This window comes from Juglans microcarpa x Juglans regia, chromosome 3S (genome assembly GCF_004785595.1).
Source record: "Juglans microcarpa x Juglans regia isolate MS1-56 chromosome 3S, Jm3101_v1.0, whole genome shotgun sequence".
NCBI lineage: Eukaryota > Viridiplantae > Streptophyta > Magnoliopsida > Fagales > Juglandaceae > Juglans > Juglans microcarpa x Juglans regia.
In genome coordinates this window covers 15084395-15156483 of record NC_054599.1, presented here as the reverse complement: position 1 = coordinate 15156483, position 72089 = coordinate 15084395, and the positions used below count along the sequence as shown (strand labels likewise).

The 72089-nt window shown below is 34.9% G+C and overlaps 2 protein-coding genes, 2 long non-coding RNA genes and 1 pseudogene across 4 annotated transcripts; all 5 read left to right on the top strand.

The window, feature by feature from the left end:
• The first annotated feature begins 4073 nt into the window (after positions 1–4073).
• On the top strand, positions 4074–5321 carry LOC121257084 (annotated as a pseudogene).
• A 20031-nt stretch (positions 5322–25352) lies between these two features.
• LOC121258715 lies at positions 25353–26065 on the top strand. The gene is made up of 3 exons (XM_041160258.1): positions 25353–25527; positions 25621–25754; positions 25938–26065. Exons 1-3 carry the CDS (start codon positions 25427–25429, stop codon positions 26063–26065), a joined length of 363 nt encoding a protein of 120 aa, XP_041016192.1. The 5' UTR covers positions 25353–25426.
• A 103-nt stretch (positions 26066–26168) lies between these two features.
• Positions 26169–26583, top strand: LOC121257971. Its single transcript, XR_005939300.1, has 3 exons — positions 26169–26298; positions 26378–26460; positions 26544–26583. It is a non-coding gene; the product is annotated as an uncharacterized LOC121257971 (long non-coding RNA).
• A 4-nt stretch (positions 26584–26587) lies between these two features.
• Positions 26588–29150, top strand: LOC121258714 (the record flags this gene model as incomplete). The annotated part of the gene is made up of 2 exons (XM_041160257.1): positions 26588–26612; positions 28752–29150. Coding segments are annotated over 2 exons (399 nt in total), but the record flags the coding sequence as incomplete, so codon positions are not given.
• Positions 29151–30921: 1771 nt separating this feature from the next.
• LOC121257972 lies at positions 30922–31568 on the top strand. Its single transcript, XR_005939301.1, has 2 exons — positions 30922–31014; positions 31421–31568. It is a non-coding gene; the product is annotated as an uncharacterized LOC121257972 (long non-coding RNA).
• Positions 31569–72089: the final 40521 nt, after the last annotated feature.

Below are 72089 nucleotides of genomic sequence, written 5' to 3'. Positions count from 1 at the left end.
GTTTAATTAAAAGGCCTCTAAAATAAAAAGTTGTTCTTGTTTTGGGGGGAGGGGGGGCTTGTCTCCAGTAATGGAAAAACAGGGCCAATAACCATTAGGCCAATGGAGCAACTTCTACTCATTTTGTAATATTAAATGTATTATATATCTATCGAAGTCGGAGTCGGAGTCGGCAGTCCGGAGTATTGTTCAACTCCAAACTCCGACTCCGACTCCGACTATTTTTACACTCTAACTTCGACTCCAACTCCGAACTCCGACTTTTACGACTCCAACAGAGTCAGAATCGGAGCGGATCTTGGTCGGAGTCAGAGTCGCCGGAGTTTTTGCCCACCCCTACTGAGTATTGATACACACAACACATTTTCACAATACATTTCATAACAATGTTGTAAAATAAGGATATTTTTGTAAAGTAATATTACTTTTATAAAGTGTTTTACAAAACTACTCCTCATTTAACACTTTCTAAAATCTCAATATACCTAAAATTGCCTCTCTCTAGTTTTTTTCTTATAGTCCCTAAATCCTATTTAATTTCTATATATGATTTATTTTTAAGGATGTGGCCTCTTCAAAATTAAACGTAAAACTAAGTTTAGGAGAACTAATAAGCTTATTAATATGGATCCCAATATTTTTTATTATACAATATTGGGTTTCTTAATATAGAATCCAAAGTGAAAATATAAGAATAACTATTTAAGGTTGATGATCTATATACAAAATAGTTGCGAGATTTTATCCTCTAGAGTTCATTGACTAAGAAAAGAATTTATTTAAACTTTCAATTACAACATTATATGTTTACTATGATACAAAAATATCTAAATTTTACATGAAATCTAATAAAGTAGCTTACATACTAGAATAAAAGATGACATTCTAAAAGATCTCTTGATAGTTTATATGAAGAAAATAAATTCTAAATATTTCATTACGAAAATAACAATGGATAAATATTATTCTATGAAACATTATCGTCAGAATTTGAAACATATATTAAGTTGTGCTTTTATAATTTTATTTTTGCATGTATGTAGCAAATCACCGACATATACTTTTATATATAGTTATGATTTTATGGCTTTTCAATCTCTTTTTAATGTACATAAGAGAAATGATGTTGATAGTCCTTTGATATGCAAGTCACGCTCATTTCCTTTAAAAAAAATAAGTAAATCTATAGCTCATATAAAAAAATTATTTTTTAATGATGGACCTCACTTTTTTTCTAAAAGAAATACTGCATAGTGGTTGCACACCTATAACTATATCTATTATTACTCTTTATATAAATTTGTCACATACTAGAAAAATTAGCTCCCCTCAATACAATTACTGGTTTCACCACTGCAGGCAAGTTTCAAATCAGCCATCAAGGTCAAGAACATCCATAGGCAATGGACAAGTGATTCCACGTATTATGACCAACTAATTATCACAGTTAAAAAGTAGGTTTTTTTTTTTTTTTCTTCACCAAATCGACGCCCACCACCAAAATAATAATATATATAATTTGTTATTTATAAGTCTCACATACTATACACATACCATAATTTTTTTATTATTTTTATTATTTATTTTTTTATTCATCTTAAAATAATTAAATTATTTTACTTATCATCCGTATACTACATATTTGATAAGAAAAAAAATTACAAAATAAAAATAAAAAAAATGATATGTGGTGTGTGAAGTTATGAATATAATTTTTCAAATAATAATGATATTGGAGACTAGATGTGCCAAAAGATTTCCTGCTGACACATCTCGTTGTTTCTTATTGTGTAAGTGATCAGTTTTTCAAGTTCACTGGTTTGGATTAGGGGTGTGCAAAATTCTGAAAATTCCGACTCCGTCCTACTTCCGCTCCGACTCCGACTCCGACTTCGTCGGAGTCATCGAAATTCGTAGTCGGAATTCGGAGTAGCTCCGAATATCTATTCGGAGTCGGAGTCGGAGTCAGAGTCGGAGCTCCAAGAAGCTCCGATTCCGACTCCGAAATTTTTTTACTGTACACTTGCGCTCGAGCGAGGTGTCGAGCAGAACTCTTCCAGAGAGGTTCGCTCGAGCGACTTGTCTAGCGAAAGTCGAGCGAACCTCTCTCAAAGAGTTCCGCTCAAGTGCCACGTCGAGCGCACGTCGAGCTCCGATTTTATGTCCGAGCTCCGACTTCCGATCGGAGTCGGACTCCGACTCCAATTCAGAGTCGGAGTCGGAGCTCCAATTTGGCTCCGACTTTTGTCGGAGTCGGAGGTCGAAAACGAGCACTCCGACTCCGTCGGAGTCGGAGCCCAACCCTGCCCTAGTTTGGATATTCAGAAGTGCCAATGAGAAGTACAAGAAAAACGTGATCTTATCGCTGGCGATATCCAGAGCATTCGACCGCCTGCTTCGTAATGATCTGTTCCATGGGAATTAATTGTAAGCCCAACTCCGTCAGCTTCTTTGATCGATGTTTCCTCCTCGATAAACCCAAATTGGATATCCTTTGGCAACCTCGATCGGCGCCTTACATTCGGGAAAAAGTAAAGCATCCTTAGCACCATTATGACGTATGGCTTCATGCCTTCAACACAAAAGTGATTAAGTCCTCATTTCCATAGATGAGATTAAATTAAATGTAAATAATAATGAACTAATTCATGAATAGTAAGAAAATATTTGAATTAATATATTTTATGAGATTTTGAAGAAGTAAAAAAAAAAAAAATGTTGAAATAAAAATAAAAAATGTTGAAATAAAAATATTATTAGAATATAATTTTTTAATATAATTTTTTTTAATTGAAAATGTTGAATTATGTTTTATATTTTATTTGAAAGTTTAGAAAATGATAGATGAAAAAGTTAAAAATTTGAAATTAAAAAGTGTTTGTATTTTTTGTATTTAGATATTGAGATGAGAGGACTTGAGAGGACTTTGCTATCCAAATCATGCCTTAGGCCTTGCTTGGATAGTCAGATGAGATGATTATAAATAATAATGAAATAGTTTGTGAATAATAGTGAAATAATTTAAATTAAGATTTTTTATAGGATTTTCAAAAATGAAAGAGAAAAAATTGAATAAAAATATACTAAAGTTGTAATATTATTATAATATAGTTTTTATTTTGGGAAATAAAAATTTTAAATTATTTTTTATATTTTGTTTAGAAGTTTGAAAAAGTTATAATGATTAAGTAATGATTAGATCAAAAAATTGAATATCTTAAATTGAAAAAGTTTTTGTATTTATAGTATTTAAATATTGAGATGAAATAAATAAAATGATATAAGATGAAATAAGATCATTTTACAATTCAAACGGACCCCGTTCCTGATCTGTTATCATACATGCAATCCATTTTCTGTTTGTAGCTCACTTGGTATCAGATGTAATTCAATAGCCGTGGAGGCTTCGTTAGATTGTGTTCACTGTTAACGAGTCATGGGCAGCTGGGCACTTTGTACAGGATATGGCTGATTAAAGTTGCGTTTAAATGTTGAAATAAATTCAGTTAAATTGAACTTTTTATAAATAATAATAAATTAAATAAGAGAGAAAGTTATGTAAGGTCTTTAAACTGAATTTAAAATATATTTAGATGTTAAAATAAGTTTAATACATTTTATAAAAAATAAAAAAGATTATGAGTCTCACGTAAAATATTTTAAATTAAAAAATATAGTAAGTCTCACCTATAAGAAAATTTTAAATTTAGATAAATTTAATAATTAGATAATTAGATATTTAAATATTAAATTTAATTTAAAATTAAACTTAATTAAGCTGAGTCTGGAACCACCAGCCTAAATGCGTCTTGGACTTTGCGATGCCCAGTTTCATGCATTTCATGTGGACCATGCTGCTCAGCCAACCATATAATCATTTTATTTTTTATTTTTTTAATATTTTAATTTTAATTTTTTCCATTTCAAATTGTTGAAGAATAAATAAAAAAATTGAAAAGTAAAAAAAAAAAAAAATATATATATATATATATATATATATAGTCTTCAAATGATTGTAAAATGTAGGGTGACCTGCACCGGTGGGACCAACATCATGAGATGGCAGCGTTCTTGAAGAGTCGAAGGACCGACTTGATTAAACCTATTCCATGAAATTCCCCACCTTCTATTTACCTGTCTAGCCAGGTCCTAAAACCAAAACCTTCTATTTTCCGGGGCTCCAAATTAATTTATCTTTCCCTCAGTATAACCTTTCCTTTCTGATCAATCTCCCCCGGCCGGCCTAGTCGTCCTCTGCTCTCCACGGCCACCACCACCAACCATTACGCCGGGGGTGTGAACCAGATCAGCCACATGATCATCATGAGCCACTTTTCCTCAGCCCTTCAATACTGGCTCGTTAACCACCCAATCATCTTCCACTTCTCATGGACCCAGGGTCAAACCCTTGGCTCCTCTCCTCTCTTCCTCACCCTCACTGTCCTCTCTTACCTCTTCCTCACCTTCCTTCTCTCCCACCTCCCTCTCCCACCCATCAGGCCGGGCCTCCTCAAATCAATCACTGCCATCCATAATCTCGTCCTCCTCGTCTTCTCCCTCATCATGGCCCTTGGTTGCAGCGTCTCCACCCTCTCCTACGCACCTCACTTGCTCTGGGTCATTTGCCTCCCCCTAAAACCCCACCGAACGGGCCCCTCTTTTTCTGGGCGTACATGTTCTACCTTTCCAAGATATTAGAATTCGTAGACACCCTTTTGATCATCGTGAGTAACTCGACCAGGAGACTCACTTTTCTCCACGTTTACCACCACGCAGCCGTCGTGATCATGTGCTACATATGGCTACAAACGTCGCAGTCCATGTTTCCCCTGGTGCTCGTGACCAACGCGTCGGTGCATGTGCTGATGTACGCCTACTACTTGTGTTCTGCACTCGGGGTGCGCCCGAGATGGAAGCGGCTACTCACAGAGTGTCAAATTGCGCAGTTTTTGTCTAGCTTTGTGGTTCTGGGTATGATGCTGTATTACCATTTCACCGGGTCAGGCTGCAGCGGAGTCTGGGGCTGGTGCTTCAATACGGTCTTCTACTCTACGCTTTTGGCTCTCTTCCTAGACTTCCATGCAAAGAATTATGCCAACTCGAAGAGAGAATAAAACATACTTGTGGTCGTAATTAATAGCATGAAGACCATGGCCTTATAAATCTGTCTTGGGTACGTATAATATCCTATATCATTCATATAAGATAGCTGCGGCCAAGATTGGTTCATTATTAATTGATGTAAGACTATTTGGAGAGAATATAATATTCATAAACCTACCAGCTACATACCAGCTAATTGCAGTGCCTGCCGTACTATTTAATTTATCATTATTTTGTACTGTAATTTGCACTAGTACTTCTTATCAAGCATTTATTCTAAAATTTTCTTTTATATTATAATATACTGAGATCAATATTAATTAAAAGAATATTATCGTGTTAAGTAATATATATCATGACTGCATTAATAGTAAAATGTTTATTTGCCGGGCAGTTATTTATTCTGAAACTAATAATTTTTTTATTAAAATAAACATATTTTCAATATCATAAATAGATTATAGTCATTCTTATTATCTCATTATAAATATTTATTTTTCTTCTAATCATAGCCACATGCAAACATGTGTACGTGCGTCTGTAAGTCTAATTACCAATTGTCATGTTTTACCTGCAACTTCTGTACGTGCCAATTATGATGCAACATTTCATCTCATGTTAATCCATGCAACTCCTAGCTAGCCCACGCTGATGATCTGAATCGATCTCGCGCGGTTCCTTTTAGCGAGTAGTACTACTCACTACAATAGATTTTAGTTCTTGTGACGGACGAAAATCATTACAAAAAATAAGAAAATTGTTATAAATATTTTTTTGTGATGGTTTCATACCGTTACCACGACCATCACCTAAAAGGTGTCACAAAAAATTTTTTTGTGACAATTTACTATTCAACCGTCACAAAACGTTTTTTTTGTGATGGTTGGAAGTCTTCCATGAAATGTAACGTTCGAATGTGATTTTTTTGTGACAGTTAAAATCCATTATAGAAAGTAACGTTCGCACATAAAAACCGACATTTGAACGTTAACCAGACCGATTAACATTTGAACGTTAAAAATTAGACGTTCGTTGTTTTTGCTTCGCACGATTAATATTTACGATCGAACGTAAGAAAGATTGAACGTTTGCTCGGAGACGTTGGAATGTGGCATTCGGATGTTAATGGAGAAGTGTTCGAATGTACAATTTTTAACATTCAGATGTTGGGTTGTCGTTCGAACTTCTAATCATTCAAACGTTTAGATCGTTTGTGCATGGAAACGTTCGAACGGAGTGACTTAAGTTCTAACGTTTTGTTGGAATTCAGTGGTATTATGTTTGAACGTTGGTTCGAATGTGAAGCTATATTCGAACGTTTGTTCTTTACATTCGAACGTTCTGATTAGAAATAATAATTTCATAAAATTAAAAAGCATACAAATTGTATCATATTACACCATAAATATAACAACTAATCATGTCTTATAGAGTTTTAAAAATAGACAATAAAAGTTTCTAATAATGATAATGATATATTCATTTATTCTTCTTTCCTCGCCCACCGCAATCCTGCTAAAGTGACATAACACGTTCCATCTGGACCAGCATCTCCCTGCACTTGCTCTTGGACTTCAATACGTATTCTCTCCTCCTGGTCTCTTTTTCACTCATGCAAATGTGTCTCTAAATAAGACTGTCTCGATAAGAGAGACTTCAACTCCTGCTGTCTTGACTTCATCTGCTCAATTTATTAGCTTGCTGTATCTAAATCTTTAGTAAGATTATTAATTTCTGGAGTCAAGGTCATGGAGGATGAACCGACACGCTTGAAAGAACATCCCAAACCTTTTACCAAACCAAACTTGCTCCCCAACACTTGTGTGAATATTTTCATGTCACTATGAGAGGATTCCTTAAAGACTGACTGGATCTCAATCATTTTTTCCTGCAATTACAATGAAAATACACAATAAGTAACATATTAAAAGAAATGAGGAATCAAACATAATATGAATTCACATGTTGTATAATTTATTCACAGAAAATAACCTCACTTACATAATTATCTTTAACAATAGGATCAACCCACTCACTATGCTCATCAGTGAGTAGCAGTATAAACATGAATGAGGAAGAAATTTTCAGGTCATCAAGTTTCTAACAAAGCCACATTAGTAATTTAAAAAATAATGTTAGTACTTAAATAAAAGAATATGATAAAAATGAGTGCAAGACGTTGAATCGACCTTGAATCGGCACGATGGTGGATTGTCAAAACCATTATATTCTGTATATTGATAGAACTTTAGTATTGCAGAAGAAATTAACAATATTAAATATAATATATGAAACCAATATAGATGTAAATAAGTTATAAGGAATAAATCAAGAATACCTGAAAATCTGGACTTGCGAAAAGATCACAACACTTCATTTAATTGTCTAACTTCATTTTCTGAAAATGGGACTGAACAACATCTTCCAACGTCTTGAACTTCTTGAAATATTCATGACATCGTCCCTTGTGACGCTGAAATAATGTAGCAATCAACTCATTCACAGTTCGCACATCCTCGCTATGGCCAAAATTGAGGTCGAATTAATTCTAAGAAGTGAAATATTGCATCAAAAATATGACATCAAAACATTTCTAAAAAAATTTACATTCGTATATAAACTCACCAGTACACAACTCTGAATGTGATCCTTAACCTCATTCAGAACATCTCTACATGATCGCACATAAAATGGAGCATAAGTTCAGATTAGTGTGCTGACATAGTAGGAAAGCGATCCTGCACTATCTATCATCCACTCCCCTAGTGAAGTTATCAGGAATGTTGACCTTGATTTTTTCGTGCCTTATATTTTTTTCCAGAGCAAGACCACTTGTTAAGCCACATCTGCTATGTGACAAAGCATCAGCTAATATTTTAAAAAGTATTAAATACAATCCCCAAAGTATTGAAATAATTAATTATCAACAAAATTTCTTTACTTGTAGGTGTCGACTGGCTGTCTATCTCCTGTGTATCAACTTGTTCAGGAGCAGAGTCCTTAGTTGGGGAGTCGTGAATAGGTTCGGGACTTGGGGGAGGAGGCACATTTTTTCATTGTCGTTTTGGTGGCATCCTTGAAAAGGATTAATATTTTAAAAAAATTAGTATAGAATAATATAAAAAATGTATTGTACTGTCACCTATGTAAATAAAATATTTAATACTTTTATTCTTCATCTCCAGATATATTTTTCATACTTGTTTCAAAATCGACTTCAACAACATCTTCGGCATCAGCATCATCTTCTTCTTCATCGACTTCCTCTTATGACTCTTCTTCTTCTTCTTCTTTACTTACTTCATGAACTAAATGATCATTTAATACGGATGGGTCTAGATGTACAGGCGGGACGTCATCTCTACATAAGGGGATTAATTCAAGTGCGCCGAGGTCAACAAATAAATTAATACCCTCTCCATCTTTCTAGTAGGCCTCTATAATCGGAGTGTCATCTTCATCTCCATTATAATCGTGATCCACTACCATTCATGCATCATAGATATTCCGAGGAATAAATTTTTGTACGACTCACCAAGTTATCTCTCCACTATTTTCATCGGCCCCTTTCATTGGATCAACCAAGTAATAGAATTGGGTAGCTTGACAAGCCAATATGAATAGATCATCTTCGTACCGTTTACTCGCAATATTGACGCTCGTAAAGTGACTATCCCTATGTATCGAAACCTGACCACCGTTTATATCCTACCAATCACATTTAAAAACATATGTCACATTTCTCACATAGGTATTTTAATCCGATAATGTCACGTATGACACCATAGGAATCAATATCATATGTTCCATGACTTTCCTCGACCAACACACCACAGTTTTGCATCTTTCGATTAGGTTCACGGTCCATAATCTATAACCTCGAACCGTACATGCAATGTATCGAAGTGCTCTGTGTGAGGGACCATGGGCCAATGCATGTAATTCAGAAGAAACTGATGCGAAATCATGAGCATGTTGTTCCAAAATCTAACAATTGAAATAGTAACAAAATTATTTAAAGCTAATAAGAATTAAAATGGTTCAAAATGATTTTGAGTCATGGGATATTTAAATGCATACGTGTTGTTCAAACCATCCGGAAACTTCTTCTTCATGTCTCGCCTCTATATTCTCTACGCCTTTTGTCCTAAGTTTGTCCATGTGCTCACTGTATAGAAGTATAAAAGAATAGAATATTTGAACACAGTCGTTATAGTTAAATTTTTTTAATTAGAATTATTCTAAGTATGCAGCGACATACTTGAGATAGTCATCAATCTTCCGATAATTATTCAACACGTACCACCGAGTTTCTCCTAACTCTCCACCAATTAAGTCGTATCTCGTTTGTGCACCCAAGGGTCATACATTCTGGGAAAACACTGATAGCTCATGAGGGAGAGGAGCAACAAGATCAACATTCCACTCTTCACAATTAAATTGTATCTCAACACCACGAAGATATAGAGAGCAAAATGTCAACCATTAATCGTGTATTAGTATATAACATTAGTTGTAAATATACTTTATTAATATATTAACAATACTAGACTATATATAACATACTAGTACACTATATACTAATATAACATATATATTAGTATATAGTGCTATTAGTATAGCATATATTATTAGCTTATAATATAGTAGTATATGATATTAGTTATTTATAAATATATTAACAACACTAGACTAGTATAGTATTATATACTAGTACATAGTGCATAAGTATAGTATATTATAATATATACTAGTACATAGTGTATAGGTGTAGTATATTAAGTATATTACATATAGTATAGTAATAATATTCTTGATCGATAATCACATATTAAAAATATATAAAAACTATATTATCAATAATAATATTATTAGATTATATAATATATAACAACTATTATATATTATTTATTATAAATTATAAAAAAATTATTTTAGAGAAGTTCGAACGTACCAATATAACGTTTGAATGTATAGGGAATTAAGTGACAAATGTTTGAACGTACAAATATAACGTTCGCATGTCTCGTGAATTAAGTGACGAACGTTCAAACGTGCAAATAGTAATGTTCGGATGGCTCTCTTGCTCATTAAGTGACGTTCGCACGTGAACACTATAACGTTTGAACGTCACGTGTATACAAGCTTCCGTCTGAAAGCCAAATGACATTTCAAACGAAATCCGTAACCCGTATTCCATCGTTGCAACCATCACAAACAGCCCCCAAATCCGTCGCTACAGCCATCAAACACCACCACAAACATCTCAAAAGAGGTTGGCATCCCTCTTTAACTCTTAGTATGTTTTTTTTTTTCTATGTTTAATGGAGATTTTGGGAGTTTCCGAAACCCATTGGTGGCTAAACTTTCATCTTGATTTTTCGGCCACCACAAGTTGTCAATGGCCAAATGGCCACCGCAGAAAGCTTTCTTGAAGTGTATACTTCATTTTTACAGTAGTTTTTTTACCACTTTCAGTGAATTTGAGGTGTTAGGGAATGACTGAATCGACTCAACCATTTCTGTATTGTAACGTTTGAACGTTATAGCCTCACATTCGAACGTTAGACCTTTCAAATGAGGAAGATGACAAATACATTCGAACGTTAGTCAAATAACGTGCGAACGTTCTACAGTACATGCGAATGTGTATTTTACATTTGAACGTACGTTTGTAACGTTTGCACGTCAGATCATTCATATTCTTGAGTGTCACATACGTTCAAACGTTAATCTTACGTTCGAACGTTTATTTCACATTTGTTCGAATGTAAAACCTTTCAGCTTCCAAAAAGGTCAGAAATGTTCGAACTAATAGTTAATGTACATTCCAACGTCTTAATAAATACGTTCAAGAGCTTGCTCACGTGAGAACGTATTTGTTTTGTGTGTTCGAATGTAATAATTTTATGTTTATTTTGTTAATACCGTTCAAACATACAATTGGTTTAATTCGAACGTGTGTTTTCCAGCATCACGTTCAAACATAACTCATTTTATCTTCGAATGCTTATTCTAGAGGAAATTAACGTGCAAATGTAAAGCCTAAAACGTTCAAAAGTATAAGGTTAATGTTCGAACATGAATTATTTTACATTCGAACATGTTTTCGAAATAATTTAGATTACAGTACATAATATGCATCATAGTACTAATATTGCTCAATATTTTTCTTTCTTTCAGGATATGACTCATTTTCTAACAACCAGGAAAATGGGGAGGGAAGGAACAAGCCAAGACACATCTCGAATCAGGGCTTGAACAGTGATGTTCGAATGAGAAGTCCTGATCAATGAGTTCGACGAACTTAGATGGGAGCATAAGAGCCTTAGAGACGTGTTCACTCCAGAGGCTGGACAAGTGTCTGTACATTGAGGGGTAGCATATACCCCTCAATGGTTCAGAAGTTTTATATGGGGATGTGCTACATGCCTCAAGATGCATCCTTTCACACCGTGACTATATGCGATGTTCAGTTCAAAGTTTCGGCGGATGTCATCGCCGAGTTTCTGGGGATCTGTTGCGTTGCTGAGACATTGACTACAGGAGATGCTCAGCCTAGGGATGGATCTCAAATAGATGCAGATGTATGCACTTCTGCATCATCTACTGGCTCAATTGACCGGTCAGAGGCTCAGGGTACTGATAAGGAGGATGACGACCGAGATGAGGATTTCTACATCCTCACTAGGAGAGACCGAGAGCAACTCGATAGGAAGAACTCCTTCAGCCAGGTATAGCTCCTCCTTTTTTTCTGCATGTTACATCTTATTATTGCAACAAATGTGGATCACGTGGCACATAAGGCCACATTTAGCAGGACTCATGCACTGTTCCTTATACGAGTGGCATGTGGAGAGCCCATCGACTTGCCACTTCTTATTTTTTAGATGATCCGTTACAAGGCGAGCATCGTCTCCACGGACAACCTCACATATGGAGTCATCATTACCTGGCTATTACTAGCTCGGAGTGTGCCACCCCTAGCGGAGGAATGGCTGATAGAGCAAATTAGCCCCATCGACATAACCACACACCGTCGGAGCATTAGACAGGGGAGGGGTTATGCTCGACTTCAGCCTGGCCTTGTACCAGATCTTGTTTCTCCGACCCAGTATGGGCCCGTTGTTGCTCCCAATATTGGGAGTACTAATCAGCCACCGACGGGTACATCTATGGGAAATGCACGGCCTGCTTGGGTTGATGCGATGGTCTTAGATATTACTGCACACATCGACCGACAGGTCGCGTCAATACAATAGAGTGTCACCGAGGTTGGCCATCGGTTAGATATCCTTAACGAAAATGTCAACACATTGACAGACGAATTTAATACATATGTAAAGTATTTTTCACTTTTATTGTATTGTTTACAAAATTTTATCATATTTTGTACTTTATTTTTATTATATGTAATGAACAATATTATTTAATATATCTACTATTTTTGAATTTCAATTCTCAATCTTTTTTAATATTAGCTTATCTAACTTTAATATTAAAGCACTGCACTTCAATTCTCAATCCTTTTTAATCTGAACTATCCAAGTTTAATATTAAATTAATTAATGCTTGAATGTGAATTATTAATGTTCGAACGTTGGCGCCAAAAATTTCCACGTTCGCATGTAAGTAGTCTCAACGCTCGAATGTCCAAAGCTCATTTGAACGTAATGCACTTTCTCGACTGCCTTTAGTGACGGTTTCCACAAACTGTCACAGAAAATGCTTTTTAGTGACAGTTTAGGAACTGTCACAATTGCCAAACCATCACAAAAACTCATTTATACTATAGTGACCCGCCCTGACTGGGCGATCCGTGCATCCCGCCAAGGGACGGGTGGGCACAATTGCAAATGAGTAGCTTGTGTGTGCAGTATTAAGTGGGCGAGTTCAAAACTATTACATTCTATCACGTGAAACAGTTCCACCTATGTTTGATTCTTAAATGGGCGAGTCCAAACCTTGTATTTGACTCTTTGTATTATCGTCTGGAAAAATAATCATCTATTAGTACTGAGATTCCAAATTTTGAGGTAACCCGATGAGTGATTAGATTTAGATGATGAGGTCGAGGCCAACATTGTAAGAGTTTTATTTAAACTCTGTGTCTCACACACCTATCTCGATAGAGTTTGGAATAACTCAAAACTTATCAGTTAATAGATGAGTTATAACAGGATAAGAAAACTCCTAAGAGCTAAGATTAATTCTATATCTCTAATCACAGTCAAACACAAAGTCTTAGATTTCTTGATGGTCAGAAGTCTATAAATAGTATTGAGGGGTTAATGGGTTCTCACCTACAACATTAGAGTGCCTCTAGCTATCGAGAGACACTAGTGAGGCTAAGTTACTAGGGTGATCCTTCTCTCATAGTCAGATCAAATTCTTCATCAAACAGATGGGAAAATGTACTTATTTAATTATCATTATTTTTTATTATTGTGGATCATAGAAAATTGAAGATCCAATTATTAATATTCATGTTAAAATATCTAACATGTGGTATCAAAGCTTTAGGTTATAGATTTTTTATGATCTCAATAAAGCATACAGTGAATAAATATTTAGTTTTATACGTTCTTTCGTTTCTGTGATTTTATCATGTTGCGAAAGACTAAAGATTGTCCTTTTGATTTGGAAGAGAAATTTCGATGGTATTCTCTTTTATCTATTCTATGTTTGATTTTACGAGGACCCACAGAGCGACTTTATGTATATTTTGAATTTCACTTTTGCCGTATTGAGTCTGTGCTGGAGGAAGAGAAACAACCTCACATTTTTCCTTCTAATCTTGCTTGGGTTTTATTTTCACTTTCCTCTATTGTGCTGTGCAATTGTTGTGCAAATTTTCTTTTCCTTTTTTGCGTTGTGTTGCGATGGGAGACAATTGAGATGTGTATGGGAGTCACCGTTGTGCATGTTGTGTAGCCTGTGTACTTTGTAGCTGCTGGGTGTGGGGCAGAGCACCGTCTGTGGTGGCCGGTGGCTTAACACGACGCCGGCATAAAGGGTTGAGTTCAATCACCGAAAATACGGTGCTGCTATAAAGGGCTGAGAAGCCCAAAACCCCTGCCCGTTTAAGGTTCCCATCGGCTGAAGGGGAGGTCGGCGCCTTGAAGAGCTGAGAACCTCCTCACCGGTGTCCCTATAACAGCGGCAATGGGCTGTCAAGTCCACTGGCTGCGGCAAATTTTGTAAAAATAGTAAACAAAAACCAAAAAAAAAAAAAAAAAAAAGGAGAAAACCGTGAATGGAGGTGGACATCGGCGGCGGGAGGAGTCTGGGGACGCCATGCCGTCATCCCCTCGCTGGCAATGTCCACGGTTGTGCCAAAACCGAAGGAGGTTTTACACTGGTGCGGCACTGCAATTTGTGTGCGAGGAAGAAGAAGAAGAAGAAGAAGTTCTGGATTTCTTCTTACTTCTAAGGGGCCTTGGCCCAGTTCGAGAGAAAGTTAACGGGTCACTGTTGTGGTCCAGCCTGTAGGCCCTGTACAGTAGGCCCATAATATTATTATTTTAATATTATTTATTTCTTAAAATAAAAATTCTGAAATTTTATTTTATATGCATGTTATTATTGTTAAATACATAATTTAAATTTTATTAAATTCCGGTACCGAACCGGAATGGACCGGTTCGGTACCGAGTTTGGTTTGATCCGGTATCAATTTTATTTTTCTTAAAACCGGTCAAAATCGGTCCAGTTTTGGTTTTTCTTTTTTCAAAACCGGACCGGACCGAACCAGACCGGTTCATATATATATATATATTATAATTTTTTATATTGTATATAATTTTTATATATAATATATAATTATATATAAAATAGTTTTGAATTATATGATAAATTACTAATTAATATAATATGAAGTTTTAAAATCTTATATCACTATAGTCTATTGTATTAATAGTTATACTAATACTATATCGCTATATATTATAATATAATATAATATATCACTTTATTATATATTATAATTTACTACAATATATTATCACTATAGTATTATATATTATAATATACTATTATATATATTATATAATATAGTATATAGTATATCAAAACTGGAAAACCGGACTGGAACTGATAAAACCGGAAGTACCGGTTTATGGGGATAACCGGTGCATATCGATTCCGTCCAAAATCTTGTCCATACCGGTTCCGTCCCAAATTTTGTCCAAAATCAGACTAAACCAAACTGGTTACACCCCTAGTTAAAGGCATGTATTAAATTTTATTAAATTTTCTATACATGTTATTATTGGTATATACATGTATTAAATTAGATTTTATGCAAGTTATTATTGTTAAAAACATGTATTAAATTTTATTAAGTTTTCTATACATGTTATCATTGGTATATACATCTGTTAAATTAAATTTTATGCATGTTATTATTGTTAAAGACATGTTTTAAATTTTATTAAATTTTCTATACATTTTATTATTGGTATACATGTATTAAATTAAATTTTATGCATGTTATTATTGTTAAATACATGTATTAAATCTTATGTACATGTTATTATTATTAAATACATGTATGAATTATTTATTTTGGCTCTTATTATCATGCCATGTATATCTGTTTATCCAATATGGGGCAAATGATTCACATCAAAATTAAAGAAAACATTGGTTGCCCAAAGGTAGAAGATTTTCTTAATTTTTTGTGACAAATCATTAAACCCCATAGTAAGGTGGATATGGTGGAGTGAACACTTTATCTGTCAATATCTATTCTCAAAGGAAGATTTTGATAACACTACTAGTTCATCCATATAATTTAAAAGTTAGTGTGAACTTTGTATATCAGAGTTTACTCTCAAAGGAGAATTCTGATGATACAACTAGTTCATCCTTATAATTTAATACTAGTGGAGTCAACAATTTTGTGTGTCAAAATTTACTCCTAAAGGAGGGTCTTGATGACACTACTAGTTCATCCATCAAAGCAAAGTTGGGGTTAAATAATTTGTTTGTCAGAGTTTACTCCCAAAGGAGAATTCTGATGATATCACTAATTCATCCACATAATTTAATACTAGTGAGAACAATTTGTGTATCAAGATCTACTCCCAAAGGAGGGTCTTGATAACACTACTAGTTCGTCCATAATTGTTTAAATTATGATTATTGTTTGAGTGTCGAACTCAAAGCATTAATGTGATTAAAATGATTTTTTTCAGTAAGTATGCGAATATCTTTACAAGGTTTCCTGTACGAAATTGACTCTAGTATAGAGAAACATGAGCATGTCAAATTTATACTAAGAGTTTTAGACCCTGATTTACCCATTTTAAGTCTTAACATCAATTATTATTAAGAATAGTGATAAGGGTCAGAAAAGTACAATGTTTAAGAATATTGGATTAATTACTACATATCAAACTATAGGAATTTGTTAGTTTTGTACATAATGGTTTACTTCGGAGGCATTATTATTTCATTAAAGTAATAAGATATGAAAAAGTTGGTAGCATGATTGTTAGCTAAATATAAATTTATTTTGCTAATTTGAATAAAAAATTATTTGTATCTTTTGGGAAAGGAAGGAAATGATGGTGATGAAAATATAAGAACTGTGTCAATTAAAGTTTGTTCCAATTTTCCTTCCAATAAAATTTTTATTTGCCTTCATAGTAGTTCTTTTGTCAAAATTTTTTCATTTTCACTCATGAGGCATGTATTGGAACCAAATGAAAAATGATTTATGAAATTTTTTACAATTTGTGGCATAAAATTTGAAACATAATTTGTAACATAAAAGTTTGGAGAATATCTCCAAGAAAAGTTGTAGATATTAGTAAATAAAATATTTTCCGCATTTAGGTTTTCTAATTTCAGGATGTGTATTGATTTGTATAAAAGCAAAATAAATCAAACATATTAAGAAAAGATGGTACAAGGAATATAGAGTTTCTTGAGATAATGCATATAGACGCATGTAAATCTTTTCTCTATAATATTTGATAGATATAAGTATTTCATTACCTTCATAGATGATTTTTATGGTATAAATGTATCTATCTGCTACATGAGAAGTCTCAAGCCATTAGTAATTCTTGAGCTACTTCTCATGGGAAGGAAATGCAGTTAGGTAGAAAGGTGAAAATCATCGAATTGAATTGAAATAGTGAGTGCCAGGAAAAGTATTATGAGTAAGGTCATAACCCTAACCTATTTTGTTAACTTCTTGAAAGATGTGTAATAAAATTATTAAAGACTATGGTATATATCTTAAATTATGTTCCCAGTAAGTAGTCTCAAAGACTTTTGGGTTGTGGAACTTGATTTAAGGCATATACATGTATGGATAGTCAATCTAAAGTAAGACTTCACAATCCAAATGAAAGAAAGTTGGATCGTATAATAGTTAATAGATACATTATTTATTACTCAGGGAGATCCAAATGATTTAGGTTGTATTGTCTCTATTCATAGTTTGAATTTTGAGGAAATTGAAATATCAAATTCCTTATAGTTGGCAAAATCAGTGGGAGTATAAAAACTAGAGATGTGATTGTTGTGAAGTGCATTCTTGTAATTTGAAAATGCTTATAGTTCATTTTATGATTATCTTGATGATAACATGGAATAACAAGCAAATGATCATCTACCTCATCAGAGAAACACCGCTGAAGAATTGGCCATTGAGACATCAGAACAGGTAACCTCATGTGATCTTCTTGATTTGATTTTGTTTAGGTTACTTGGTGTAATTTCAAAATTTGAATTTGACATAGAAATAAATGAAGGTTCGCATATGTTTTCATAAGTTATAAAAATAAGTAATTTTATAAAAGACCGATGCATAAAAGAGTGATTGAAATTCATGAATCAATGTAAAGTCTGTAATTTCTTCTAAATTGTCTAAAATGTATAAAGCTGAATGAAAATGGGTGGTGGAGACAAAACCCTGACTTTAAAGGCAATGTTGAACGATATAGAGTCAGACTTGTAATTAAGAATTTCACTCAGAAATGAGCATTGATTAAAAAGAGATTTCTGATAAACCTGAAAGAACTCATTAAGAATCACTATGGCATTAGTAGCTCACTATGGTCTTGTAGAGTAAAAGTTTGAAGTCTACAAGAAACGAATAAAATGATTACTTAGAAGAGGTAACAAATTTTCTAAAAATTTGGTATCTGAAATTTGATACTGTTTTGGAATTAAGAAAAATATTGTTAATATATATACACGTAAATCAGTGGAGTATATTTGTATTTATGGTTGTGCATGTATATGACTTTTGGCAAGTATGAATTATGGTTTGTAGTATGGGATTAAAGTTATGTCTCTAAAGAACTTTAAAAATTGAATTCATGAATGACACACCATTCGTAATTGGGATTGAATTTTAATACCAAGATGATGACTGTTAAGACTGTCTCGGTATAGTAGGATAGAGTTTTGGAAGATTTTATATGAAGAATTGTTATTCAATAGCTACTTTAAAAATAAAATGTGACATGTTCAGTATTTTATAGTGTCCTCGAATTGACTAGGTTGTTAAGAAAATTCTGTATATGATTGTTATAATAAATCTGGTGATTGCACAACCTATATAAGGTTGAATATCAGTTTTTTTCAATTGACATTCTTGGTTGTTGCCAAAGTAACCCAAGGATGTTTGACCTAAAAGCTGTGAAAAGAGTGCAAGGTTATTTGCAAGAAATTAAAGACTATATTGTTGCTTTAAGAAAACTGATACTCTTAAGGTAATTCGATATTCAGACCCTATTTTGTGAGATTACTCTAATGATGGAAAATACAATTATGGTTATGTATTTTGCTATCTAGTAGAGTTATTTTATGGAAAAGTATGAGACAAATCTCTTACTGCTTCATGTGTAATAGGGATTGAGTTTGTGGTATGCTTTGAGGCCACAATATATGGTATCTAATTGAGGAAATTTGTCTTAGGACTTGAAATTGTCGACTTATAACCAAGCCGCTAAGAAAGTATTACAAGAATTCTTCAGAATATTTTTTCTCCGAATGATAAGTATTTAATGAAAGTTTAAATACATAAGTGTTAAAGAGAAAGTACAAAAACAAATATATCCATAACAATAGTGTATTAATGATTATACTTTAAAGGACACGTTGAAAAGATGGGTCATATGCTTATACCCATGATATGAACATGTTAAAAAGATAATTGATATGCTGAGTATTTTGTTATTGGAAATTGATAGATATCTATTATGGTTGTTTCTGTTTTCTTGTCTTTCCACTTTATATGTACATTAAATGGTGTGGATGAACGATAACAAGATAATATCTAGAATAGACATGAATTGGAACTCAAGACATTACAGTATTAGCCTTAATTGTCTCAATTAAAGATCGTATTAAATTAAGTTGCTGATGTTGTGGTACAGGGAATGAAATTTATTGATCATATAACAAAAGATCGCTATGACTCGCATTGGTAACTGGTTTGACATTGGTATTACGGAACTCATGAAATTTATTTTGAGCTATGAAGGTTTCAGGAAATGAATTTGCGTAATATGGTTAATTTCCTGTAATAAATCCATGAACGTAAAATATTATTTTATGGGCGTATGGGCCAAGTGGGAGAATATAAGAGTTTTATTTAAACTCGGTGTCCCATACACACATCTTGATAGAGTTTGGAATAGCTCAAAACTTATCAGCTAATAGATGAGTTATAACGGGATAAGAAAACTCCTAAGAGATAAGATTAACTATATATATCTAATCGCAGTCAAATACAAAGTCTTAGATTTCTTGATGGTCAGAAGTCTATAAATAGTACTGATGGGTTAAAAGGTTCTCACCTACAACATTAGAGTGCCTTTAGTCATTGGGAGACACTAGTGAGGCTAAGTTGCTGGGTGATCCTTCTCTCATAGTCAGATCAAATTCTTTATCAAACAGGTGGAGAAAGGTAGGTATTTAATTATCATTATTTTTTATTATTGTGAATCATAGAAAATTAAAGATCCAATTATTAATGTTCATATTAAAATATCTAACAGACATGACTATTGGCTAGAAAGGATATAAAATGGAGGAAAATAAAAATTGAATGGGGAGTTGTAGTTGGAGGAAGGGACTAGATAGGGATCGGGTAATGATGGTGGTTAAGAGGAACTTAATTATATTTAGGATGTGATTAACATGAGCTGCGTGAGAAGTGGGGTGTGATTAAAGAAGGATAAGGGTGGGTTGGAATTAGGAAGAATGGCATCACGTGGTGCATGGGAATGGAACAAAGAGATATTTTATAGGATCGTGCCTCACGTTAGCTAAATAGTTCTCATAACATAATAGAAAATATAAAATACAATAAAAATTGAGGTGGAGAAAGAGTACGAGAAGAATAGATAAGAGAGATTTTGAAGGTTACATCTTTATTATAATCAATTGTGATTGAATACAAAGTATAAAACCATATTTATAAACAAATTAGATGCATGAAAGAGATAAAATAATATTTCCAAATTCTGAATATCAAATCTTTTGATCAACAATCAAATCCAAATTCTTAATTTTTATTATTGTGAATGACATTAAGGGCTCGTTTGGATAGTAAGATGAGATGAGATGAGTTGAGATGATTTGTGAATAATAATAAAATTATTAGTTAAAATTAGATTAGAATATATACTTATATATATATATATATATGTATATATATAATGTGGATGCGTTCTTTCTAGTCAAGATCCCCACAATCTTTTAATAAATATTGACTAAAGGTAAGGTATTATATTCTTCTTTCTTTTTTTCTTTTTTTCTTTTTTCTTTTTTTTTTTATTTTTTTATTTTTTTTATTTCGCTACGTACATACATAATGACGTTTAAAATTCTATGACATTTACTTTAGTTTAGGCACAAACGCCAATCTTTTCAAGTATTATCTAATTACGGCGTCTCATACATATGACCGTACAAATTCAAATGGCCCCTCTCCCTCCTCTCCGCAATCTATCTTTAAGCGAGTTTTGGTATTAATTATTTTCATACGTCACACATCATATTTATTTTTATTTTTTATTTTTTTATTTTTTTTAAACTAATTAAATTTTTTTACTCATCATTTATATACTACAAATTTGATAAGAGAGAAAAATGAGAAATATAAATAAGTGTAATGTAGTGTATGAAAATGATGAATATAATTTTCTTCTTAAGCAGCCCACATTGTTAGGCTCTGAAAATGGAAGAACCGTACGTGGCTACGTTAGTGACAAATGGAGAACCAGATTCAACAGGCTTTATATAACTCGACAACTTCACTTATAAAAGCCAAAAGTCATAATAAAATCTCAAAAAAGACGTTTCAATCTATATCTGTCAAAAACATTTCAAGTCAATTCAAGAACTCTCATTTTATACCTGAAATTTACAAATTTTATTTCGTCTCGCTTGTAATCTAGACTCCAGTCTACAGCCTCTAATCTCTAACTCTCTTGTATCTATCTTGCTCGTATTTGGCACAGGCAACCTCTCCCATCATTGCATCACACTTGTAGACATTGAGCGGCATCTCTGTTGTGCTATGGTTGACGGAGGTAAACGTAAAGTTGAAACATTTTGTGTTATATATACAGTAAACACTACAAGAGATTGGGTTTTTTGAGACAAAAAAAAATTGTCTAAAAAAACCCACATTTCGTCCCTAATTGCTTTTGGGGATGAAAAAATTTCGTCTATATTTTGTCTCAAAAATACCGTCTCAAAAAGTTTTTGGAGATGAAAATTGAATTTTGTCTTAAAAAATGATTTTTAGGGACGAAATTGAGTAGAACAAGTCGAATCTGTTCGAACAGGTGTTTTTTTTAAGACATAAATTTTTCATCTCAAAAATCCGTTCGAATGGAAAAATATAGGTTCGAACCGACACATACCGTTCAAATGTAAACAATATTAATTCGAACAAATGACCATATTTGATTTTGTTTGAACAAATGGAGTGTTCAAACGAATTTTATGCTTTCGAACCAATAAATTTATTAAATGACTTTCTTTTGAATCAACTGTTTATTTTTTAAATTTGTTCCGTTCGAACGGGATTTTAGAAATTAATGTTGTTCGAACAATTATTTTTCCGTTCGAACGGACGAACGGACTGTATTTCACGGTAGTCGTTCGAACGCGTTATTTTGTGTTCGAATGGATTTAATAAAGGTAATCAATGTTCGAACGATATTAATCATACAATACAGAATTTAATTAAAAACAGAATACTGATATTACAGAAATTGTAATTCAAACATCACAATTGTTCAAATGTTTTGAAACATCATAATAGAAAGACAATTAAAGAAAAAATAAATTTTAAGATTGTGGTGGTGACATAAAGTTTTGGGACATAATTGACTGCACTGTTCAAGCACAGCTTTTTGTACCTCTATCCCCAGTCTCCTTTGCATGTTCTCTTCAAATCTCACCTCAAGATCCGCTGCTTGAGCTAATTGGGTCAGCAACTCTTTGTCATTAGACCTCAATCGTTCTATCTCAAGTGTTGCTTCCTAAAATCTCTTAGTCTTGTCGTCATTCGATCTGACTTGAGAAGAAGATGATGTTAAGGATGGCTTCACGCAACATCCTAAGCCCCTCAAATATCCAGAACGTGATCCAAGAACTTGGGAAAAGATCTAAGCATCGTTGACAGATGATGCATCAGATGGATTCGCAGTAGTTTCCTTAAGAGATATCATCTTGTTCTACAAAAATAAAAACATTAAAGTTAGTATAAGTAACAAAAATATTATTAGACAAATTAAAGAAATTTAAACTTACATAATTTGCTTCTTCTTCAGGACTGGTCCAAACACATCACTATTTTTATGTGATTTAGCATACAATTGGGTCAGATCATAGTCAGCAGTACTTTCTTCTTTCTTTAAAGGGAAAATCTATATTAGAACTTAAATCAGAAAAGTGTATTATATGTTAATATTTAACGTGGACTAGAATAACTTATGATTTTGTTAGACAAATGATTTTGTTAGAAAAGATCGAGAACCCGCATGATGGTGTATCGTTAAATTTGATCTATTTGCTTTGTTGACAGTACTTTGTTGCTAAAATAAATATTATGTCTATATGTTTAATACATCTATCATATATTATTAAAAAAACTTGCAGCAAAATTACTTGATAAGCAGGATCTTCAAACATATCACAAACCTTCTCCCATTCATTTGGTGGCATTGCTTGGAATGGATTTTGGCGCACCTCTGTTGTAATACTGAACTTCTTATAGTATGCATGATATTGACCTTTGTACCTCCGAAATGTATTCAACATCAGTTCCTTAACTGTTAATCGATCCACTCGTCAGCCAAAATTAAGTTCAAACTTGTCCTTTAAAAAATTATAAACAATTAGTATAAATACAAAGTAACTTTAAATTAACATATTATATACTTAGTTGCTTGGAATGTAAGTTATTACTGAGTAACGATTTTTGATGTGATCTTTCATATCTTGGGAAACTTTAGACCAGGAGGATGTAGCAATCGGTGCATACGTGCGAGTAAGCGAACCAACATAAGAAGCAAGCCACACTGGCGAATCTTCGGAGCCACCGGTGTGATCATCAGGAATATCAACTTTAATTTTACCCACTTTCCTAACTTTTCCTATACAGACACCCTTCATAGTGTCTCGACATCGACGTTGGCTTACAACAGCTATATATATAGCAATTAAAACATATATTTGAATTAAATTATTTTTATTTAATAGATATATATTACTTAAATCGATTGGACTGTGCACTGCAAGGAGTAAGGCATCATGAATTTCATCTGCCACTACATTCACAGCATCATCATCAGAAGTTTCTTGATTCCTGCAGTTTCTCTTGATGTGGCCCAGCTTGCCACAACTCTAACATGTGATCTGCTGCCTAGATCTTATCTTGCTCTTCCCTTGCTCATGGAGCTTGACCTGTCATATCCTCTGCCCCTATTGTCAACAATCAGGGCAGATCCTGAACCCAAGGACTCATCCGAGTCTCTCCTACGTACCTTTTCAGCAAGCACCACGTCACGTATATCATCGTAGTTCAGTTTTGCCTTGCCGGCTGAACTACTCACAACCATCCTCATGGCCTCCCAACTATTTGGCAACGATGCCAACAGAATCAATGCTCTGATCTCATCATCAAACTCAATCTCTACAGAAGACAGTTGATTTGTGATCGTATTGAATTCATTCAAGTGTTGGGCTACAAACATACATTCCAACATCTTCAGATTGAACAATTTCTTCATCAAGAGCACCTTATTGTTCGCAGATAGCTTTTCATACATACCTGACAAAGTCGTCATGAGATCCACCATGGTTTTCTCCTTATTGACATTGTGTGCCACTGTTCTGGACAAGATCAGCCGAACCAGCCCTAGACCCTATCGATCTAATAGGTTCCACTCAACATCAGCCATGCTCTCCGGCTTCTTTCCTAACAGTGGAAGGTGGAGCCTCTTCCCAAAGAGATAACCCTCAATCTGCATCTTCCAGTACCTAAAATCAGTGTCGTCGAACTTCTCAATCCCAAGTGCATTCACTTTATCTCCGGCCATCATTCTCCTTCAGATCCGACCTTGGCTCTGATACCAGTTGTTGTGAAATATTATGCATAACACACACACCATTGATGACAAAGCAACACAATCAAAAACACGACACACAATTGCCTGCAGAAATCTTATTAACCAGAGGAGATTACAATCACTCAATCTCAACTCACACTCTCTAGGGCTTTTTTCTCCCTCACACAATATGCACTCACAAGGCAATTGTTCTCTCTCAAAATTTGCTTGAGGCCTTCCAAGACAAGTCTAATATGACATATTTATAGTGAGTGGCGATGGAAACCTAATTTGGAAAAAATTGCGTACTTCACTAGAGTGAAGTGTCGAGCGCGCCTCGAGCGAACAGCCAAATGAACATTGGCTCGAGCGGAATGTCGAGCGAGTGTCAAGCGAACAATAGGGTTTGTGTCTCGCTCGAGCGAAGTGCCGAGCAGGACTTGAGCGAACTCTCGGACTTCAGCTTCGCTCGAGCCATATGAAGTTGCTAACAATTTTCTTCTAATTTTTAATTCTTAAATCAGTGGTTCAGTCATATGAAGTTGCCAAGTTGAAGAATGACAAGGATGGTTGTTCTCCTGTGGTGGAAAGGTCTGTTTCATTTACCGAAGGTTATGTCCATGTTTTCATTTACCAAATTTTTTGGTTAACATTTTAGGCATATAATTCCGGTGTTATATTTAATAATCATTTAATTTTTTTACTATCATTTAATCTGATATCTATAATTGATGCTTTTGAACAAAAATGCAGAGAAACCCGTGGAAGCTAGAACAGCAACTACAATTTCTAGTGCTCCTGCAGATAAAGGGGCTAGTTCAGAAAAGCAGAGGTACTCAATCTTGTTCCCTATCTTCGCTAATTGTTCCCCTTACCTTGTTCAAAAACCTTTTCCATGATATACTATATTTTTTGTGTCATGAAGGGTTGCAAGGACTGTCATAATTGGGAGTCTTCTTGATGCTGATTTGGCAGAAGAGGTTCATAAACAAGCCAAGGAGATTGGCTCTATTTGTTCTGTAACGTATCATCTTCCTAAAGAAGATCTTGACCAGCATGGTATGGGTAATTTTTTCCCTATCTAGCATAGGGGAGGGAGGGTCAGGATATATTCTTTTTTATGATTGGGAGGGTCAGGATATATATTTTTTTAATAAGTGGGAGGGTCAGATATATTAATTGAGCAATGAATGCGTTCTGTTTCGGATGTAGAATTGACCAAAACACGTGACATTTCCCCAGGTCTTGTTCAAGATGGATGCAAAATGGATGCTTCAGCTATACTTTATACTAGTGTTAAGTCAGCACATGCTTCAGTTGCAATGATGCACCGAAAACAGATAAAAAGGGGAATTGTCTGTTCTAGTTGATGTCATTTTTCATCATTAGCTATCTCTTTTCAGCCATGGTTCATATAGATGTCAATAGGATGAGTCCAGCATGTCTTGATGGCATTGTTCTCATTGATACCATTATTGTCAGTTTACTTTTATTCTTTGTATCTAACTGTCTATTGCAGGGGAATTCTAATATCCTGTTGGTTTATTGCTAGGGTTCCAAGACTCGGAAATGGAAACTTATCGTTAGAAATCTTCCTTTTAAGGTTTGATCTAATCAAATTTTCATCTTTTCTTCCCCTGTTATGAGGATCTTGACAACCAAGTCTCTAAACCTCAATGTAGGCCAAAGTGGATGAGATAAAAGATATGCTTTCGCCGGTGGGGTTTGTTTGGGATGTATTTATCCCACATAATCCTGATACAGGGTATACACCTCAATATCCAAAGTTACTTCATCTATTGATGAAAAATCATTCTTTTCTCTTAATACCATATTTTCCCTGTGCAGATTGTCCAAAGGTTTTGCGTTTGTCAAATTCACATGAAAATTCACATTCTGTTCTTGCTTCAGAAGATGGTAATTAAAATTCTGCTCTCTTTACGGTTAATAGATTTGTGTTACTTTCAATTCTTGGTCTGTATTAAGGAGAGTTAAATCCTTCTCCTTTTATGCATAATTATAAGAATATTACTCATTTACTTATATAAAAAAAAAAAAAAGAATATTACTCATCAAAATATATATATATATATAAGAATATATATTTTTTTTAGTATTAGAATATATATTTTTATTAGTACCTATGCAGATATCGTTCATGATATTTTGAAACTCACTCGGGGCATTTTTGAGACCGAATGGCATCACATTCGATTCGTAATGACCAAATGGGGTAACAAAGGCTGTCTTATACCTATCTGACTCGGCTATTTGGATTTGCCAAAAATCCGATTTTAGGTCAAATTTGGAGAAGACAATGACATCACTCAACCTATGAATTAAGTCATTTTTGTTGGGAATAGGGTACCTAATTCACTCTAAAATTTTATTCAATGGTTTGTAATTAATGACTAGACGAGGAGTACCTCTCTCTAGCTCAATATTTTTCTGGACATAAAAAGCTGGACAGGACCATGGGGACTTGCTATCTCTAATTATGCATTTTTTCTTAAGATCTGCAATTTCGTTGTGACAGAACTCTAAAGTCTGACTATTCATTTGAATAGGTCTGGCTTTAGTGGGAATATTATTTTCATCAAAATTTTTGATATAAGGAAGAGAAACGATGTGTTTCTTCCTGTGCCAAAAAGTATTGGGTAAATCAAATCAAACATAAAAAAACAAGACGCTTGTTGGAATCATCAATTTTTGAAATCAAAATTGGGGAGGATAATTGTTGAGAAATCTTTCTATATCTGATCTCCTGTTAGAGGAAGTTCAGATGTTTTTGTTTTGCAAAAAGTAAAGATTTCAAACCTTTTATCTTGATCAATCTCTTGACGAGAAGCAAATTTGAATTTAAACTTTTGTCCAAAAGGGTCGGTAGTAATTCCATCATTTTCAGTCAAAAAGGGATACAAAGAGGAAATAAAAGGGATTCCTAAAATCACTTTGTCAGACATGTTTCTGACTAAAACAGAAGGAATCTTAAAACAGATATTGTTTTGACAAACATGAGCGTTGTTGAGCTCATAATTGATCTTCATTTGAGATCCATTTGTCGAAAACAATCTTTCAGTAGATTTTTCAAAATATTTACTAGGAATGAGTCCTTCCTGAATGCAATTCAGGTCTAATCCAGAATCAATCATAGCAACAACAGAAAATTGAAAATCATGAGCAACCATAATGGTAACACGTGAAAACCATTTTGGAGGGATAGTATGATGAATCAAACAGATCTAGTTATCAGCAGCTAACTCATGTTAGCTTGAACCAGAATCATTTGTTTGCTCATTATCTGAAGGAATATCCTGATCAAGTTGTTTATCAATTTTAAACACTAAAAATTCTTATTTTAAAATCTCATTTTCAGACTTAAGGTTGTTAACCTCAGATCTGAGTTCAACGATTTCTTTTATAACAAGATTTATTTTGTGTTGTAAATCAGAAGTAGAAATTTCCTTAGATTTTTTTCTTTTGAAATCTCTCCAAGATTTCTGGTTCTTATATATATATAGAAGAATATATATTTTTGTTAGTATTAGTCAAACATATGGAATAGTAATAAGAATATTAAAAGATAGTTAATATTTTTTTTTCTTGATTGGGGAATTTCATTGTAATGTTGGGTGGGCCAATGTGCTGTAGCTAGGCATTTGGTGGGATTCCAATGTGAGATACACACGCACACACACATGCACTAGCTTATTTTCTGGGCTATTTAAATTTGATATTAATAGGAGGTTGGTAATCCTAGCCAGATACGGTTTGAAGCAATTATTTAGGCATGTTTTACAGTTTTAATGTGATGATGTTTCTGTGTACGGGCAATGACTTTATAAGCTTTGTACAAAATGGAAACTTTTTGGGTTCATATTGTTGACACATTTATAAGCTTTGTAATGCAGAAACAAACCCCACTGAAGTTGCATTCTATATACTTTTAGAAAACCATATATTCCGTCTACATCCTTTCTGGCGTGAATCATTTTTCTTTAACTTCTTAAGTAATTGAATTAGAAGATCATAACTCCACATCTTAATGAAGCATAGCCATAGATTTCACAGGAAAACAAGATGGAAGAGACGATGAAGGTGACAATAGCAGTGTGGATTTGGAGGGTGAGGTCGAGGATACTAACCAAAAATCCAAGCACCCTCATAGCAATGATAGTGTGTCAGATGACTTCAATACAACAGAGAAAGAATACATTCCTACTGAAGCTGATTTTAATGAGGAAACAGACATTGCAAGAAAGGTTCTGAAAAATTTGATTACATCCTCTACCAAAGTAACTCTTCCCTCTCAGGTTGATGTTTTGATGCTGCCCAAGAGAAATGAGGAGCTGAATTTTGTTGACACCATTGGTGCACCAAATAATTTATCTGCTAAATCTGCAGAAGTATCAGGTGTTACTAAGCCATGAAGCTCCAGCAAAGTCGAGTCAGCAAGACCGAAATAGACAGAAGGAGAAGATGATTTACAGAGAACAATATTTATCAATAACCTTCCATTTGATCTCAATAATGAAGAGGTTAAACAACGGTTTTCTGGATTTGGGGATGTGCAATCCTTTGTACCAGTGCTCCATCAAGTCACTTCGTATGCATTTTTTTAAAACTCAGCATGCTTATGTACTTCATTTGCTACTGGAGTCTGTTTTGATCTCTATGTGCTTGTGGTAGGCGTCCAAGAGGAACAGGTTTTCTCAAGTTTAAAACGACAGAAGCAGCTAGTGTTTAGTTACTGCTGCAAATGTTGGATCTAGTCTGGGGATTTGTCTAAAGGGTAGGCAATTGACTGTTTTGAAGGCATTGGATAAAAAATCAGCTGATGATAAGGAATTGGAGAAGGCCAAAAATGAGGTTCATGACCCACGCAATCTTTACCTGGCAAAGGTTGATTTAGCGAATTCCGTCTTCCCCGGTTCATTGTAATTCCTAGTTTATTTTGTGTTTGCACATCTGCAGTGTTATATTTTTAGGATTTGTCTCAAATTTGATTGACTTTCTTCTTCTTCTTTTTTTTAATATTTTAATAGGAAGGCCTTAATCTTGAAGGAACTCTAGCTGCGGAAGGGGTTTCAGCTTGTGATATGTCTAAAAGCCAAATGTAAGTATTTCATAAATGATGCAGCTTATTCTTCTCAATGATGAACTGGATCTTTCATGTGGTGAATGCAAGATGAGAAGCAGTTCTTACCTGTGGCTGTGCTTGGTGCACAAATATTTCCCAATTATATATGAAGTTTGGATGATGCTCTTGTTCGTCATTGTGGCATACATGTGCGTTCTAGAACATCGAATAAAAAAGAAATTATCTGAAATGGACTCTTGTTCGTCATTTTGAGCTGCTTATAGTTGTATATCAGTATATATAAGACAGCAAAAGGGTTCAGAGAAATGGACTCTTTGTTTGTTGCGGAGTGGTGACCATATAACAACCGCTTCTTCCCGCATTTCGCACCTTTCCTTACTCAGTCTGTGTGTGTGAGTGAGAGAGAGTTTGGAGAGAATGGAAGCTAGCTCACCTTCCAAGTGGTTTTTGCTCTGTATGGTTTTCTTTCTGAGTCTTCAGCCGGCACAGTGCAGTGTCACCTATGATATGAAGGCACTCGTCATTAATGGGCAGAGGAAAATTCTCTTTTTTGGCTCTATACGAAAATTCTCTTTTCTGGCTCTATACACTACCCCAGAAGCACACCTGAGGTAACTTAATTTACAAAACTTAATCCAATACTTCGGTTTTACTCATTTTCTTCGCTCGTGCTCTCTTTTCCTCTGTTTTCAGCTGCATTTCTTATACTTTCTGGTCGACATTAGCTGATGAGTTATGGTTTTTGTTTCTTTTCTATTCTCGGGGGTTCAGTATAATTTTGAGGGGAGATTTGATTTGGTTCGGTTTATCAAGATGATTCAGAAAGCAGGATTATACGTGCATCTACGCATTGGACCTTATGTTTGTGCAGAGTGGAATTTTGGGTAACAAAAATTTCCTTCTTTGGGTGACGAGGAGTTGCTGTTCTTCAAATTTAATTATTTCATCACCTTTTGTTTTTGTGTTTTTTTTTTTAATTAGGGGATTTTCTGTTTGGTTGAAGTATGTTCCAGGCATTAACTTTAGAACAGATAATGAGCCTTTCAAGGTCTCTCTCATGCCGCCTTCGTCTTCTTCTCCTAACCCTAAACCCCTTTGGCTTGTTACAATGGGAAAGAGGAAGAAAACATAAGAGGGAGGCAGAACCAGAGCCGAAGTGAACACTGCCCTTCCACTCTGTTCGTCTCCAATCTGCCCTACTCTTTCACGAATTCTCAGGTATTCGCTCATATCTCACAACAAAACTGGGATAAGCCGTTCTAAATGGGTTCTACTTTATCTTCTATGCTAGTATTTGAGATCTGTAGTTTTTCTGAGAGCCATTGTCAGAACTCAAAGTAGACCAATTGCCTAAGTATGACATGAGGAAGCAAATGAGACAATAAATGAAGGAAATTCTCCAGTTAATGGCTCTGCTTCTATCTATGGCGTTGTTAATCTCAAACTCCTTGGTTGGATTATTACTTTCTGACCTGGTTTGTTGAGTATTTTGGCTTATAAAAAAGGGACAACTCAAAGAAGCTAAATAGGAACTGTTATGTTTTTCTGACTACCATCGTTTATTCAATTATGTTATGCATAATTGAGTAAAACGTGTCTGTTTTCGTTACTTCTTTAATTTCAGCTTGAAGAAACATTCAGCGATGTTGGACCGGTCAAGCGGTGCTTCATGGTTATGCAGAAGGGTAAGAAAGAAATTTTTGTCCTAGCAGTAGTGGGCATTATCATATTGGGAGTGTAAATCAGACTGCTGGAAATAAAATTTTTCTATTGTCATGTGCTGGGCCTGGGCTACAGGGCCTTATCTGGGCTAGAGGGCCTTATCTGGGGGCCCATTATCTTTTTCCAGTTGAGTTTATGCTTTAATGTTGTTATTTAAGTATGTAGTTAGTGGTAGGTGCATGTCTTGCCGAGTCTTGCTGAAATTCAGCCTTAAGAATCTGTCAAAGATCTTGTTGCTATTATTTCGTGATTTCCTTATTGTTAGTAGTGGTCTAGTAAGTTGTTAGTATTATTGCTAAAATCTAGTGTTTGTTGGCTGGTGGTTATTTCCTAAGTTGTATATAATCTGTTGTTATGAATGAAGAAGTCAAGTTGAATTTTGGCAGAACTTGTTGAGGATTTTGGTTCCCTCAAAGCAACCAATTGTGCTATATTTTCTACTATTACTACTAAATACATAACAATGGTATAAAAGCAAGGTTATCCACATGGCTGAAGGTTGAGGTGGTACACGTTATTCGCAACTTGTTGAATCTCTTGCTGGTGTGAAACAAGCACAGGGGATCCAGCAACAAAACTAGGCGTCGTTGCAGCAGCTGGCGGATGGATTGGCTCAGCAGCTCCAGGTAGTGGTTGGTAATGTTGAAGCCTTGGTACGCAGCAGTGGGAGGAGACCTGAGAACAACACAGATGAGCAAAGAATGGTTAATCCATTCTTTGAAGAGCATGGGACAATTCAAACACGTTCCATCCATTTAGATTTCCCAAAATTTTATGGTGAGGACCCTCAAGGGTGGATATATAGAGCAAATTAGTTTTTTGCTTATCACCAAACTAACCCACAACATCGGGTATTGTTGGCTTCCTTCCACATGGAAAGAAGGCCTTAATTTGGTTCTAAGATTCGAAAGCCTCGGGTGGAATCATGAGTTGGGAAGCATTTGTTAGAGGGCTGCAGACACCGTTTGGTCCTACAAGTTATGAAGATCCCCATCAATCTCAATCTATATTTTATAATTGTGGAAGGTATAATTTTATATTTTATATTTTAGGATTTAGGGTTTATATATGTTGTATAGCTCCTCATCGAGGATGAACATGTATAGTTCCCCATCCAGCAGAAAATAGCTTGATTTCTTTCCTTTTTGTTTTTGTGGGTAATTTTGTTTGTTTGTTCATATATATCTGTTAGTAGATTTGATCTTGATAATTTTTTTTGGGTTGCATGGATGTCAATCAATGATTCTACTGGTTTGGTTTTCTTGTGTGTTCTTGAATCATTACAATGTTTTCTTGCATTGTGTGTATTCTCTATTTGAATTTATTTATGTGTGTATTCTGAGTTTATTCTTTTTGTGTGTATTCTTTATGATCTTTCTTACATTGTGTGTATTCTCTATTTGAATTTTCTGTTATTGCATTGATGATTTTTCTTTCTCTATTAATCTTTCTTCTGTGTGTATTGATATAAGGAACCTATGAGCTTTTTCTCTTGTGCAATGTAACGAGAGGAAGGGTACTTTACCCTTTTGGCTTGTGAGCTGGTATCAATATGTGCATAACTACATAATGTAAAAACTTTAATAAGCTTTTGATTTAGGGTTTATTTTGTTGTTATTTTTATTATTATATCAGATCTTATATTTTTATAGCAGATTTTTCTACAGTAGCTTTTTTGTTATAGTAGCTTTTTTTATAGCACATTTTTTATGGCAGCAAATTTTTTACATGTGAGCAGTTTTTTATGGTAGAATCACTACAACAGAATGTGTGTTTTGTGACAGAGAAAACTGTCACAAAAAAATGGCAAACCGTCACTAAACATATTTGGTGACGGTTTGAAACCGTCACCATGACCGTCACCTAAAGTGCGTCACAGAAAACATTTGGTGACGGTTTACTGTTCAACCGTCACAAAAAATATTTTTAGTGACAGTTGGAAGTGTTCCGTTCGGTACAACGTTCGAACGTTCCTTTTTTTGTGACGGTTATGAACTGTCACAGAAAATCACGTTCGGACGTAAAATCAAACGTTCGGACGTTATACCCGACCGATTGGCGTTCGAATGAGAGAAGTTGACGTTCGTTGGATATCGTGTTCGAACGTATAAAATTTACGTTCGAATGTTAATGCGTCCGAACGTTAATTACATTAAACGTTCGAATATTTGTTCGAACGTAAACGTAAATGTTCAAACGTAGCGCGTTTAATGTTCGGACGTTATTTCGAATGTAAATGAAGGAGCGTCCGAATGCAAGTTCTTTGTTCGAACGTTAGTCGCTTTACCGTTCGAACGGTTTGTTCGTTTTAGCGTGAGTACGTTCGAACGATTCAATTGTATTTACGTTCGAACGTTTGTTACAGTGTGAACCAACGTTCGAACGATTTTTATTTACATTTGAACGTACAGATCAGAAATACTAATTTCATAAAATTTAAAAACATAATACCAATTGTATCATATTACATACCCAATTAACAAGTAACAATGTCTTATAAAAGTACAAAATTAGATATTAAAACTAGTCAGCAATATTGATAAAATTTATTTCTTCTTTTTCCCTCGCCGACGGGGATTCTGTTGCAACGACATAACACGTTCGATTTGCACCATCATCTCCCGTTGCACTTGCTCTTGCACTTCATTGCGTATTCTTTCCTCCTGGTCTCTCTGTTGGTCCTGTAAACGCGTCTCTAAATGAGACTGTCGTTCTAAGAAAGACTCTAACTCTTGTTGTCTCGACCTCATATACTCATTCTCAAGCCGTGCAGCTTCTAAATCTGCCGTAAGATTATTAATTTGTGAAGCCGATGAGGTTGAGGAGGATGAACATTTATGCTTGATAGATCGTCCCAAACCTCTTGCCATACTAGACTGCGGCCCGAGCACTTACGTGAATATGTCTATGTCACTAGGAGAGGATTCCTCAGAAGCCGACTGCATCTCCAACATTTTGCTCTGCAATTTAAAAGGTAATGATCGTAAATAATTAGTAACGTATTAAAAGAAATAGAAATAAGAAATAAACTATTAAAATATTATATAAATAATTTATTTAACAAAATTAACACTGCTTACATAATTATCTGCAGCGACAGGATCCATCCACTCACTATGCTCATTAGTGTGAGCAGCAGCATAGACATGAATGAGGGAAAAGTTTTCAGGATCATCACGTTTCTAACAAAGCGAGAATATTAGCAATTTTAAAAAGATAATATTAGTACTTATCAGAAATAATATCAGGAAAATAAATGAATTCTATAATTTTTTAATTACCATTTTTTCAGCAAGACGGTGGAATGACCTTGAACCGGCACGATGGTGGACAGTCAGAACGGATCTATTCTGTGCATTTGTAGAACTCAAGTGCTACAAAATATATTAAAAATGTTAATTGTAATATATATACATATAATATATAAAACGAATATGAATGTAAATAATTAAAAGATATAAATGTAAAATACCTGATAATCTGGACATGTTCAAATATCGGGATTGTGACCCTACGAACAGTATACCCGAAGAACAATAGAAGAAGACACCGAAACTTCATATTAAACGTGGAAAGTAGCGAGTAACAAAAATGTGCAATACAGATAATATAATCTCAAACTGTCCACACTGGACAATTCAGGAATCAGTGGACACATAAATGTACACTGATTCCCAAACGGGTCTAAGGGTATTTATGCAATGTCACACACATCTAGCAGTATAATCATACAACAATATCTCCATATTGTTAAACTAAAGAGGGATGGAAGATTATGTGATCCTACGTTTCGTGTCTTGTACACAACGAGGGAGAATGATCTTAAAGAAATGTTTAAAAATTGGTCTAATTACTTAACCGTCACAAACTGTCCGATCTCGACTCTCCTCTCAAGGCCGAAGAGACTATAACAGTCAAGCAATTAGACCAAAATTTACAGATTATAATTGTTATATATAATTTTAAAGGTTATTATATAATTTTAATTATTATCATTCCACAATTATAATCTTAATTGTTATACTTAATTGAGTGAGTTATTTACTTATATAGACAATAAGTATATAATTTTTATATAAGAATATATTTGATCCTTATTTCCTTTCTCTTTAGTTTATAATAAATAAGTATATTTACATATTCAAACTCTACTTATTTAGTAGTTTCAAGACTTTTTTTATTGAAGAGTATTTTAAAGGTTATATTATAATTTTAATTATTATCATTCTTAAAATATAATTTAAATTGTTATACTTAAATTGTAAAAGAAGTATAATATTATTTTAAATATTATAATTCTTAAAGAGTTAGTTTTATTTGTTATTACTTAATTTTAAATATTATTATAAATATTTAATTATCATTCTTAAATTTCAATGGTTATACAATAATTTTAATTATTATAATTCTTAAAGAGTTACTTTTATTTATTATTACTTAATTTGAAATATTATTATCACAATTTTTCAAATCCATATCACAAAAACACATTGTATAAATATCATAAAATTCAAATAAAGACAAGAAATAAAAATTTTTTCTTACCAAACTCAACTCTCTCTAACTCTCTAACTCAACTCTCTCTCTCTCTCTGTGTTGCGCGCACGAGAGAAGAAAAAATGATCCGCTTCCTCCAGTGCGCGTACTGATTAAGTTCTAAAATTATTAGTTTAAACGTTCGAACGTTTAAGTTTTACGTCCGAACTTTATTTGCTAAAATTATTAGTTTAAACGTTCGAACGTTTAAGTTGTACGTCCGAACGTTATAAGCTAAAATTTCCCCCGCTCATAGCGTTCGGACGTTTACAGTACACGTTCGAACGTACCCTTCTTATTTATAACATAAAATCTAGCGGGAAAGTTCCCGCACTTTCCTCATATATGTTCGAATGTATCACAATTTTTCGTTCGAACGTTCGTAAATTTACAGATAAACGTTCGGGCATTTAACTTAAACGTCCGAACGTACATTTCATCAAAGTCTCTCCATATTTGAGCGGGAAATTTCCCGCACTAATTTACCCAACGTTCAAACGTTAACATATTTGGTGTTCTGATGTACATAATTTTCTGGTGATTTTCATCAAATAACGTTCGAACGTATAGTCTAAACGTCCGAACGTCTGAATAATCACACAGATACCTTAATCGAGCGGGAAATTTTCCGCTCTTATTTTAACGTTCAAACGTTAATTTGAAACGTTCGAACGTACGATTCCTACTATACTAACTTATTGCTTATTTGTAATAATGTAAATATATTCAAACGTCATTCACAAATAATAATTTAAATATTTAAAGTCCATATCACAACATATTCATAATAACTCACAATATATTCACAAAATAACATGCCACATGTATTAACATATTTTTAAAGTTGAGTAAGTAATAAACATGTATTAACAAAGCCTAATGAAAATATATTTCTAATAAGAAACACAATATTTCAAATTCATATCACAACATATTTACAAAAACTCACAAACTATTTACAAACTATACAAATAATAATCACAATATTTCAAGAGTAAGCATAAAATCACAACAATATATTGATAAAGTTTAGAAATATACCTAGCACTCAAAATATCCTCTTACAAATCAAAATCTTCCAACTTCCCAAAACAAGCAATCCTTCAAATAAATACAACAAACTTATTAGAAATATTCTATAATAAAAACACATTGTATAAATATCATAAAATTCAAATAAAGACAAGAAATAAAAATTTTTTCTTACCAAAACTCAACTCTCTCTAACTCTCTAACTCTCTAACTCAACTCTCTCTCACACTAACTCTCTCTCTCTCTCTCTCTCTCTCTCTCTCTCTCTTTCTCTCTCTCTCTGTTGCGCCCACGGGAGAAGAAGAAATGATCCGCTTCCTCCCGCGCGCGTACTGATTAATACCGTAAATTATTAGTTTAAACGTTCGAACGTTTAAGTTGTACGTCCGAACGTTATTTGCTAAAATTATTCCCGCTCATAACGTTCGGACGTTTACAGTACACGTTCGAATGTACCCTTCTTATTTATAACATAAAATCTAGCGGGAAAGTTCCCGCACTTTCCTCATATATGTTCGAATGTATCACAATTTTTCGTTCGAACGTTCGTAAATTTACAGATAAACGTTCGAACATTTAACTTAAACGTCCGAGCGTACATTTTATCAAATTGTTACCATATTTGAGCGGGAAATTTCCCGCACTAATTTAACTAACGTTCGAACGTTAACATATTTGGTGTTCAGATGTACATAATTTTCTGGTGATTTTCATCAAATAACGTTCGAACGTATAGTCTAAACGTCCGAACGTCTGAATAATCACACAGATACCTTAATCGAGCGGGAAATTTCCCGCTCTTATTTTAACGTTCAAACGTTAACTTGAAACGTTCGAACGTACGATTCCTACTATACTAACTTATAATATAATATATATATACTACATTTTATTATATATTTATAACTATATAATATATTGTATAGTATGATAGCATAATATTTTAAATGAGAACATAAATGTATATAATATATAAATTATACCATATATATAAATCAATAATATATATTAAATTGTTACTTATTAAATTCTTTATTATATACTAACTTATAATATAATATGTATACTATATTTTATATATCTATAATTATATACTACATTGTATAGTATGATAGCATAATACATTCAATGAGAACATAAATGTATATAATATATAAATTATACCATATATATAAATCAATAATATATATTAAATTGTTACTTATTAAATTCTTTATTATATACTAACTTATAATATAATATGTATTATCTATAACTATATACTACATTGTATAGTATGATAGCATAATACTTTCAATGAGAACATAAATGTATATAATATATAAATTATACCATATATATAAATCAATAATATATATTAAATTGTTACTTATTAAATTCTTTATTATATAGTAACTTATAATATAATATGTATTATCTATAACTATATACTACATTGTATAGTATGATAGCATAATACTTTCAATGAGAACATAAATGTATATAATATATAAATTATACCATATATATAAATCAATAATATATATTAAATTGTTACTTATTAAATTCTTTATTATATACTAACTTATAATATAATATGTATACTATATTTTATATATCTATAACTATATACTACATTGTATAGTATGATAGCATAATACTTTCAATGAGAACATAAATGTATATAATATATAAATTATACCATATATATAAATCAATAATATATATTAAATTGTTACTTATTAAATTCTTTATTATATACTAACTTATAATATAATATGTATACTATATTTTATATATCTATAACTATATACTACATTGTATAGTATGATAGCATAATACTTTCAATGAGAACATAAATGTATATAATATATAAATTATACCATATATATAAATCAATAATATATATTAAATTGTTACTTATTAAATTCTTTATTATATACTAACTTATAATATAATATATATATATACTACATTTTATATATCTATCTATAACTATATACTACATTGTATAGTATGATAGCATAATATTTTAAATGAGAACATAAATGTATATAATATATAAATTATACCATATATATAAATCAATAATATATATTAAATTGTTACTTATTAAATTCTTTATTATATACTAACTTATAATATAATATTTATACTACATTTTATATATCTATTTATAACTATATACTACTTATTAAATCATCAATAAACACCATAAGCTCATAAACTATTCACAAAATTCACAAACAATAATCACAATTATTTCAAGAGTAAGCATAAAATCACAACAATATGTATAAACATATTGCTAAACTTTAGAAATATAACAAGCATTCACAAAAAAACCAATAATCTAATTGTCAATAATATTATATAACATCCTAATATATAACATAAACATTTATAATATAATATTAAATTGAAAAACGTTCGAACGTAATAATAAGTACGTTCGAACGTTCTGTGTATATAAGGCCAAAACCGAACGTCGAAACGACATTTCCAATACGTATCATCGTCGTTTCCTAGCACGCCGCCACGCCTCCTTCACCGCCGCCGTCAACTCCGCCACAATCGTCACTGAAGGTAGGCATTCATCTTTTATTCAAGTAACATGTATTTTATTGAGATTTGGATTGAGTTTTGTTTAAAACCGGATAAGTGGTTGCCGGATTTTCAACTTCATTTTCCGGCCACCACGGCTAGTCATTGGCCGAATAATCACCGTAGAAATGTTTCTTGAAGTGTATACTTCATTTGCACGGTGACATTTCGGTATTTAGAACCGTGTAGAGAAATTTTTGAGATTTCAATAATGGCTGAGTCGACTCAGCCATTCTGCGTCGAAACGTTCGAACGTTTCACCAAGACGTTCGAACGTACGACGTTTAAATTACAGAGCCGTTACGGCTTCCACGTTCGAACGTTTAATTATAACATCCGAACGTAATGATTTTCTACATTATTCATGCTTCGACGTTCGGACGTTCATATTTATGTTCACACGTAAAACAAATACGTTCGAACGTATTTGTTTTAACGTCCGAACGTACGTCAGCCAATATTTATTTACTGCTTATGTTCGAAAGTACATTGTTACATTCGAACGTATTTGTTTTACGTTCGAATGTAAATATATTGACATTATTTTACGTGCGAACGTATAAATAAATATCCAAACGTTTTATCTTTAACGTTCGAACGTTAAAGATAAAACTTTCGAACGTTACGGCAGAGCATCTTAAAATTAATACAAAAAAATGCATTATTGTAAATAATTTTTTTTTTTCCTTTTATATTTTCAGGATATGGCTCTTCCACTGCATACTAGGAAACGAGGGAGGGAAGGAGCCACGTCGGACACTGCCCGTATCGGAGCTCGTACTGTTATGATAGAGCGAGATGTCTTAATTAATGAGTTCGACGAACTCTATTGGCAGCAGACGAACCTGAGAGATGTTTTCCTCAGTAGAGGCTGGGGAAATATCTGCACATTGAGGGGGAAGGTATACCCCTCAATGGTTCAAGAATTCTATATGGGGATGTGTGACATGCCTCAGGATGCATCCTCTCACACCGTGACTGTACGCGGTGTTTCCATTGAGGTATCAGCAGATGTCATCGACGAGCACCTTGGGATTCGTCGAGGAGTGGAGACATTTGCACACTCGACACCCCGTGAGGATGTAGGCACTTCTACATCATCTACTGGTCGGGGATGTGAGCCAACATCAGCCAGAGATGCAGGCCAGTCAGAGGCTGAGTATACTGGCCTCGAGGCTCGGGATGATGACCGAGACCAGGATTTCTACATCCTCACCGGGAGGGATCGCATGCAGATCGAGCGGAAGAACGCCTTCAACCAGAACCATCTGCTGCATTTCTTCCGCATGTTGCACCTTATTGTTGCAACAAATGTCGATCCTGTGGCTCATAAAACCACATTTAGTCGGCTTCGGGCACAATTTTTGATACGAGTGGCACGTGGAGATCCTATAGATTTGTCATTGCACATCTTTCAGAGGATCCGTTACGAGGCGAGCATCGTCTCCACGGATAATCTCCCATATGGTGTCCTCATCAGCCGACTATTACTTGCACGGGGAGTGCCGACCCAGCCAGAGGAGCGGGTCAAAGATCAGATGAGCCCCCTCGACATGACCACGCATCGACGTAGCATTGGACAGGCGAGGGGACGTCAGCCACCCCCTGTAGAGGATCTAGTTCCTCCGACGCAGCCTGAGCCAGATCATGTCGGGAGTAGTAGTCAGCATACGCCGAGTACGTCTGCAGGAGATGTGCGGCCTGCTTGGGTTGATGCGGTCATCTCACAGCTGACTGCGCATATCGATCATAAGATCGATCGATCGCTCGAGGCTATATCGGCGTCTGTTGCCGAACTCACCCATCGTGTAACTATCCTTAACGACAAGGTTGATACCTTGACTGAGGAGGTACGGAGTTCGACTTTTGCGGATAACGTTATCATCTGACTGTTAATATCAAATTTTGTATTTTATTTTTAATATTTGTAACGAAAAATATTATTGAATATTTCTATCGTTTTTTAATTTCAATTTTTAATCTTCTTTGATGTTATATTTTTCAACTTTAATACTAAATCACTACATTTCAAATAGATATAAATCAATAATATATATTTATATATTACAAAGTGTGTATATATAAATATATACAATTCAATTTTTTAGACTTGTTCACAAATTATGCACAATAAAAATCACATAATTTTTAAATTAAAGTCATTTAGTTTAAATTTACAATGAACGTTCGAATGTTATTACTTAACGTTCGAACATTGGTGCAAACATTTTACGTTCGAACGTAAAATTAATAACATTCGAACGGTTGCGCCAAAACATTTTACGTTCAAACGTAAACAGACATAATGTTCGAACGTATATGTAACGTTCGAACGCATATTTCCCATACGTTGGAACGTAAAAAAATCTCATTCTATCTTTAGTGACGGTTTGCAGAAACTGTCACAGAAAATACCTTTTAGTGACGGTCTAGGGACTGTCACAATTTCCTAACCGTCACTAAAAAACAATTGTGTTGTAGTGAATGTTTTTATGGTAGATGATTAAATTGGACTGAACTGGACTAGAACCAGTAAAACCGGAAGTAGCGGTTTAGGGATGTAACCGGTGTGTAATCGATTTTTGAAAATGCAAAACCAGTACATACCGGTTCGGTCCATAATTTTGCCTAAAACCAGACCGGACCAAATCGGTTACACCCCTAACGATACAAATGAGAAATATGCATGTTATAACTTATAGGTGATGATTGCAGCTAGCATATTATGGTCAAGGAATATGCGGAGAGTTTCTTGCTAGAACGAAGGGTTTCTAAGGCCCAATGGGAAATATGTCCAATTTTAAATTTACCCAAAAAATTATAAACCAAGAGCCCAATCCTCTGGCCCAGATCTTGACAGCCCAATCGTGCCCTAAATCCCTAGTTCTGAATCCCTGAATCCTGAAAACACCACGTACTTGTACGTAGTGACGTTGAAAAAGAAGTAGGTTTTCGTAGTCTGTCTCCGCCAAACAAAGAGGGATGGGAAAGAAGAAGAAAACGGAAGTGGGTGGCGAAACCAGAGCCCAAAGTGAACACTGCCCTTCCACTCTATTCTTCTCCAATCTGCCTTACTCTTTCACGAATTCTTAGGTATTTGCTCATATCTCACACTTTATTTGTTCACAACAAAACTGGGATACGCCGTTCTAAATGGGTTCCCCTTTATCTTCTACGCTACTATTTGAAATCTGTAGTTTTTCCGAGAGTCATTGTCAAAACTCAAACTAGACCAATTGCCTAAGTATGACATGAGGGAGCAAACGAGACAACGAAGGATGGAAATTCTCCACTTAATGGTTGCCGCTTCTATCTATGGCGCTCTTAATCTCGAACTCCTTGATTGTATTATTACTTTCTGACCTGGTCTGTTGAGTGATTTTGACTTATAAGAAGGGGACAACTCAAAGAAGCTAAATAGGAATTGTTATGTTTTTCTGACTACCATCATTTATTCAATTATGTGCAGCGTAATTGAGTAAAACGTGTCTATTTCCATTACTTCTTTAATTTCAGCTTAAAGAAACATTTAGCGATGTTGGACCGGTTAGGCGGTGCTTCATGGTTATGCGGAACGATAAGAAAGAGACTTCTCTTCGAGCATTAGTGGGCATGCATTATCGCATTGGGAGTGTAAATCAGACTACTGGAAATAAAATTTTTCTGATTTAAAAAAAAAAATAAATAAATAAAAATAAACTGCATTACACATTGACATCTGATTAATTGGTCATTTCTCATTTAAATAGATATATCATAATATCGATATTTTAACTAGAATAATAACTTTGGTACCACCTATTGTGAGAATCTTGTTAGCTTGTAGTCTAAGTAGGTTGGTGATTTATTCTTTAACTTATTTTCGTAAGGTGACTACTTAGGAATCTAAATTGAATTTTAGAGGTCATTTGTGCTATATTTTCAAATGAGACTGATGTGCCTGTCCTTTTATTCTTCCATTTTATGGTTTATTTGCTTATGGGTATTATGTTGGTTACTTGGTTGGATTTAGTAATAATTTTAACCAAACAATGGTAAATATGCTAATCTTTTTCTCCCAATTTTTGTAGGGTGAACTGAGCACTGTGGTTTTGGTTTCATTCAATTGTAAGTCAAACTGCGTGGTTCATCCCCATTAAGTTTCCATTTACCACTTTCTTTTTAGTTAGAGTATTTGTCTTACTAGATATGTTTTGAATTAAAAATAAGGAAGGGATTAATAAGTTTTATGACATTCCCTTGTTGTTTTTTTCTACACGGAGATGTTAGTTGTGGCAAGCTTATATGCAGACTCGATGTCTTTCTATGCAAGAACTTGATGTGCTCTTATGCGGAAATTTTAATATTATGTTTGCCTACATTTTTTAATTATTTACATTTTACTTAAGCCTTCAACCTTTTACCTTTAGCATGTATTATACATTTATTTGCAATGTTGTTGCAGAAGATGAGAACCGTGCTATTGAGCTGAAGAATGGTTCATCAATTGGAGGTCGGAAAATTGCAGTCAAGCTTGCTAGGCGTCGTGCTTCCCTTGAACAAAGAAGATCAAAGGCAGATTTGTTGTGAAATGTTATGCAAAACACACACACCAACGATGACAAATAAAGTAAAAGCAACACAATCAAAAACACAACGCACAATATACGTGGTTCGAAAAATTGCCTACGTCCACAGAGCTGTAGAAATCTTATTAATTAAAGGAGATTACAATCACTCAATCTCAACTCACACTCTCTAGAGCTTTTTTCTCTCTCACACAATATTCACTCACTAAACAATTGTTTTCTCTCAAAATATACTTGAAGCCGTCCAAGACAAGTCTAATATGATATATTTATAGTGAGTGGCACTGGAAACCTAATCTGGCAAAAACTGCATACTTGACTCGAGGGGAGTGTCGACCGCGCCTCAAGCGAGCAGCCAAATGAACATTGGCTCGAGCAGAGTTTCGAGCGTGGGTCGAGAGAACACTAGGGTTTGTGTCTCGCTCAAGTGGAGTGTCGAGTGAAACTCGGCAAACTCTCAGACTTGAGCTTCGCTCAAGCGGTATGTCGAGCGAACTGTTAGCAAACACTTTTTTAGCTCCAAAACTAGTCTCCACATATACCCCAACAATCTCCCACTTGGACACTAGGTCTCCACATGCCAGTCATTGTTTCTAGCCAAGCCCTATCATCTCTGCAGCTCACAACTCCCATCTTCAAACTAGAAGACGTACTGAAGTTAAGCCCGACTTCAGTCTTCCACGTACATCGCCCCTAGTCAGCACATCCACTGGGTGACTCACAACTCCCACTGCACTAGGAGTATCTGATCTCGAACCAATCTTGGTAACCTTAGCCAACTTTCCCAGGCTTTCATGAGAAATGGCAAAGCTGACTTCCTTTGGCTTCCTCACATATTTCGCCCGATCAAGTCTATCTTCTTGCACTCTTGTATTTCCCTGCACATCACTGCACCCTGATGTCAAATACAAAGAGTTAGATCTCTTACCATGCGCTAAAACCAGCGCAGCCTTAGTGATCTTCCAAGCTCTTCTAGAGAATGCTACAGCTAAACCACTGTCATCAAGCTGTCACACAGAGATTAGGTTTTCTTCAGATCTAGAACATGTCTGACTTGCTGTAAATTCCACAAGCTCCTATTTGGAAGTGTAATGTGCACATCACCCACTCCCACTACATCCAGTGCCTCTCCATCAACTGCATACATCTTCCCAAAATCACCAGCAACATAATTCTACATGATTTCTCGATGTGAGCTGCTATGGAACGAAGACCCTGAATCTAACACCCAATCATCAATTGGACTGTGCACTGTAAGGAGTAAGACATCAAGAATTTCATCTGCCACTACATTCACAGCATCATCGTCAAAACTTTCTTGATTTCTACAGTTTCTCTTGATGTGGCCCAGCTTGCCATAACTCCAGATGTGATCTGCTGCCTAGATCTCATCTTGCTCTTCCCCTTGCTCTTGGACCTTGACCTGTCATATCCTCTGCCACTATGGTCAACAATCAGGGCAGATCCTGAACCTGAGGACTCATCCTCGTCTTTCCTACGTACCTCTTCAGCAAGCACCATGTCACGTCCGTCATCGTAGTTCACTTTTGCCTTGCCGGCTGAACTACTCACAGCCATCTTCATGGCCTCCCAACTATTTGGCAATGATGCCAACAGAGTCAATGCTCTGATCTCATCATCGAACTTAATCTCTACAGAAGACAATTGATTTGTGATCGTATTGAATTCATTCAAGTGTTGGGCTACAGACATACCTTCCGACATCATCAGATTGGACAATTTCTTCATCAATTGCACCTTATTGTTCGCAGACAGCTTTTCATGCATACCTGACAAAGTCGCCATGAGATCCACTGTGGTTCTCTCCTTACTGACATTATGTGCCACTATTCTGGACAAGGTTAGCCAAACCAGCCCTAAAACATGTCGATCTAACAAATTCCACTCAACATCAGCCATGCTCTCCAGCTTCTTTCCCAACAGTGTAAGGTGGAACCTCTTCCCATAGAGATAATCCTTAATCTGCATCTTCCAGTCCCAAAATCAATGACGTTAAACTTCTCGATCCTGGGTGCATTCACTTTATCTCCAGCCATCATTCTCCTTCAGATCCAACCTTGGCTCTAATACCAATTTTTGCGAAATGTTATGCAAAACACACACACCAAAGATAACAAAAAAAGTAAAAGCAACACAATCAAGAACACGGCGTACATTATACGTGGTTCGGTAAATTGCCTACATCCACAGAGCTGTAAAAATCTTATTAACCAGAGGAGATTACAATCACTCGATCTTAATTCACACTCTCTAGGTCTTTTTGCTCTCTCCCACAATATGCACTCACTAGACAATTGTTCTCTCTCAAAATATGCTTGAGGCCGTCCAAGACAAGTCTAATATGATATATTTATAGTGAGTGGCACTGGAAACTTAATTTGGGAAAAACTGCGTACTTCGCTCGAGCGGAGTGTCGAGCACTCCTCTAGCAAACAACCAAATGAACATTGGCTCGAGCAGAGTGTCGAACGAACACTAGGGTTTGTGTCTCGCTCGAGTGGAATGTCGAGAGGGACTCGAGCGAACTCTCAGACTCGAGCTTCGCTCAAGCAGTATGTTGAGCGATGTCGAGCGAACTTTGGCTCGAGCCAACTTTCAGCAAACAATTTTTCAGATCTAAAACCAGTATCAACATATACCCCAACAAGATCAAGGTTGATGTGACCCATTTTAGATTCAGATCTTAAACATATCATGCTCTTGTTCCTTAATCTACTTAACTCCAATGAATGCAAAACCTACACATTATTGCTAACAATTTTCTTCTATATTTATATATCTTAAATCAGTGGTTCAGTCAGATGAAATTGGAAGAATGACAAGGATGGTAGTGCTACTGTGGTGGAAAAGCCTGCTTCATTTACTGAAGGTTATGTCCTTGTTTTCATTTATCTATCTTTTTGGTTAACATTTTAGGCATATAATTTCGGTGTTATATTTAATAATCATTTCTTTTTTTTTTTACTATCATTTAATCTGATATCTATAATTGATGCTTTTGAACAAAAATGCAAATAAACGTGTGGAAGCTAGAACAGCAACTAAAATTTCTAGTGCTCCTGCAGATAAAGGGGCTAGTTCAGAAAAGCAGAGGTACTCGATCTTGTTCCCTATCTTGGCTAATTTTTCCCCTTACCTTGTTCAAAAACCTTTTCCATGATATACTATATTTTTTGTGTCATAAAGGGTTGCTAGGACTGTCATATTTGAGGGTCTTCTTGATGCTGTTATGGCATAAGAGGTTCATAAACAAGCCAAGGGGATTGGCTCCGTTTGTTCTGTAACGTATCATCTTCCTAAAGAAGATCTTGACCAGCATGGTATGGGTAATTTTTTCCCTATCTAGCATAGGGGAGGGAGGGTCAGGATATATTCTTTTTTATGATTGGGAGGGTCAGGATATAAATTTTTTTAATAAGAGTCAGGATATATTAATTGAGCATTGAATGCGTTCTGTTTCGGATGTAGAATTGGCCAAAACACGTGACATTTCTCCAGGTCTCGTTCAAGGTGGATGCAAAATGGATGCTTCAGCTGTACTTTATACTAGAAAATTGGAAATCAAAACAGCTTCCGGTGATTAATAATTCTTATTTTAAATAAGGAGAATAATCAATATTAGTAACCAAATTTTAGTCTTAATACAGACAGGTACAACCTTAAAAACTGCCTGAAAGAAGCTATTACAGGTAGAAGACTCTCAGTCATAACACTAGGCAGTAGATAAAAGCTATGAATTTAAGGGTCAGGCGTAAGAGCAATCTTCATTTCCGTGCTGGGATATATAACTATATATATATATATATATATCAATTTATTGGTTTTTTTTTATAAAGATAAATTTCTATACAAGCATCAACGAGAGCAATCTTAGATACTGATTTAAGGAAAACCTTTTCAAAAAATCTGAGTAGAAAGAGAATTAATGCTCAATAAATCATATCTCTTCACAAAGAAATCAAATTTAAGCATTACCCACTCACGTGAATGAACAATTACGACCCAAAAAAATCAGAAATAAACCAAGGGAGAAAAACATGAGATTTCAAGGGGAAAAGAACGGGATTTCGGAAGATAAAAGGGGGACAAAATCTACAGAACCCAACAAAAAATAAAAGAACCAAAAAAAGGGGAGGAAGAAGCAAGCAAAATAATTGGTGGGTTATAAAAACATCAGATCTAAAAACATCAGGAACGTGGGAGTTTTGTTTCATATGCAAAATCATTCTTCAAAAAAAATGATTTTGCATATGAAGATGCGTTAAATTATTACCAATGCTCTAAACTGATAAACAAGTTGTTGTGGAGTCCTTCCTTGTTGGAGTCTTCGCTCTACTAGGGTTTCTGGTTCTCGTGTCTATGCTGCCTGCCGCTGGGGGCCTCCCAGGCCCTTCGGCATCGTCTTCTCGACGATCCCTTGCCGATATGGTGGCGCAATCTCCACTGCCTCTTCCTGAGGTCGTGATTCCCCTGCGGCCTCCAAAAACTTTGGATGGTGAAATATATACCAGTTTCATGAAAGAAGAGATCGTGCGATCTGCTTCTCCATTTACATTCTCCTTGGTTCTCAAATTTCTGAGACAGTGCCCCTCTCTGGATACGATTCGATTGATTCTTCGAAGCAAATGGGGATTGGATTCTCAACCCGTGGTGTCTGCTATGCCTAAGCCGAGATCTGTCTTTCTTCGATTTTCAATGAGCTGGATTTCAAGAAGGCATTTTCAAGGGAAGTATGTGATGTTAATGGTATCCCTTTCTGAATGTTTCACTGGTCTCCAGAGTATACAGAAGAAAAGGAATCATCATTGGTCCCGGTATGGATTTTCTTACATGATCTCCCTCCGAATTACTATCATGAATCCTTCCTTAAGAATATCATCATGCCGATTGGAAAATACATACGGCGCAATAATTGCATGCGTTGTGTAACACGTACTGATGGAGCCCATGTCTGTGTTGAAGTGGATGCTGCTATTGCCCCGATTGAATCCTTCTAGATTGGAGTGCCACATCAGCCTGGTAGTAGATTGCAACACGTGATTTATGAGAATCTCCCAGCTTTTTGTTGTCATTGTCAAGTCCAAGGCCATAACATTGTGAAATGTAAAGGAAAGCAAAAAAAAGGTGGGGCCTCTGTCCTGGAAGGCCCTAAAGATGGGAAACGATGGGTGCGGAAGGAAATTAAGCAGTCTAATGATGTGCCGTGAAGGCTTTACATGAAATCAGTGAAAAAGGAAAAGAAAAGGTGAATAACCCGATGCAGGAGCACTCTATAATAGTTAAGGAGGTTGAGGAGGGGCTAGACATGGATATTAATTTTCAAAATGGTGAAGCCAGTGCTCTTGTTTTAAGGAATGAGGTTTTGGAAAATCAGTCTGATATCATTTTGAATACAGATTGTGTTGGTAATGCTAACAAGTCTTCTATTGAATCATCCGGGGTATTGGTTGGGTCGCGACAATCTGGAAATAATCTTGCTAGTGATAATAACATGGGGGACAGAACTTTGCCTACGAATGATTGGGTGCAAGAGCTTACTGAAGCTGTTGTGCAATATGTTGGCCCAAAGGTACCAGTGTTTTCTATCATACAAGAGGTTCATGAGGATCATAACGGGACCGGCTCTGATTCTCTCTTTAATCCAGAAAACAGTCCTTCTGAGAGAAATGTGAAGCGGGGTGCTATGGAAGCAAGAACAGAGATTGATAGTGACATGAATTTGCAGGATGAATAAGTTGTGCCAGAGGTTGTTATTTCCAGAAATGCTTTAGAGTTGGATGATGTACAAGATCCTTGCATGGGATCCGATAATGAAATAGATGATAAACTGGAACATATGTGTAAAGACAAAATTTATGCCTCGGATAATGAGATAAAATCAAAAGATGGCGACGTTTTGATAATAAGGAGCTCCAATAGGTCCTGAAGCAGGCCTCTCAAGCTCAATCTATGATATGTTCTTTTCTTTATTGGAACTTGCGAGGTCTAGGGACCTCTAAAATGAGACTGTGTAAGTTGATCAGAAAGTTTAAACCTGCAATCATTGCTATTGCGGAGCCTTTCATTTCAGATACTCAAATGTGGAGTCTACAACGCTCTATTCGTTTTCTTAATGGGATTTCTAATGAAGCTGAAAATGGAAAATTATGGATTTTATGGAAAGAGGCTTCTCATGTTAAAATTATCTATCGAGGCTCTCAACATATTACAGTAGAATACTCTGAGTCTGGTAAACTTCTGTACATTTCCTTTGTGTATGCATGTTGCACTCAACATGAACGCAGGGACGTTTGGGCAACTTTAGCTTCTAATGTGCCGAGTGGTTCTTCTTGGCTGATTTCTGGAGACTTTAATATCATTCGGGCTAATTCGGAAAGAAGAGGTGGTAGGCCAAGGGTGCAACTAGCTATGGAAGATTTTAATTCTTTTATTGACTCTAGTGGTTTATCTGAACTGGGATACTCTGGAATTATGTTCTCTTGGTGTAATGGTCATCTGGGATTGTCCCGAAGCTGGGCTAGATTGGACAGATCTCTCTTGAACTCGAATGCAGTTATGGATTTTCTTAATGCTCACATGCAATACTTGCCTTGGACCAATTCAGATCATGCTCCTATGGTCATCTGGATGGATAAGGTGCTCAACTGCTACGGTTTTCCTTCTTTTAAATTCCAGCAAATGTGGATTTCTCATGATTCTTTCTTTGACTGTGTTAAAAAAGCTTGGGGTGAAAATGATATTAATGATAAGGGCCTTGTTAGATTGGCTAGAAAGTTAAAAAAAAAAAAGGGTTGTTTGAGTGCTTGGAATAAAATGTACTTTGGTAGAACTGATGTTAATATCAATATGCTAGAGGCTCGTATCGAAGCATTGGAGGAGTCTTTACAACATGGGAACTCTGAAGATGATGAGACTGATTTATTTATTGACTTCTCGTTTAGAGTTAAATATTTGGCAACAAAGAGAATCCACCAGGCTTGTAACACCCCGTATTTTAGTGTATTTTTTTTTAATTGAAAGATTATTTGTTATTAATTTAAAATTTATTCTCTTGTTTTAAAATTGTTGGATTTTTAGTTGTGTTATTTTTATGATTTTTAGTTTACGAAAATTATTTTTGAAGTGCTTTCTCTAAATTAATTATTTTTATGCGTTTAAATTTCTTCTCAAATTAAATTAACTTGTTGTGGGGTTTAATTATTTATTTTCATTTTAATCACTGCGTTTGAATTATTTTATTTTACTTGCTGTGTTAAAATCGTTTCCGTTGGATCGTTTTTATGACCCAAGATATGAGGATTGGACTTCATTTCTTTCCCTATATTTTCTCTTTCCTCTTTTCTTTTCCTTCTTTTTTTTTTTCTTTTCCTTTTTCTCCTCTCCTCTCCCGCGCGCCGCACTCCCTCCCTCTCTCTCTTCTCGTGCGTCGCCCCTCTCCCCCAGCCCGCCGTCGTGAGCCGATGGTGGCCGTCACCTCCCAGTCCGTTCGCCTCCCCAGCCACCGGCGACCTCACCCCACCAACCTCACCTCCATTCGCGCCGCCGTTAACCACCAGCAGCCCTTCAAAGCCGCGGCGTCACCTTCGCTCCAGCGCCGCCGTCGCGCCACCTCCGGCCACCATCTTCTCACCACTTCATCCTCGACCTCTTGGCAATACATTGGACCCAACCCCACCTCCGATCTGTCACCGGTGAAGCCCCACCATCAAAATTTTCGTTTTGGGTGTTTTTGCACTTCAACTGCCTCTTGCGCCGCCACCCACGGCCAACCACCACCACCACTAGCTTCACCGACATCCCTAAGCCCTACCCTATCAATCTCGGGTCTTCATTTACACCCGTTCAAAAGTGGGTTTTTGAGACCCACGGCCACAGTGCTTTTGGCACTGTTTTGTTGCTGCGTTGCCACTTCTAGCACCTCCGTGATCTCTCAAAAATTAAATTATAGCATTGTAAGTATTTTTTTTTTAATAACTTTTGAGATTTAAATGTATTTATGCTCTAATTCATATTTACTATTCATTTATTGGTGGTGCCGGACTGAGTCCGAGGAGTAAGGGGATCGGTTAGATTGGATGATGGAGTTGTTTGTGTGAGATTGGTTTATGTTATGAAATTTGTTGGCTGTTTCGGGTTTAAATATTGGTGTTTTGAGTTTGACGTCGGTCATGGTGAATATTGATGATTTTTAGAAAGTGATGATATATTTTTGGATTATTGGTTTGATGTATTGGAAATGTTTAGAAGGGTTTGTTGGGGCCTTTTAACATCTAGAAGTGTTGAGATAATTTTTTTTCCTGTTGTGGAGTGTGAACGGAGAGAGAGTAGTGTGTAGTGTCGTCCTGATTAAATTGTTAGTAATTGTTTGGGACTGCGAACGGTAGGAATAAGTGTGAGTTATTGGAATTTGAGTTGACATTGGTTTTGATGCTTGTATTGGAAAATATTGAGATTGGAATAGAATATTTTGGGTCGAAGTGTGGGCTGTCCGAATTATTATTTGGCTGATTGAGTTTGATTAAACTTACTGAATTATGGTCTAGAATTTGGGTATTAAGTTGTCTAAGACCAATTTTGTGTTGTTTGGACTTTAATATTTAGTTTATATTATTTTTATGAATAGGTGACGAGACGGATAGAGACCGTATCCAAGTCATAGATAATGATGCACTGCAGAGTCAGGTAAGTGGGGTTCCTATGCTAGGTTTTATACAAGTTAATAAGACTGGGGCTGATTTTATGAAAAACTTGCATATTTTGTGTTATGTTGGGAACTTGTGAAAATAAAGATCAACCTCGGTCACTCATCTGCATTATTCATGAAATCTGTGTGAAAAAAAGGAAAAATATGTTTTGGCATGCATTGTGTAGACATGAGCTAAATTCTGTCATGTGGTTTCTGAAATCTGGAAAAAGAGCGATATTGAGGATATGAAAAGTTGTGTATTTATTTAGAAAGATGTTCTGGCTTTTGTGTTCAACGTGTGTAACTGTCTGATTCTGTTTTGGTACTCTGTATTATTTTGTTACAACATCTGAAAACCTTTGGCATGGTGTACTGGTTTTCGTATCTGACTCTGTCTCTGCTTTGCTCTGCTCTGCTTTGTTATGCTCTGCTCTGTTTGGGTTGGTACCAACTTCTCTGTCTCTGAGTGCACCCACTTTGAAAACAAAGTGGTTTTATTGTGGTCTTTCCTGTGTGCACACTCGGGGCTCCGAGAAGAATAAAGGAAAGATTTCACCTCTGTCTCTGCCTGGTTTGGCCACCGGGGTTAGCACAACCCTACCACGAGGGTGAAACATGGTCTCTGCTCTGTTTGATGCTCTGTTTTGATCCGATGATGATACTCAGTTTATGTTATGCCAAAGCACTATGAGTTTTACTTGTCTTAAAACCATCGCTCTGTTACTTTTGAAAATATGTTCTGTTCTGCATGATAACTCTGGAAAATATTTTGTTCTGCATGCTCTACTTTGTAAATGCTCATGTTTACACGCTAGCATATGATTTCTGCTTACTGAGTTGTTGATAACTCACCCCTATCTTCATAATATTTTTCAGATGATGTGGAGAGTCCAATTGAGGACCTGGATTAGATTGGTGAGCATGATTAAGCTGAGAGAGGATGTTAGAAGAAGGAATTCTGATGTCTTATGTCTTTTAGATTTAATTATATCTTGGGCTTGGGTTTAGTAAGACTTTTGAAGTTATTAGTTTGGTTTGTTATGACTACTGGGAGATTTTGGACTCCTTAGCTTATTTTGCTGCAGTAATAACTTTGTAGAGTTTCAATGTGGTTATTTAGAGTACTTGAGATTGAGTTTTGCTAATAAAGTTTTGGAGTTTTATTTTAGTTGTGTTGGAAAACATGTTCTTAAGTGATAGGTAGTAATTCTTCAGGCCAGTTGGGTTTGGGGCGTTACAAGGCTAGCCTAACAATGTAAACAAGTGTGGTTAAAGAGTGGTGATGCTCATATCCAATTTTTTTGGGCTTTTAAAAAGCCATAATCATACTATGGTGCATGAGATGTCTCTCAGGGATGGTCGTAGGCTTTCTTCTCCTGAAGATATTCACAATGAGGCTATTAATTATTTTTCAGACTTTCTTTCTTTTAAACAAATTGGCCCGTTATCGGATTTGTCTCATCTTTTAAATCTGATGCTTTCTGAGGTTGATAATTTCAATTTTTGCAAGCTCCCTTCGATCCAATAAATATAAGAATCCCTTTTCTCCATTTCGACTGATAGCAGCCCTGGCCTTGATGGTTTTGGGTCCGATTTTTTTAAATCTTGCTGGGATATTGTTAGTAAAGATGTGGTGGATGCGGTTCAAGATTTTTTCAAGGGTACCTCTCTTCCAAGGTACTACTCGGCTACGTCTCTGGTTTTAATTCCAAAGGTAGATAACCCAACAAGCTTTGATAAGTTCCACCTATTAGCCTGTGCACTGCGATTTATAAAGTTTGTTCCAAGATTTTGGTTAAACGGCTATCTCCTATCCTGTCAAAATTTATCTCTCAGGAGCAAGGTGCATTTATTCCTGGAAAAAGTATTTTTGAAAATATTAGTTTGATTCAGGAAATGATTCACTGTTTAAATAAGTCCAATCGAGGGGGCAATGTGGTGTTGAAAATTGATATTGCCAAGGCTTATGTTAGTATCAATTGGGATTTTCTATTACACATATTTAAACAGTTGGGTTTCTCGGAACGGGCTTGTGGCCTTATAAATCAATGTGTTCGTTCCTGTGGTTTTTTGTGATGATGAATGGAATTTCCAAAGGTTTCTTTCTAGCTGGTCGTGGTCTAAGGCAAGGTGACTCTATATCTCCCTATCTTTTTATTATGGTGGAGGAAATTCTATCTCGCATGCTTAAGAAATTTTTTCTGGATGGCAAAATTCTTCCATTCTATCATCCTCGAGGTACGCCTATTATTTCTCATCTTCTTTATGCTAATGACATTGTTATTTTTGCTAATGGGAATAAAACTTCTATGAAATATATTTATGATATATTAGCCATCTATGAAAATTGGTCAGGCCAAAGGCCAAAGAGTTAGTAAAGATAAATCTTCTATTATTTTTTCTAAAAATATTTCTACTCATCGAAGACGTTCTATTCTTAACATCACTGGATTTACTGAAGGCACTTTGCCTTTTAAATACCTTGGTATTCCCATTATTGCTGGCAGATTAAAGGTTATTCATCTTGATGATATAGTGAGTAATATCCGTCGCCGTGTAGGGGGATGGCAAAACAAAATTTTATCTACTGGGGATCGGCTTCTTTTGATTAAGCATGTCCTTGCTAGTATTCATATTCATACTTTATCTATTGTTCATGCTCCTCTTTCTGCTATTCATAATATTCATAAATGCATGAGTAATTTCTTTTGGGGTGCTAGCCAAGGAAAAAATAAGAAACATTGGTGTTCTTGAAAGAATATTTGTAAACCATGCCATGAAGGAGATCTAGGCATAAAGGATCTTCAGGATGTGCAAAAAACTCTTCATATGAAGTTTGCTTGGAAAGTCATTAAGGACAATTCCCTTTGGTCAATTTTTTTCGGAGCAAATATATAAAAAATAATCATATTTCCATTGTCAATCAGGCAAAAGGAAGTAGAGTTTGGAAAAGTATTATGTCTTGTATGCCGGATGTTCTTAAACACTATAAATGGAAACTAAACGATGGAAATATCTCTTTTTGGAGGGATAATTGGCTAGAAGAGGGCCCGCTTTGTGAGAAATTTTCCATCTCTAATCTCCCTAATCTTCGTATTAAGGATTGAAGAATTGATTCTGGTTGGGATGTGACGTTGCTCCAAAGTCTAGTTGGTGAGCGACAAGCGGCTGTGATCCTGCGTACACTGTGCATTGCCAAAACTGGTGATGACGTTTTAGTTTGGAAAGGTAATCCAGATGGTGAGTTTTCTACTCAGTGCTTGGGACATTTTGAGAGTTCCGTCCTCCAATCTACAGTGGACCAATTGGGTTTGGCACTCTTCTTTGCCTCAGAATATTTCTGTTATAATCTGGAAAGCCTTTAATTCCTCTTTAAGTGTCGATGACGGTTTGATTAAGGTAGGTATTCATATTGTTTCCAAATGTGATTGTTGTATGAATGGGTGCCATGAAGATCAAAATCATGTTCTGGCTGGAGGGGATTTTGCTCGCGAGATATGGAAGAGAGCTGCCATGCTTGTTGGTATGCCATATTTTCCTCGACAGAGTTGGCATGACATTATTAATATGTGGTTTCACAAGGCATCTAGTCCTACTATCATCACTTGGAGATTATGGATAAGAAGATGTAAGTGCAGCATGGAGGGTCTTCAGGATTCTATAAATTCAGTTTGGAGAGATATTCTATTCTGGATAGGGAAAATAGTAAAAAAAATGAAAGCTGATACCTCTCTATCTCATGATGATGAGAGGATTTTGCATAGTTTGCATATTCCTATAAAAAGGCCTAAAATGAAACCTATGTACAATGTTAAATGGATAAAATCTCTAAGAGGTCAAGTTAAACTTAATGTGGATGGTAGCTCCTTAAGGAACCCGGGACGTGCCGGAGCTAGAGGGGTTATTAGAGATGATAAAGGCAATTTGATCAGGGATTTTTCTGAGCATTTAGGCATGGGATTGAATAATTATGCTGAGGGAATGGGGCTCCTTTTTGGACTGCGGCTTGTGCATAATCTGGGCCTAACTCGTGTTGATATTGAATTAGATTCCATAATTGTTGTTCAGTGGGTTCAGAAATCCTAGTGTAGACTTTGGTACTTTGAAGACTTCTGGGAGGAAATTATTGGCTTTTTTGAATATTTGAACTATTATATTTCCCATGTGTTTAGACAAGATAATGCTCCAGCTGATTTTTTGGCAAGAATGGGTGCGGAATGTACTAGTGCGACATAGGATAATTTTACTCATCTTCCTCATCTTTTAAAAGGAATGTTGAAGGCGGACAAATTGGGCCTTCCGTATATTTGATCTGGCTAATTCCCGTATTGAGGTAACATTTGGTTTATTTGTTTTATAATCTTATATTTATTTGCATGTCCTTTGGTTTTGCAGGTCTTGTTTTGGTTTCCTTCCAGATTATCAGTTTGATATGTTTGTAATTATGGATATTTTGGTTGGCTTGAATAGTATTCGATTTTGATGCCTGGGTTTTGGGTTTTTATTTTAATTGTATTCCCCAGACATCTTGTTGTAACTACGGTTTTCTTCCGTTATAAATGAAGACAATCAATAAAATTTGAGGTACCATCCTCTTTAAAAAAAAACAACCTTTTATAACTTAGTACATGTTGAAAAATAAAAACTGGATTTACTTCATTTTCTTATCGTCACCATCGTCATCCTATCAAGCACTAGAAAGAAAGAGGGGGAGAGAGAGACAAAATTTTATGTTTCAGCGGCCAAGATAAAGTGACACGACAAGGGGGAAGAAAAATGTCAGAGAGTTGAGAATATTAATAATGATAATAAAAAAAAAAAAAAAAAAAAAAAGACCTGGATATTTGTAGTAGTTGTGGGTGTCGTGGGGAACAGCAAAGCTTAGAGACACCAACCGATCTGCAGGAACACAATCACCCCCAAACTAAAACACTTTCCGATCCCGATACTCCCCCAAATAGAACAACACAAGGCCTCGCTTCTCGTTGAAAATTCAATGCATACATATGCTCCAAGGATAATAATATTAAAATAAAGAAGCCCCAGCTACTGTTCTTTCAGGAAAAAGAAAAGGGGGGGCAATATATCTCGAAGAGCTATGAATTTTCGACTTCTTCTCTTTTTTCTAATCGTGTGCTCTCCTTCTATGATTCCCTTAAATCTCCACATGAGAATCATACGCAAACATCTCTCTCTCTTTAAAAGCTTCTGCGAGAAACTCAAAAGAATGATAACCTTTATCTTTCCATCTCTATCTCCTTTTGTAAAACAGAATTTTCTCTCCTCTTTTCTTTCTTTCCTCCCTCCTCTTTTGGGTTTTGTTGGAGCCCGAGTTCCAGGAGTTTGGTGCGATGCTTGACTCAGTATCACTGCTGCTTCTTCTTCGCGACTCGAGAGCTTGTTCTTGCTGGTGTAGGAGAGTTTGGTTAAGGAGCTTAATCTCTAACTACCAGTTGGTAGAACTAAACCCTCTGTTAAACCCCTTACACCATATCTCTCTCTCTCGCTCTCTCTCTACACCTCGGGCTGTCTCTCTCATCCTTGAGCATGGAAGGTCTGGCTTCGCTACGATATCCACCGTACACAAGCATATTCTAATCCCTACCCTTTTTTTGTTACCCCTTCCTACACCTCAAAGGAAATTTTTTTTTTTTTTTTTTTTTTTTTTTTTTCACTCAGAACATGGGGTGTGCTGCGCTACAAGTTGATGTAAATAATTACACTTTTTTCAAACTTCCATTATTTGTTTGTTTCTGTCTATTTAACTTATACGATTGTTTATATATTCTTCGAAACATTTAAAGTCTATGAGGCGTACAGAAGTGCCCATATCACTGCGTATGTCATCTTTTTATTCTACCAAATATTGTGATTTTGCATTGAGGGTCCCTATCTTTTGATGTATTTGTGTTTATTTCCCTTAGTTTTGGTATTAGAGACATCTCTGCGTACGAGACATCTCTACGTACGAGTATTACTGGTCAATATCACTGTTTGAAATGGCAAGGGAAAAAGGTCATGCACTCATGCGTGGGAGACATGGTACTCTTTACAAAGCTATTGCTTTCTTTCAAAGAGTCATGTACATGACCATTCAGATAAATGTAATAAAATAAAATTTTATTTGCAAGCTCGATTACATGCATCCAAAATATATAAAATAATAATAATAATAATAATTATTGTATAAGATGATGAATCTTGAAACAAGTGATTTATTACTATCAAAATTTTTCTAAAAATTATATTTTTAAATTATAAGTGCTACAAATATAAAGGTATTATATAAAAATAAATTTATAAAATAACGCGATTTCATGTAATTTATTAGATTTACTTTACGATAAAAATAACTTTAAAATCTAACGTATTACATCAAGTTACGTTATTTTATGGGTTTAATTTTATGTAATCTATTTGTAGTTAAAGTATTTTTCTTTTTAAATAAATAGCCATTTTAAAGCAATGAAGAAAACCTCTTCGAAAAACTTGCAACCGAAGATATAAAGTACAAAACTTGCCTTGATTGTCAGTGGAATCAGCAATAATATGCTCACTTTTTGAAAATTAGACCTAATTATCGTATGCTCAAAACATAAAAGGTAAGATCGCATGAAGAATTTTTCATCCTGATGATGAGGATATTCGATTAAAACAAAAAAAAAAACAACAACCAACCAACCGTACTTGCCTAGCGCGCTAATTGGCACTACTCGTCTTTATATATTCCTTTTCTTCTTGGGGTATCTTTTAGATTGTTGCAATGATAAAGATAAAACGCATAGGAAAATACTATTTCCTATGAGAATAGATTAAAGAAGTCATTTACGTGCATATATAGAATTTTAAAATATTCTCTGAAAAAAAATAACATTTCTAACTCATCAAGGTTTTTTTTTTTTTTTTTGGTTTTAAATGCAATCTATCTAGAATCTAGCTTATATTCAATGCCCGCAAATAATAATAATAATAATAATAGTAATATAAATTATATTACTACCTCAATATGTTTTGATCACTCAATATTGTACATTATCACATGATGAGAAGTGGAAGGACATATTCATCCCTTGCCCGACTAGTCCGGCCTGATTATCCAAAGATAAAAGCCCATATGTTAAAGGTTTAGCGGATGGCGAGAAAAAGGCCCAAACTGGCATGAAAAATATGGGACAACATTCACACAGGCACACCACATAAAATGACCCGATATGGGTCGACATCTTATCTTTGACAAGGGCTGCCACATTATATAAAGGGGGTGGCTACTATGCCACCCCATTTTGACCGCTGGGCATACCGCCCAGCGTAAAAAATTTTTTTTTCTTTTTTCTTTTCACATTTTTTAACATATTTAAATATATTTAAAAAATAAAAAAAATACACCAATACACTTAAAATCACTTCCTTAATCACTAAGCAAAAAAAAAAAAAAAAAAAATTGACTAGCGGTCAAATGGAGGTGTCAAGTTGGGGAGGCAAAGTAGACTTTCTCTTATATAAATACGATATGATGCTACCTACAGGCACATAAATTTGATATGAGTCGAGATCTTGTTCCTGACAGAAACTGTCACATTAAATGTGACGGCATGCTGCCCACAGTAGGGGTGAACACTCCAGGCACACAGGAAAGAATAGTGACTACACCAAAAAAGAAGTATAAAAGCTTTGATACAGGTACTGTTAGATGGAGGGGCGCCCACGTGGGGTTGACCCCCTCCTTAATTGCAGTGTAACGCATGGCTTAAAGTCATACGTTATTTGCTTGTAACGCATGGCTTTAAGCCATGTGTTACTGCCATTCAATATGGCAATTGAAGGCTGGCCTTTAAGGCTAGCCGTGTGTAGGAGGACTATATATAGTCCTCCTCAATTGGTTTTTTGGAACTATCTGAAATACATAAAAATTCTCTCTTTTTGTTCTCTCTTGATAAGATATTTAGGCTGTAGATTTGTTAAATGTTACTCTAGTTTTATACCACATAGTACACTTCACCACTAAGAGAAAATGTTGGAGATTTATCAATCTGGAGAAACTTGTGGAGCAATTTTATAAGCTGAGCTTGAGGTATTTTTCCGCTGTGCTTTCTAACATTGGTATCAAAGCTTTTTTAAAGTTGCTTCCAGTTTATAATTTTTCTCGCATATGCTTGAGATTTTTCTAGGTGTCATTTTTTATCCTATTTTTTATACTTTTTTTTTTTTTAAAATCCCTTCGGGGGTGCCGCTCCGCCTGCACCCAATGGTGTTGTGCGCACCTGGCGGGTGCTGCGCGCACCGTGTGGTGTAGCCCACGGCGTTCAGAGCACTCCGGTGAGTGCTCTGCCGTCCAGCCCAGTCACGGTTGGACACAGTCACGGTGGCTTCAAGCCACTGTGTTTTTTCAGTACCAGTTCTGAAGGTTGAAGAAGACAATAGTCTTCTGGTTTTTACACAGGCTTGGCTTGGGGCCCTTTGGGCTGGGCTGGGCCATTTGGCCCTTCTATGTTTATTTAAAAAAGAAGGGTCTGGGCCATTTTAGAAGCCCAATCTTGTTTGAGCCCAATTTTTTTAAAACACAAAATAAAAAAAATGGATGAAAATGGCACCTCTGGGACTCGAACCCAGGACCACCGGTCAAAGGCACTGCGCACCACTGGGTTGCAACTTACCTTTGGTTTAGGTGGGTTTTTTAAATATATTTATTATACATTTATTTCGTTTCTATTCAAAATAATAATGATAATAATAATAAATATATTTTTTTTGCATGATTTAAAATATGCTTAGATATATATTGTATATTACATGTGATATTTTATTGAATGTTTTAGATTAAATGTGATTACATGTGAATATATGGTTATATTCATGCTATTTTTTTTATTCCATTATGTTATATTACATGTAATCTTTTATTTAATTTTTTAGATTAAATGTGATTACATGTATATGTGAATTGAACATATGGATATGTGATTATTTTATCATCTATGAATGTTAGGCTTGAATGTTTATACATTAGTCTTTAATAATAAAATAGAAAAATTCTCACTAAGTAGTATGAATTAGAATTATTAGTGTAAATGATAGGCTGAAAGAATTGCAGTGACCCCAGTAAGAACTGTAAATGCACTGTATAGCCAAAAGACCATGGTGGCCCTAGTAAGAACTGTAAATGCACTGATGGAATAAGAAAAATGGACTGTAATGGTCTTATATGAACCATCTTTGTAGACTAGCCCAACAGGTTGCTATGGTTGGAGTAGTTGTCCTTGTAAACTGGCCCAAAAAGTTACTACGATTTTAGTAGGTTATGTCTTTACATGTGACTAGGGCTAGATGACTACTTAAGATAGTGGGAGTGTGGTTGAGATTTATGATGATTAATTCTTCCTTTTTTTTTTTTAATTTGCGCAGGAATTAGGTTAGAAATTTAATAATTGGATATTGAGGCGCAAGAGATGATTTTGAAGCCTAGTGATTTTTCGATCTTGCGACATGTCTAAATTATTCTTTTTTCTAGCTTGGATGGATGAGGCAGATTTCTTAGGTGTGTGTGTAATATCCCTTCTTTGCGTATTGTAGTGAAATGACATCCAAGAATATAGTTGCCGATTTAAACAAATGAGAGAAATTGGATGGGGAGAACTACGACATTTGGCATCGCAAGATCCAATATGTCTTAGATGAGCAAGAGGTCTTGGAGGCCTTATCTCACTCCCTTACTAAGCTCGGGGAAGGGACCTGGGAACAACACAAAATAGATCAATTAGCCTATACTCAATGGGCTAAGAAAAGTAGGTGCGCGCACATAACAATGTTAAGCAGCATGCACAATAATCTAATATGTGAATTCGAGATCTATGACACTGCCCAAAGCATGTGGGAAGCTTTGAAGTTTGATAGAACTTCAGCCACTAGGTTACGTGAATTAACCATGAGGTCTGACTCCTACAAGATGTGCTCTGACCACACGATGAAGCAGCATCTTAGGGCTATGTCGACCATGATCCGCGAACTTAAGTCGGTAGGAAACAACCTGACTGATGAACAGCAAGTCTAGGCAGTGATAAGATCATTGCCGAATTTTTGGGAGAATATGAGCCAGAATCTGACGCATAACGAGAATATCAAAGACTTTGATGATGTCTCGCGTCACTTGGAATTGGAGGCTGAGTACCTAGAGGCTGCTAAGCCCAATCATACGGCCTATGTAGTTGATTCTGGTTCGTGTAAGGCATTGAGGCCTAAGCGCAAGAAGTCCAAGAATGGGGTAGCTGCTAGACAAATTAAGAAGGTGTCAGGAACTTCTCAGCGCAGCAAGAGGGGCAAGCGCGGGAAGAACAAGTCAAAATTAGAGTGCTTCAACTGTGGAAAGAATGACCACTTCACTCGTGACTGCACTGAGCCGAATAAGATACACTCTGACTTTTCTCGCATTGTTTTTGTAACTAGCCATGTGATGGTTGCTCACTCATATCCTGTGTAGACTGTTGATTCAAGAGCAACCGAACACATAGAACAAGACAGAGTCAAATTTGTGGATTATCACCGAATTCCAACTAGTTGCCTTGATATCAAGGTGGGGAATGGAGCTAGCGTGGAGGTATTGGAACTTGGTACCTACAAGCTGAACTTGGTGCCTCATATAAGTTATTAATTAAGGTCATATAATATACATATAATAGAGATTGATTACAATGTTATATTTTATAGAGTCCACAGTACAATCTCATCAAGATCAAGGCACCACTAGAGGCATGATGTTAGAAAAATATCATAAGGTAGGTAAGATCAATGTTAACATTCCTAACGAACATACCGGAGGTAAAAGATAACCAGAGGCTTGGCTTGCATTGCATGTGGGTGCTCTTACACGAACTTATAAATATTTGGCAATGACGTTGGAAGAAAGTCCCCAAGATGTTGAAGAGCTTATCCAGAAGTGTTGTTTGGTAATGTTTAAAACATTGATTCTAGTAGAATAAATTTCTATATTTTACTTAAATTTAGAATATTATAAATGATAATATGTTTGTGACTATTTTTTTTAATGATGATTTTGAATTAAATTTTGGTCGAAGAGAGAAACATAAGACTGTGGAAAAGCTCATGGGTAATGCATTCTGCAAATATAAGGCAATGTGTCGTGAGCATTATAATAAGTTTGAGAATAAGGAAGATGCACGCCAACATCGTTTTCAAGATGTCTGACCTCCTAAGTGAGAAAAATTTTGTGACATGTTTGACGACCCATCATATCACGTATAATTAAATTAATTATTTTACTTGTCTTATTTGTCATTTCACTTCATAATATTTTCAATTTCTTTATAGGAGTAAAGTTCTATAAACAAAACAAATAAATCAAAATTGAAGATTAATCATCATGCAAGCTCAAGTTTTTTCCACCGTCTCTCTAAGAAATTGGTATTGCTACTTTTTTTTTATTGGATATAGTTAATTATTTGGATGAATCATAATAACTTTATATCTTAACACATATTTATTGTAGTAAGATTCAGATACTAATTATGATCTGACAAAACTATATGCTGCATCGTACACTGATCATAATGGAGAGTGGACTCATTCTGATACCCATGTAAATAATGTAAGTACTATAACATATTTTAATTAAATATATTAGAATATTTGTGACGATATTAATTCTTTATCTTATATATGTTTAGGATAAAATGATTGCCTTATGTGCTGAATCTGCGTTAGATCAAAATTTCTCAACAAGTAATATTGATATTTTTACACAAGTCCTTGGTCAACGTTCATGATATTTGAGGGGTTTGGGACGCTGTATAAAGCCTTCTCCGTCTTGCTCTTCTTCCGGGTTTGCCTCTACGACTTCTATAGCGCTAGAGAATGCGAATTATAGAATAAAAGAATTGACTACAAGGCAACATGAGTTAGAGGTTCAATTAGTAAAACAAGTAGATATGGAGATGCACATCAAACAACACGAAGAATAACAATAAGAGTTCAGGAGATAGATGCAACTCCAAATGCAACAGCTTATGTAAAAGTACAGGCCTCCAAGCAACTAATGGTTTTTTACGTACAGGTTTTGGGATTATTTATTTATGTATGAATAATGCCAATCTCACAATTAGTTATTTAGTTCACACTTATTATAAAACACTTGTGAGTTTTAAACAATTTCTAATCTATTTTTTCAAATATTATGAATGTCTATTTGGTTTTTTATTATTGAGTTCAAATAAAATAGTTATTGTTCGAATGATCACATAACGTTTGAATGCCATTTATTAAATTGTTTGAACGACCACATAATGTTCGAACGCCATTTATTTTCATAGCCTTTGAACATAACTTTTCCCCTGTTCGAAAGCTTATACCGTTTGATTTGTCCCTTTAACGTTCGAATGAAAAGCTATATTTATACCGTTCGAACGGGTAGATAATGTATTTTTGTTCGAACATATTTTGCAATCGTTCAAACAAATTAATCCAGTTCAAACATAAAATTGTAATCGTTCGAACGATATTCTAGGACGAATTTCAACCGTGACAAAAACAATTTCCCCGTTCAAATGTGTCCGAACGGTTTCCTTCAAATTCGTCCCAAAATATATATTTTGAGATGAAATGGTGATTTTTGTCCCAAAATATCTTTTAGAATAGTGTTGTTGGAACGAGATCTGGACGAATTTTTTTCGTCTTAAAATATATTTTGGGACGAAAATTTTTATCCCTAAAGAGCATTTTTGTTGTAGTGTATTGATTGAAATAATAGTATTCACTGAAGATGATTAATAATATGTTTTAAATAGATTGATTATTTATGACGAATTATTTGTGACAGATTATTTGCGACAATAATGACTATTTGTGATAAAAATAGACTCATTTTGATAGGAAATAATCATTTTTACTAAAAATAACTGGTTACAAATAAACAATTTTTTTGTAAAGCAGTTATTTTCATATAATTTATACTAAGAAGCCTTTGACTTATGAACATGCATTAACCATATTCAAGGGCAGAACTAGGATTTGGTGCGTGGAGGGGCAATTAGCAAAGTGTGTCGTATGTAGGGGACAATAGTAACCGACATTTAAGATAGCAAAGTATGTTACCGACATTTAACATTAACCATATAAGATTGTTATTTAGGGACAATCTAAATTATTAAAGCCACCCATCTAAACCTCTTACTTAAACTCCATCTGACTCAAGCAAAAGATAAAAATTAAGATAGAAATAGTTATGTAAGATTTTTTGAAGCAAATGATAAAAATTAAGTAAACAAAAATAAAATTTTTTGTTGAATTTAAGATTGAATATTGTAAAGTTTTTATAATATAGATAGAAATAGTTATGCGAGATTTGTTGCATTTGCTCATAATTGTTAACTTGATGGTAGTATATATATGTACTTACTAACAAAACTAATCCAAACAAGCTAGCTAGTGGAAGACTTAAAAAGAAACGTGTAAATAAATAGGAAAAATATGGTTGTATATTTACCAAATAGCTTATAAAAAGAGATCACGATATTTTATTGCCTCTTATGAGATGTAAAAAAAGAAAAAAAATGAGAATGTGAGATTTTATTAATGATAAAAAATAGGTGTAATTATGAAAAAATTATTAAAAAACTGAAAGAAACCTAGACAACTAAGTAGTAAATGAGATTTTTGAAAATATTTTAAGGGTGACAAATTATCTTTATATTAAGATATCTTTAAAAAAACCATATACTAAAACGTATTTTTAAAAAATTTTGGGGGGCTAGGCCGGCCCATGAGGTCCATATTAATAATATATCCGATGGTATGCACGTATAAGTTGATATGACTTTCTGTCACATTAATCATGTTTTTGATCATAGTGTACAGTTATATTTCAAAACAAAAAAACATAAAGAAGAAATAGATAAGAATTGATCTAAAGGATGATGCTACAGCTACTGTTGGGGCCTCTCGTTATGAGCTTTTATTGGAGTTATAGTATGTGTTTTTATATATTTTTATGTGTTTTTTTAAGTTATTTTTTATATAGATTTTTTTAATATTTTTTAATAATATTATAAACTTTTTTATATTTTAAAAATATTTAAAATTATTAAAAAAATCTATATAAAAAATAACTTAAAAAATAAAAATACATATTAGACGGCTGGAGCTCTAACATTATTCTAGATGTAAAAGTGAAAGGAGTGGGCACACATCACAAAGATCATAATTGATCTAAAGTGTATATTTTAGATTGAAATAATAGTATTCGTTTAAGAAAATTTAATAAGTATTATTACTATATATAATTTTAATATGTGCAAGTTGGATTGTGCACTATTTTTGAAAAAATTAATAAATTTAGAACTCACATAGAAATTATTTTTTAATAGAGATCTCACTTTTATTTTTTTAGAAAGAATGTGTGAGACTTGCATACCTTAATACTGTATCTAATATTACTCCAATCTAATATATTTTAGTCAAAAATGACTATTTTCATATATACATGAACCTGTGAGCACTAGTAGTGGGCTCAACAAACTTTAGCTAAAATTTGATTAAGAAATTCACTTTTATAAATTTAGCTAACCACTACTCAACAACATCAAATAACAAGTTTAACAAATCTTTCACTATTCTATTAAAATATTGATTTTGAACTATTTATTGATTTTAATTCTAATCGTAATCTATTCTTGTAAATTTTTTATTTTAATTCTAGTAGATATTCTTTATTTATTTTACTTATAATTTTTTTTACTTGGAAAACTAATAAGAATTTTACCTCTGGCGTATATTCTATTGCATTCGTTGAGCTACCAAGTGTTGCGAAACTAGAAATCATAGTTAAGATTTTAATATATATATATATATATATAGATAAATTATCTTGAAAATTCATATTCAAAAAGTTATCACGGTAGCCTAGGGGGAGAAGCAAGCAGCAGAAACATAATATTTTAGTCTAAAAATAATATTTGATCAGCTCCTTTGACTCAACAAATTTGGCTATTTATATAATTGATGTTAAAATTACTGTTCATTTATTAAGCCTATTATTACACTTTAGTTTACAGTACTTTAGCTATTCTTTGATTAAAATTTAACTTTGTTGAACCCACTATTAGTGTTATAAGAAATGTACTGCCATTGCCGAAATTGTTTTCTACACGACTAGGTCATGCATCCATGATCGTAGCTAATAATAATAATTAACAGCTAGCTAATACTTGTAGTTTCCCTATTTTTCAATTATTACATAGTAAATATAATTAATAATTAATAATTATACTATATAGATTATAATTATAAATATCTTTCTACAGGAAGAAGAATCATCTACGTTATAAAATAATTGGTTCAGCGGCACGTGATTAATTAATATACATGTCACGAAAGTCATCAGCTTACTGCCGACATCTTTTATGATCAATTGATCTGAAGACACGAAAGTCAGGTATAGCTAGGGACCAAAACGTCAAAAAAAGACAATGTTGACGTTTCTATATATTGAGGCCACAAATTATCAAAGGACACAATCTGATCGATCAGTGCACGTACTGATCTGATTTCGATCGATAATGTCTGATTTCGCTGTACCCGTATGGCTTCCACTTCTCCTTCTTCTCCCCATTCTGCTACTCATGAAAAACAAAATTCATGGTCGGAGGCAAAACAAAAACCTTCCGCCAAGCCCTCCATACCTTCCCATTATAGGCAACTTGCATCATGCTGATTTTGTTTTGGTTTGATAACTTGTTGAGTTGTTGTCATGGTGATTTTGGTCAAGATTGATTACTTTTTGTGTCATGTTGATTTTGTTTTGGTTTGGTAATTGATGATTTTGTTTTGATTTTGGCCAAAATTGGTAACTTGTGTCATGCTAACTTCTGTAAGAGAATCTAATTTGGTAACTTGTCTATGTTTATTATCTTATCTGCATGCTATGTTGATATTTTATCTTATCTAGCATGTAACTTGCCTACTGCTATACGTGATGGTTTATTTTCTTTCTTAGATTTCTTGTATATTTGAGTCAAGTGAAACTAATATTTCCACAGTCTGTATTGTTTTATCTATCTCATACTTGGACATTTTGGTTGTTCTATTTGGACAGTTTGGTTTAATCTATCTGATTTCCTATTTGATATTTGGATAGTTTACTTTTAAATACTTGGACAATTTGGTTGATTTTGTTGGGGATGATATGAGTCATGATAGTTTAGGTAATTTCTAAGTTCTAATGCCACGCCATCCAGATTTCATAAATTTTGTAAATGGCAAATTAAATTTTGCATTGTTAGTGCTACCAAACATCAACTGACAATATGACTAAGTTAAAAGTACTTGAGTAATCATATAAGAGATTAACAATAAGCTTTATTTTTTTAGTGTATGCCTACTACTGTCTGCTTGTTTATCTTCTTGTGTCATACTAGGTTGCTATGTTTATCTTATCTGGTTCTTAACTTGTGGCTTGCCTACTGCTATACCTAAATCCCTGATGATTTATTTTATTTCTCAAATTGTTTGTGTAATTGTATTGTGTAACTGTGTTAGAGATATGACATTGATGGTTGAGACAAATTAAGTTTTGCATTCTGGTCAAACATCCCTTGACAGTATTACTAAGTTAAAAATACTTGAGTAATCATGCAAGAGATTAAAAATAAGCTTAATTTTTTTAGTGTATTAGTGTATGCATGGCAACAAGTTGGTGTCAAGATTTCCAGCTCTATTCATGAAGATTGAGGACTTTATTGAGTTTACTCCACATTTTTTGTTTTGAAGTTTAATGTACTAAGTTCCATACTTTTTTGTTGTAAATTACTTTTTGATTCACATGTTCCATTAGGATGTCAATGTCATTTAATGTACCTTAGCCATAGTAGAGTCTTGAAGGTTTAATGATGTAAATTTATATTTAACTTTTTATTTCACGTTTGCATTTATTTAAATTTTTTATTATTTATTTTGCATTTACAGAAAAAGTTTCAATCTCGAGCCGAGCTAGAGTTCGTTAACAAACCGAGCTTCGAGCCGGGTCAAGTTTGCTTTACAAATAAACAAGCCGAGCCCAAGCTCGCTCGTCTTGTGAATGAGCCGAGCTTGTACATCTCATGCTCACTCGAGCTTGGCTTGTTTATTGGCCTAGTTACATCTTTATTATTATCAATTGTGATTGGATACAAAACATAATGCCCTATTTATAAGAAAATTACATGGAAGAGATAAAATCTTTCCAAGTTCTTTATTATCAAATCTTTTGATCAATAATCAAATCCAAATTCTTAATTTTTATTATTGTGTATGACATTTTTTTATCACGAAATATAAAATTTAGAAAGATTTATACACCGTTCCAACAATATATAATTATTGGAAAATAATACTCTTACAGAAAAAGTGTATCGATCAGTATTTTTTTTCTTAAAAGCATTTTTGTGTTTATTTTTTATATATTTTTTTTAAAAAATAAAAACAAAAATGAGTTAAATAAATAAATAACAGTGATCGATATATACCCTGGCCTTTCGGTACCAATCCTCGGAGCATGTAGCACAGTCCATAATTATATATTTTGACATGCACTTCCTTTTTTTTTTTTTTTTTTTAAAAAAAAAAAATCATGATTTATGGCAATTTTCAGTCTATGTAAAAAAAGTTATCCCAGAAACTAAGATCACTTATTTAGTGCCTTGAGGGAATTAATGGTACATTCTGTCAATGTTGGAATGAATTGAAACGAAGGGGTGCTCAACATTATATGTAAGAACAAATTAACATGATCTGTACGTACGTACTCCATATACGGGGATGGATACATTAAAAGAATCATTTAAAAAGTAATTTGATTTTGATTCATTATTTATTAATAACAGTCTAGACTCTTACACAAAAATATATATAGCATCTCAAATCGAATTTCAACTAACAATGATTTAACCAAATAGTTTTGTGAGGGAGGTTCCACCCCAGAAGGGCCCAAGCCCAAGAAGGTCATGCTATGGAACCTCAGATCCAAGGGAGGAAGATGGAGAACCTGGGACCATGGATTAGGTAATGAGCACGAACCAACTCGGGATTGCCTGTCGACACCAAGCTAGGAGGTGCCGAGGAGAATGTCTCGAGACTCAGCAACATCCCAGAAGGGCTCAAGCCCAAGAAGGCTGAGCTACGGAACCTCAGGCCAGAGGGAGGAAGCTGTAGACCCTAGGACCACGGATCGGGTAACAAGCACGAATCAACCCGGGATTGCCTGCTGACACCATGCTCAGAGCTGCCAAGGAAAACATCCCAGGACTCGAAAATTTTCAAGCCCTATCACAAAGCAACGGACAGGACGCCCAATTACACATGGCCGGCGGCACTTGCACGATCGCAGATTCGATAGACCCAAGGCACGCCGCGATGAATGCTTGTGTTAGAAGACCCAGTGCACAACGACACTTCTCATGTACGAAGGACAGCTCGCCCGCGATCTGACACACTGTCATGGCAGGGAGGTGGCTGCGGGCCAGACCTAGCACAACTGACATGGCATGATCTCCCACTAGGCCGCGAACTGACACACTAGGGCGACAAGGAAATGAGTGGTGGCATGCCTGACACCTGATGCACCACGATCTCCTTTGAATAGTGGAACTCGAATTAGGTATAAATAGAGGGATCCCTTCTACAGGAGCCTCTCACACACTCTGTCCGATAACTCTTACCATCATTATGTATTTTTGTGCTCTTATCCATAGAATCCTTCACTGACTTAGGCATCGGAGTGATCCCAAGAGTCACCGAGCCTCTTCTCCTTCTTAGTTGCAGGTAATGTGGAGCTTGGGTCTCGCGGTACTGCTCAGGCTGCAAAACATGACATCAACATTGGCACCGTCTGTGGGATTCATTTTTTCATAAAAGCGTGTACTTCCTATGCCAGCAGCAATGCGGTCCAAGACTACAAGAAGGGAAGATCACGATGAAGAAACAATGGAAGCATGACTCGAGAGCATGGAGGAGACTATATGAAAGCTAACAGAGGAAGCGGGGATGCTCCGCCAGGAGAATGCAAGCCTCAGGTTCGCCAACGAGGAGTTGGCGAGGGAAGAAGAACCAAGCACCAACGAGCACAAGGGTTCGCGGAAGGCCCCTACAAACACTGGTGGAGAAGA

Excerpts from the sequence above, each read along its gene's own strand:
- LOC121258715 (XM_041160258.1), top strand. The coding sequence starts at position 25,427 with ATGCTTTTGAACAAAAATGCAGAGAAACCCGTGGAAGCTAGAACAGCA. Across the intron at positions 25,528-25,620 it reads GCTAGTTCAGAAAAGCAGAG|GGTTGCAAGGACTGTCATAA; the intron begins GTACTCAATCTT and ends TGTGTCATGAAG. Across the intron at positions 25,755-25,937 it reads AGAAGATCTTGACCAGCATG|GTCTTGTTCAAGATGGATGC; the intron begins GTATGGGTAATT and ends ACATTTCCCCAG.